Source organism: Tachypleus tridentatus, chromosome 1, assembly GCF_004210375.1.
Source record: "Tachypleus tridentatus isolate NWPU-2018 chromosome 1, ASM421037v1, whole genome shotgun sequence".
Taxonomy (NCBI): Eukaryota; Metazoa; Arthropoda; class Merostomata; order Xiphosura; family Limulidae; genus Tachypleus; species Tachypleus tridentatus.
In genome coordinates this window covers 69,681,580-69,743,107 of record NC_134825.1, presented here as the reverse complement: position 1 = coordinate 69,743,107, position 61,528 = coordinate 69,681,580, and the positions used below count along the sequence as shown (strand labels likewise).

At 34.1% G+C, this 61,528-nt stretch overlaps 1 long non-coding RNA gene across 1 annotated transcript; it reads left to right on the top strand.

The window, feature by feature from the left end:
* The first annotated feature begins 14,491 nt into the window (after positions 1–14,491).
* Positions 14,492–31,964, top strand: LOC143251612 (uncharacterized). The gene is made up of 2 exons (XR_013028628.1): positions 14,492–15,479; positions 31,304–31,964. It is a non-coding gene; the product is annotated as an uncharacterized LOC143251612 (long non-coding RNA).
* Positions 31,965–61,528: the final 29,564 nt, after the last annotated feature.

Genomic DNA, 61,528 nt, shown 5'->3' with positions numbered 1-61,528 from the left:
ACCAAAGAATAGTGGGATTGACCGTCACATTATAACGCCACCACGGCTGAAAGGGTGAGCATGTTTAGTGTGACGGGGAGTTTGAACCCACGACTCTCAGATTACTAATCGAACGCCTTAACACACCTGGCCATGCCGGGCCTCAATAAGGACGTAAGGTAAATCATTGGTAATTCTTATCTTTTAATCTTTATTGTTATTAACAAATTAGATCTGTATGTTCGCTTTAGCGGAAAGCCACATAATAGGCTGTTTTATACACTTTGTTCACCACAACGAATCGAACTCTGGGTCTTCGCATTGTATATCCGTAAACTTACTTCTGACCCACTGGCAAACAAAAACAAATTAAAAATGATATTCATTAGCAGGCTTAACATTTGTGATAAAAATTAATCTCATTTGTAGGTAACATCTTTGTACATTTCTTTTAGCCCTCCAGTGGCTCAACGGTATGTCTGCGGACTTACATCGCTAAAATCCGGATTTTGATACCCGTGGTGGACAGAGCACAGATAGCTCATTGTGTAGCTTTGTGCTTAATTCAAAAACCAAAACAAAATACATTTCTCTTAATTTTTCAATTTTGGATTTCAAATAAGATATATATAAACATATCATTTTAAATTTAACTTTGGTTTACCAAAAGTCATTGTTCAATTTACCTCTCTTTCAATAGTATAGTCATAGTAAGAGCTGGAGTTTAAATGGCATGCTTTTCATTTCATGTAGCAACTATGTTTTACTTCACCGCCAGTACTAGTACTAGCATAAGACTTTTAAAAGTGTTAATTTAATATGCAATACCTTTATTATAATAAATAGTACATACACTAGGTTTCTCAAAAAATTAAGAGCAATAGCCATAGCTTTGAGTTATAATTTTTGTTTATATCCAGCAAATGTTTTTAGGAAGTTTAAGTACTGTTTTGTATAAATTAGTTCGTAACACTGAAACTTTGAAAAAAATTACACAACATTTATTTTGACTATAGATGAAAATAATTTTATAAATAGAATAATCTAGTTAACCGTAAATACTGGCTTTCAAACTTCCTTTCGAGATTATAAAAGTATATAAATATTCTTTTAAAACACAAAACACTATTGTGTTAGGCCATGTTATGCTATTGTCATAGAATACATCTTAAAATATTGGCTTATCCAAATCTAATTAACAGAAGCACTTCAGGTGTTTGTGATGAAGTACATAAATACATACTATAGAAGTAAAATATTTGCTATACATGTGCCTTGTGCATTACACTTCGCCAAGACTCTCTCAATAGGACACTGGTAAGTTTACGGATTTACAACGTTAACGTCTGAAGTTTAGTTTCTAGCGGTGGACGGAGGGCAGATAGTCAGTTTGTTTTTTGAATTTCGCGCAAAGCTACTCGAGGGCTATCTGCGTTGGCGATCCCTAATTTAGCAGTCCAAGACTGGAGGGAAGGCAGCTAGTCATCACCGCACATCGCCAACTTTTGGGCTACTCTTTTACCAACGAATAGTGGGATTGATCGTCACATTATAACGCCCTCACGGCTGAAAGGGCGAGCATGTTTGGTGCGACCGGGATTCGAATCCGCCACCCTCGGATTACGAGTCGAACGCCTTAACACGCTTGGCCATGCTGGACCCAGATAGTCAGTCGTGTAGCTTTGCGCTTGAAAAAAAAAAGTTCAATCGTTAGACAAGCATATAGCGTTATTGCTTATAGACAACCTTTCTTTCCACTTTCGGAATTAGCGGAGAAAAATTTTGTTATGCACCATATTAGTTTGTCCGAAGTTTCGTGTTTTATCAAGTTTATCTAACAATCACGAAGGAGAAAAAAAATCCTCCCTTGCCATTAAATGGGTAAAAAGTAACAAAATATTAATCAATGGTTCGATTAGTTATAGGATAAAGTTTGTTGAAGAAAATTACTCAATGGTAGTATAATATGAAAAACACTTGACTTTAAGAAAAGAAATTAATAGTTAATTAAGAATTCTCCCTTATCTTCCTGTCCTAACTTTGACAACATGGTAATGAAGAGTCATAATAAAGTATATTTGTTTCTTTCACTTTGGTATGAGTACAATCAGATTCAGTTCAATCAAATATGTATAAATAACAGTTATATGTATTGTGAACACTTTTGTTCAATTTGATCTGTATTTTGAATTATAAACGTGTATGCGATCTTTTTGTTCTAATTACCAATATACTGTTGTTATCCTAGTGATTATTAGATTATCTAGGCGAAAAACATAGTCCAGTGATAAACAACATAAAGACACAAATAATGAATAATAACACTTTTGTTAAACGTTTCAGGATAATCACACTTCATCTCTATCAAAGTAATAGTATATTTAATACATCAAGCTTTTTGTTTCTTTGAAATTAAGCGCGAAACTACACAATGGGTTTTTTGTGCTGTGTCCACCTCGAGAATCGGAACTTGGTTTATCGTGTTATAAATCTGTAAATTGCGCTATTACGGGATAAGAAAGCAGTTCGTAAAACATTAATACTTATGTTTAAGCCATCTGAACAAATTATTATTATTCAAGTCTCAATTGATGGTGAAGGTTAGCCCAGAAGGCAAAACGAACATTCAGTGTGCGAGAAAAACGTAACATAAATATGATAAACTAATTGCCAAAGAATACAATAAGAGAGTATGTAATATTTTGTTCACTTGCCATTTTGGTTTGTTAAAACATCATTTTAATACTGGTCTCAACAAATGCATGTTACGCACATTATAAAAATGATATTCGAGGTATACGAAAAGTAATCAATATGATAAAGGTATTCAATTAATTGTTAAAATTTCATAATTGTTTATGCATCAAATAAATATATCTTAATCCATATTGTATTGTATAAAGCTACAGAAATAACAATATTTTAACTGAATTACATTATCATATTGTCTCATTTTCCTAATGTGCTTTTCGCGCTCTAGACCTACCAGGCACCAAATATAATTCGTCACAGAACCGACTTTAATACAGTAACTGAAACCCAGCTCAAACTCAAACAATAATAATAAGTGTCTCATATCTAGTAATTATAATTACAAAAACAGCAACGAATTAGGCGGTCGTATAGGCTATCAACCATGATAAAGGTTTGGTTTGGTTTTGAATTTCGCTCAAAGCTACACGAGAGTAATATGCGCTAGACGTCCCTAATTTAACAGTGTAAGACAAAAGGGAAGGCAATAATCATCACCACCCACCGCCATCTCTTGGGCTACTCTTTTACCAACGAATAGCGGGATTAACTGTCACATTATAACGCCCTCACGGCTGAAAGGGCGAGCATGTTTGGTATGAAGGGGATTCGATTCCCGCGACCCTCCGATTACGAGTCGCACGCCTTAACACGCTTGGCCATGCCAGGGCATTTTTCAGAAGATGACTAAGAGATAAAGAAAACTGTAAAACAGTAATTAAAATATGACACCAACATATTTTTGTCTTATAAGTAATAGTGTGGTGTTTGTTTTATAGAAAATACTTTATTCAGTTGATAGTGTAAAATGTTTTAATTTGTTAACCCTTTTACATCAGACTCGTTGAACATGAAAATGATGTTATGTTTTCTCTTTGCACCTTCACATATCAGACCATAGAGTCATTATTTATCAACCTTCCTTGATTGCATTAAAAAGTGCCACAATTTTGATTCATATTTAATTCGTTAAACATAATTTGAAAGTGTACATTACCGCTTGTTAAGGTTTATTTCGTCACCAATATACGTATATGCATATTGAGATATAAATATATACATATATATATAACGTAAAATTAATTTCACGTTTATTTTTAATGTTTATCTTTGTTGTGATATAAGACGTCACAATCCTGACATTTTTTCAATAAATACTACAAAGCGTCATGCGTAGCATACCTGTTAACATATCGAATCAGATATGCCGGTGAACTAGCAAAACTGTTTCAGTTGCGAAGATATTGTAACGATGAATATATAATATTCCGATAAGAGTGTTTGTTTTCTTATAGCAAAGCCACATCGGGCTATCTGCTGAACCGATAAGAGTAAGCAGGAAATGCTAAAGAATGACTGCTTTTGTTTTGGTCGGAAATTTGGAGACTGTGACCAAGTTAGCCATGTAGCTCAAGTGTCGCACATGGTACTGACAGGTCGGAAGTACGAAATATATCACAAAATTGTTAATTACATACTTTGATCTTCATTTTGTATTGTAATTTATAATATCTCATCCTTAACCATTATTTCAGGTTAACGAAGTTTTCTGTTACGCATTTAGTGTAATATATACGTTTGTTTTAGTTTAATGCATGCAACGTATGTTGTTAAATGTGTATCGCGCAGGTCCTTCCTATTCTCTCAATGTGTGCGTCCCCCAGTAACACAATGATATGTCTGCGGAATAACACCGTTTCTGATAACCGTAAGGGCAGAGCACAGATAGCCCATTGTGTAGCTTTGTACTTAATTCCATACAAACAAATAAACTCTAGATTTGTTGAAGATTCTCGAGCATAAAAATCAACAAAGGACGAAATATGTAAAATATGAGTGATAACCAGTAATGTTGGGCCTTGTCTTATCTTCTCGGAATAGATTTCATGTATCATGCTAGGATAGCGGTAAGTCTTTGGATTTACAATGCTAACATCATTAGTTCGATTCCCGTCGGTGGGCACCACTGATAACTTCATGTGGCTTTACTATAAAAAAACGCACAAAATATTTAACAAAAGGAATAAATATTTAATCTTAAATATTATAATAATACCTTCAATGATGTTTTTCTAATCTCAACCACTCGTATTTGTATATTTACATGCCCAACTATATCTTGCTCTTTAGCGTCATTCATCAACATTTCAACTTTTAAATAAAGCACACGTGCAATTCAGTGAGATTTATAATTATCATTTTGCTGTTCCAGTTCATCTTGGATTTTTGAACACTTTGAAGTTCATGCAAAAGAAGAAAGAAAATCTCGATCCCCACGTTCTGTAACAACAGCTAATGAATGTATTTTGCAATAATTTGCACTTGTAGTGCATATATATACAATTATTCTCAAAACTTTTGTTTACGGTACGCACGTGGTTTGATCGATTTGGCTCTATTTTAGCATAATAATGAACATGAACAACATATTATTAAACAAAATCTACCTCCAAGACAAGGATATGATGAAAATTGAACTTGTAAATGATATTAATAAAATATTTCATGACCACTCTCTTAGTTTTATAAGAATTAAAAGCATTAATATATTATCCATTTGTTCCAGCAAATATTCTGCTACATTTTCTTTAAATTTACTCTTTATAAACCACCTTCTTTTTCGTGAATAATAATGTCTCGTATTCTGCTTTTGTTTTATTTCCATACTGTAATTTCAGGAGCGGTTGGAGTGTTGTAATTTTTGAAATAAAATACAAGATATACTATAATTACTATCGACTTTTTCATACGCTGTTCTGGCACGCATTTTTTCAAAAGTTTATTTGAAACATTCCACATAAGGATTGCATGATTGAGCACTTTAAACAGTTTTCACATTACGGTATCTAAGTATTAAATTTTTTATATTTAACGGGCACATTCTCTCTTCCAAACCTTCTACAGTTCTTTCATGAACACAGGCGTGGTTGTAGAAGCTCAATCGTATGATGAATTTTATCATTAATACATTATATATATATACTCTTTGTTCAGCATTGCCCAAGTTTGTATCATAATCATCTCTGAGAGAACTGAACTCCATAGCAGAATGCCAAACGAAATGTCTTCACCTCATACAATGAGATACCAGTGGTTCTATCTAATATTTGAAGGTTCTATAATATCGGGATTTACATTTTTCCAGTGTTGAAGTACATACCAAACCCTTCTTTTTTAGAAACTTTAGCCTGGCATGGAAAGCAAACTACACTCATTCGATTGAACTGATGCTGTTGGATAAACTTACTTATGCATCAAATTCATCAACACATCTTCGGCTTGTTTTATTGCAATGTTGTCATCATTTATTTACTAATATTCTCCTCTTGTCTATTCCATGTATGTTCTGAACTCACTTTTCAACTTTTTCTTATAACCAGTGGTTTTCTCTTTGTCTTCTTATTTTACTTTCTTTCATGTTTTGAATGGAATTTCTGCTCCTTTCTTAAATAACAAGTTCAGTTGAATTCTCTGGTGAAAATTTTCTTTTTAAAGCTGTCCTTGAATTTAGTCTTAGTATTTTTTCCTGTGATTTTTCTTGGTTATTTTCTGGTGTTTTATACCTGTGGTTTATGTGAATGGATTAGGGTGTCACATAACTGTTTCAGGTAATGTAATTAAATATATTTTGCTGTGCACTTTTCTTTAATTATTTTTTCTTCATAAAATTCTTCCTTTTTCGTTCTTTCTATATGCTTTGTTTTGTTTGTTTGTTTTTAAAATTCGCGCAAAGCTACACGAGGGCTAGCTGCGATAGCTGTCCCTAATTTAGCAGTGTAAGACTAGAGGGAAGGCACCGTTGCTCCTTTACCAACGAATAATGGAATTAACCGTCACATTATAGCGCCCCCACGACTAAAAGGGCGAGCAAGTTTGGTGTAACAGAAATTCGAACCCGCGACCCTCGGATTACGAGTCAAGTGCCTTAACCATCGGGCCTTCTTTATGCTATTCGTTATATTCTTCATTATTTTATTTTGAGTACTTAACTTTGATCGACAAAAATATATAATTTATTTACATTTGTTCTTGTACGTAAGCCTTACAATAGTCTACTATTGTTATCGGTAATTATCGATGTTTGCTTCCTCTAGTAATTATTAATAAGTTGGTAAAATTGGTAAACTTCTCACATGCGTAGAGAAAAACTATCAACAGATATAATAAAAATGGAAATGTGTAGATTTTAATAATTTTGAATCCTATTTTTAGCTCAAATCGTATGCGAACAATGAATATTGAAAATTGATGCTATCAAAAAATTGCAGGTTTCCGAAGCTCACTAAATCGTAAACATGTTGTCTTCAACCTTGAATTATTATTTTTTTTCAATCTCTTCTTATAAAGAACGTAAAACTCCTAAATTTTTCGCAATTTGAGGCGTACCTTTTCATTGTTATTATTATTTGGAGAGTAAAGATAATTTTTTCCCCAACTTTATTGCCAAAATTTTCAGACTTGAAGTTAATACACCGTGAGGCTTAATTCGCGCGATAAGTTTGAAATAGCGGAAGTCATTAACGGCTTTATACCGTTTGCGTCATACGAAGAAGGTGATAAATCAAATTTGAAGACAAATTTTGAAAATTATTAAAAGTACGTCATGTATAATTTTTATGTATTAAATCTAGTAAGATAAATAATATCCATTTATATTAGTTTTAATAATTTGGTTTATTCTCAATACACCGTTTCTTTGAACAAAGTAGCCTAGCTCACGATGCGATTAGGCCTACTGTAGTGTGTCAATCCGGCTTTTCTTCCACGTTTCATCTGGAGGAGGTAGCATAGGTTTTGAAGTTTTAGATTGTAATTTGTATAAATAGGTACGATATGACGCTCACTGCTTTGTTTGATTTTGTACAGGAAATTTAGGATATATTATTTTATACTTTTTATAGGTGTGAATATGTGTGCGTGTGTGTGTAATGTGCCGAACTGTTTTACATAATTACAGTTGTTTGAAATTAAATAACTAAGTGACACATAAAAGGATTTTTAAAATACAACCACCTAGTTTTTTCTGTCACATGAAACATTGATTTCTTTTTATTTTCAACTTGAATTGTTGTAAAGTTGCAAATTTTCATTGTGTATCCATATTTGAGTTTCGAAAAAAATGTGTATCTTACTTATCAGTCATACAATTCAAATATTTAAAAAAATTGTGATATTATTCTAGGAAAGGAACTGAACACAGAGAAATTGCAGTTACAAAAACACTACTGACTTTATTTGTAAAAACCATAAGAATGTTATAACTCACAAAAGCAGAACTTAAGGCATTACTAATTGTTTTTTAACTTGAAGTAGTAATTTTATCAAACTTGAATTTGAAATTTCGTCCATAGGATTAGTTTGTGCAGTTAGCCTGATCGTTACTAAAACTGTCTAAATAGAATCTCACGTCAGGTCAGTAAGAATCGTGCATTTGTGATTCAGTAAAAGCTGTAAGACAAAATTCTAAGAACAGAAACGTGTTCACATCTAGTCTTGTGATCGTTGTATTTTCCTATACGCTCTTTATATCTCCAATTTTAAATATACGTCAACATTATCTGTAATGAAAATAACTTTTAAGGTATAAATTTAAAATAAAATCCCTATTTTCTTTTGTTTTCCACCATTTGTAACCACATTACAGTATTGTACAAGCGATAAGTTTCACAATTTGTGGGACTGTTTGTTTCAAATGCAAAGCAACAGAATGGACAGTATTCACTGTGCCCACAAAAAAATACAGAATTCAGGTGAGCTCTCACAGTTATCGCTGAGCCACCACGAGCTGATTTTCGAAAGGAAGCTGTAGTGTTTCACTGTAAGTCCTTCAGTGAAACCGTGGTACGTTTACAGACATATATTGCTAATATCTGGCGTTCGATACCTCACGGTGTACACAGTTCAATGTGGCTTTGCTCGAAAATAACCAACTAGAAAAAAAATATTATTTTATGTGTTTTTGGAATACCTATTCAATATGAGTTTTGGCTCTACCTGTATTGAAAAGTATCTTTTATAATAACATTCACTTTTTGTTTATTCTGAAAATGCGCGTGCACTTATTTCAACGGATGTAAACCATGGGCGGGCTTATTTTAAGGCATATTGTGCTAATATATTGAGAACAATAAACACAAAACCGACATTCTTCAGTACAATGACAAGTGAAATCTTTATTAGGGCCCGGCATGGCCAGGTGGTTAAGGCACTCGTCTCGTAATCCGACGTTCGCGGATTCGAATTCCCATAGCTCCAAACATGCTCGCACTTTTAGCCGTGGGGTCGTTAAATTGTAACCGTCAATCCCACTATTCGTTGGTAAAAGAGTAGCCCAAGAGTTGGCGGTGGGTGGTGATGAATAGCTGCCTTCCCTCTAGCTTTACACTACTAAATTAGGGATGACTAGCGCAGATAGCCCTCGTGTAGCTTTGTGCGAAATTCAAAACAAACCAAACCATATCTTTATTATTAGTTACAGCCGTTAGTCTCATTACTACAATATACATTAGCTGTGATGACGGTCACTGCTTTATCGAAATAATCGGTTTTAACTGATATAACTTCAGACAAGCGCAAAAACCATGAAAAATTATGTTGATTTGATCTTTCTGGGACAAGTATTCATGCTTGTAACTCCAATGAAAAGCTATCACTTCTTCGTTAATAATCATAACGTGTTTTATTATCTTAAGATTATTAGTTATTAGTTAATGGCACTCCTGCAAGATATTGGGGGTGTATCTCATGGAGTTCCCCCAGTAAGGACAGCGGTAAATCTATGAATTTAGAACGCTAAAATCAGGGACTCGATTCCCATTGATGGACACAGGAGATAGCCCGAAGTGACTTTGCTATAAGAAAAACATAGAAACACATAGCTCATTAGAAGAATGCTTGCTTTGCATGTGAGAAGTTTCAGGTTTATAAACCGCCCTTTCCAGTGATATAAGTGATAATGGTTGATTCCCGTAATCTCCCATTTTCATTTTCATTGACTTAACTCCAAAAGTGATTTTTCACCACCTGTTAATAGTGGTCCATAAGTTGTATACGAAATAACATAGATAAAAAAACACCAAGCAGTACAGTAAAAAGAATACTGCTACTAACGCCATAACACGCCGATGACGCAAAAATTCACACCTACAGTCGGGTAGGTAAACATAACACAACAACCAAAAGAAGAAAAAATAAAGAAACATTGAATCCAATCATTGAAGCAATACAAAAAATTTACGATTTCATAACTCATTATCGAACCACAAGAACATCGGATCATACTGATCATAAACATAGCTAAATAGCACCTTATACCGGTAATCCTATACATAAGACAACAGTTCATGAATTCTACAACACAAGATGTACAAAACACAACAATACAAGAAAGAAAATAATTAATTTACAATAACCACAACAGAAACCAGATAACATTACATGAACATGACCCAGAAAAGGAGATAAATAAGCAATAGCCCAAAGATTAAATCAGTAAGAAAACATATTACAAGAGAAAAGGAGGTCGTTTCAAGACTGCCCCAACTATGTCTTCAAGACCTAAATCCTGACGCCGAGAGATAATACTGTTTAAGAGATGTCACATAGGTAAGTTGTTATTTGTCTTCTTATATATCCCAATGTCTCCAAAAAACTGATACATAATTTTGTAACTGACTTTTTTCCTAGATTAAATACTATGTTTTCTGGGATCTGTTGCACTCCTTTGTTTTTGTTATACTGGACGATGTAATCTTGCTTTGCTTCCAATGTTATATAGTGAGAGGACCAACCAGAACTTTCCTGCTTTAGTTTAAAAAAAAAAAAACTTATACATACAGTTCTTAAACATATTTCTAGATTTAAAAGAAAAATGGTAAATTTCTTATATTCTTATTACTTGGTATCCACAATCAACTGTTTTTTTTAACTTGCTCTATGACCCAAGTACTGATGAAAGCTTTCTTGTAATCACAGTAGATGGTAGATGTGAACTGAATTCTACACATGATCCTCGTACAGGAAGGCTTGGTTTACTATTGTTTTTTGTGGTAAAACTGGATGATGGAATATTCTTGGGGCTGCAATTTTACATTTCATAAATAAAAAAAATTGTTAAAATTAGATTTTTTTGTTATTATGGTAGGATGTCCAAAGAGATAATCACAATATTTGTTTATACATAGACATAAAAATAAAGTCTTGTCATGTTGACTCTCATTTCATAAAAAGCAACACTTTTATCTAGATGGGAAACTATCGTACGGTCACTAACGAAGTTCATTAAATCTGAATCATTATACTTCATTTTCTTAAACTTATGCTCCCATATTGTTACCCCTAATAGCACAGCGGTATGTCTGCGAACTTACACTGCTAAAAACCGGGTTTTGATTCCTGTGTTTGGCAGACCACAGATAGTCCATTGTGTAGCTTTGTGCCGAATTTCAAACAAAAATCTTACATAAAAATATCTTACATAAATATAAAAAAAAACTTATCAAATAGATCTGTCACAGTACTTGCTTCATGTAAGGCAGAAATACTATCAAAAGCATAACAGATATGAACAATACTTGTTTAATTTAGTTTAGATATAATTTTAACAATCTTGCTAATATCAGATGAGTTGTCCACGGTTATCGCTAGTAGAACTATAAGTCTTATCATGGATGTTAATTCAAGATGAATCTGTATTGATTGAAAACTGTTTAAATATGGTTTTTACTGTGTATTACAAAATAAACTTGAACAACTAGGAAGTGACCATTGTCACTTTACAATGTGAAAGCGCATGTTAAAATTAGAATTGAATCAATCTTTCATTTTGAAAAATTATTCCAAACCAGCTCCCCAATAGCACAACAGCATGTCTCCGGACTCACACTGTTGGAAACCGGGTTTCAAAGCCAGTGGTGGTCATAACACAGATAGTGTAGGTTTGTGTTTAATTTTAAAATAAATAAACAATTTTAAAAGCCTATTTAAGCTCTTTAAAATTCTGACTATTTCCCGGGCACAGTATTGAGTAAAACATATGCAATAAGTTTACAATAACAAAAATGACCCATCAATTATTAATATACATTTATTGTTTTGTATCACTATGTAAAGTGAAATAACTGTTTAGTTGCTTTTAAATTTCAGTGGCATACAAAACTCTGATTAAAGTATGGCGAACATTATTTTTTGTAAAAAATATGTAATTATGTATAGTTTGAACCGTTTATTTTCAATATTAAAGATAATATAAATACATAGATAATGACAATGTATTATAGTTTTTTTTTAATATATGAATCAGGGACACATGTTGCGACTTCATTTAACTAATGGACGATAGCAGATTTGTTTATGTAACTGATGAATTAGTAGTTTATACCAACTGCATTAAATCTAGCCTTGTTGAGACATGTTGATACACTTTATATGGTGCTAGCAAAATACCATCTGGTTCACTTAGTGGAACTATATCGTCATGTCCGTTTGACGTGGCGTCATCCTAGCATGCGTCCTAGCAAGCAATTCTCTGTTGACATCATTGCATGTCGTCAGAGCCCTCTGTTTCCACTTCGTGGAGATATGATGTAATCGCTCCTTTTCTATATCCCATAGAATCAACACATGTTCAGTACACTCTAGTGGCGTGTCGAGTAGGTGGAGGGATAACTATTAACGTACACAAGTTACAGTGTTATTTATCACTTTATCGAATATAGGCTTCTTTATTTGGCATTAAGCACAAAACTACACAATGAACTGTCTGTTTTCTGCCCACCAAACTTTCTTGAGTTGTAAGTCCTCAAACATACCGCTATGCCACTGCGGAGGAGTCTCAAATACAGGTCGTACTTAACAAAGGCTTAACTAATGTTAAGTCTAAAAAAGTAGACTTGTCGCTTTCGATGTCTAAGATTAGAATTATTTTGTATTATTCTAAAAATCCAGTATTTAGACAAGTACCTTTGAAATAAAAATACTGGTTTGACTAACTTCAAGTTTTCACAATATAAGTTGAAACTGATTAATAAACAAATTCGTAGATCTATAACAAAGCAATTTCAAACGAAAAGCTTAAATGGTACATCTTAGTGGGGATTCGGGGAACCAGCCGCTATGATGGTTTGTCTTTGATTTAAATACAAAATGCAGAAGTGTTTTAATCAACACTGTAATTTGCAGTTCTGTCATTGACTAGGTACCAGATAATTTTACTCAATGATAGCTATCAACATGTTTAATAAGTATGGGATATAACATTCGTTCTCATAGCACTATGGAATAATAACCTTAAAAGTCCATTATTTCAGAAGAACTACAATCCCAAATCCAGCCCTTATGCGTAAATATACAGGATACGCAGCTGATATTGTGCATGCATACAAAAAAATAACATAGATAAAATGAAGATAAACATAATCCATTGATTCATGAGGAACTGCAACCTTTTAGATCATATCATAGGGTGTTTATGTCATGCAATTTCAGAAATTTAATCAAACAATCAATTTGACATTTTAACTGTTATATGCAATCGTAGGATCATCGTTACCGTTTCTACAATGCCAACATTTTATGAAACAGAACGCTTATTATCTCATGAGAAAAAAAAGAAATATAAAGCAGAGACGCTTCTTTTCAACTACACCAATTACCCTGCAATCCTGATGAAATTGCAACAGAATCTATATTTCTAAGATCGAACGGATCGACCATCCTAAGTCAATGATGTAGAAATAAGTCTTGTCTATGTAGAAATAAGTCTTGTCTTCTTAGGGCACGATAGACTTACATTAAAGTAAATAATGTTCTGTGTTGTAATAATTTATGTACTAGTGTATACAAGAACTACAGTAATTGATAGCTGTCCCATTACCGAATACCAAGGCTCTAAGCACTCAATATCAACTTGTATAACTGAAACAACAAACACAGTTCATTACTAAAATAGAAAACGATTTATGTTTTTACAGCTTTGTATTTTCACAGCTGTGTGATGGAAACAACGCTGCCCTGTATAGTACTTCTCCCATATTCAAATTTGCTTAGATCTTCTTTAAGGTTCTGGTGGTATGAAAAATCATTTTAGTGAGATCGGTCAGTAAAGTTCAGTTAATTTTCAATACATTTAAAATATTGTAGTTTTTTGAATATTTTTAGTCATAAGCTAACGTAGAATTTGTATTGAGTCCATTACCTTCGAACAAAAATCCTTAACCTACAATATGAACGTAACAAATGTGATTAAACATATGGAAATTATATATATATATTTACATTTTGCTATCTCAAAATGTATTCAATGCTATATATGAACATATTTATGTATTATACTCATATCGAAAACAAAACACCTTTATTTGTTGAACAAAATACATACAAAATCCTTTAGTTTAGTTTTTATAGATACGAACTGGAGAACCCATATCCTGAATGGAAGTTCATGATTAATGAAAAGTTATCAAAGGACATGTAAAGTTGTTTCATTATACAAAATTTTAAAAAATCTAAAATGTCCATAAAAACAGAAAAATACAAAACGTGAAACCGTAAGTTTGCATTTATCTCCTTATGGACCCATCAAACCTTCATGCCAAATGTGGTGAAGATCCGTCTACAGGAGCGAAGTAGTGGTAAAAAAAATCGGCAAAAACACTTATAAAACTCGCAAAATTGAAAAATTGTGTGCATTTTCCCATGGATCTAATACACCTTCATATCAATTTTGGTGAAGATCCATTCACATCCTGCGAAGTATTTATATGAGTGTGCAACAACAGATCCATTATATTTATATATATAACACTAATGTATTAAATCCACGTGTAACGTTTTATGACATCATATCTAAACTCTGAGAATGGAGAAAAATAAAGTTATCCGTGAAGGGAAACGGAGGCGCAACGGGAAAATCGTGACCTCGATTGCAAACCTACATTCACACAGGATAAAAATTTCGCAAAGTTGGGGGTTGCTCATCACGTAATAAAAACGCTTTTCCAGTACCATATAAGCAAGAGTTCCACTATAGTATGATAATAATGAACTGATTTCAGTTATGGTAAACAACTGTTTAATGAACAGGGAACATAAAAACAGGTTTCCTTTTGTACAAAAAATATAAAACGGTGTTAAGTCTCTTCTAACTCGACCCGTTGTATAGCTTTGTGCTTAGTTTCAACGAAACTCTTCCGATTTTGTAATGTAAAATCCAGAATGTCTTTTTCTTACTGTCTTTCGATTGAACACTAGTATGTCTTCGGATTTACAACGCTAAAATTAGGGACTCGATTACCTCTTGGTGAAAATATTACATAGCCCGCTGTGGTTTTTCTATAAGAAACACAGTCGCTTTACTTAGTCCTTATTTATTTTTGTTTTTAACCGGATATATTGTTTTTGAATTAAAGTGTGTAACTTATTATAAATTTAATTACAATTTGTAAACTGTCAATAGTACCGCTGCGAAATAGCCATGTATTTTATCAGTGAAATACCAGTAATTCTGCAATTAATCAAACGTGCCGTTAGCTCTGACCAATCAGAAAGTGAAAATAAAAAAAGGAAAAAGTATGGCTTCTGAGATTACAAAGCTTCAAAACCAAAGGGGAGGCAGGAAGTAAAGACCCAGCCTTGTTTATCAAAGTTTCTTCAGCACAGAGCGCGTAACTCTAAGTCAGGAAGCCTTGCTTTGAACTTATACCTTTACCTTATTCAAACAAAAAGGACTGTATTAACACGAGAAAGTAACGGTAAGGAGACATTTACCATTCTGATTCTAATTTCAAACTTCGTTATTTTTCTTTGGAGGAACTAAAATATCAAAATTTGCAATGTATTAAGCCAATATAAAACATTGTTTAAGAAATAGCTGTGATACATAGACAATAGTTCAGTTTAGGAGAAGGCTTAAAAATTTAGAAACCTTAGCTATGAAGATATTAATACAAAACCGAAACACTGGAACAAGATACTAGTTGGATATTTTTGTTTTAATATTAGCTTTATGTCTAGATTTAAACTGTTATTCTGATGTTTTAATATAATGGTTGAATTTTTAAATTCTAGGTAAAGAACTCACTTGTTTCTGTTAACAGTACTTTATAAAAATATGTAAGCTTAAAGTCAATGTTTATAACAAATAACGATGTTATTTGTTATTAAAAATATTAATTATTGAAATAATGAAATTTATCGTATTACTGAAACAATAATTTTGCGAATAAAAAACAGGTTCAAAATTCAAGAAGAAAGTGGATTTTCTCATACCTAGAGTTTCAATCAAAAGAGATTAATGGTTACAAGTTGTAAAAAGTAAGGGAGATAAAATATTGGTAATTAGAACAAAAACTATAACTTCATTTCAACAAAAAGGTTTAATATATATCTGTAACAATGATACTCAGATTTAAAATATGAAATATACTGCCTTATAGGCTTGAGGGCTGTAACACTATAGTATAAGGTTTGATAATTGTTATAGGTAGAGCCCAGATAATACATTTGTAGCTTTGTGCTAAACATTAGGCAAACTAAAATGTAATGTCAAACATTAGAATTCACCATATTTATCGAAACCTAGTTTTTTTATTAAAATTGTCGATTAAGGCAGCGATTGTTTATGAAATAATGAATCCTTAAACATTTTAGATTGCAAATTAATATAGTATTTTGTAATTTATGTCTTACTGAAAATCTAAAACATTTTCAAGTATCTGAAAAACTATGGAAAGCGTACTTCAATGCAACAAACGTCTATAACATTGTTTGGCAGCATACTGAACAATGTTACAAAGAAACAAGCACAAGTTTAAGACTGTTCTTAATACTTGGTTTCCCAAATTGAAAGAAAAAGAGAAAAGAAACATAATTTTGTGGTTTCAGATTTATTTCTTTACTTTGTCTTTATGATGTTTACTTTTATTACAGCTATGATATATTTACGTCGTATTACAATTTGACTATAACTTACAGCATGTTTCGTTCCCTAGTATAGAATTTTAAAGTTTTTAAGATACAAATCTGAAAATTTTCAGACGATTTTTGTTTTAATATAGCATATAGGAGTTCCATTTTCATATAATTAGTAAGGAGAGTAAAATACCTAATTTATAAATTATTAATGGAGGTAGAATAGTTCCAGGTGCTTCTATATTGCTTTTTAACGTTACACACAATTTCCTTTTGTCTTGTAGAATAACACCATCTCGTTTGCCAGATAACAATGATATTCTGCTTCAAATTTACAAACAATTTGTACTTCATTCTCACATGTCGTTTCGTATAAATTTTGTAAATGTTGCTGTGTATACAGAGTAGCGAGTTTTTTTTGTTTGCTTTTTTGAATTTCGCGCAAAGCTACTCAAAGGCTTTCTGCACTAGCCGTCCCTAATTTAGCAGTGTATGACTAGAGGGAAGGCAGCTAGTCATCACCACTCACCGCCAACTCAGGGGCTACTCTTTTACCAACGAATAGTGGGATTGACCGTGACATTATAACGCCCTCACAGCTGAAAGGGCGAGCATGTTTGGCGGACGGGGGTGCAAACCCGCGACCCTCAGATTACGAGTCGCACGCCTTAACACGCTTGGCCATGCCAGGCCTCATAGTAGCGAGACACTGATACAATTACAATGTGTTTTCAAATGTTATTTTAAGATGTCTGTAATACGAGAGTCGTGTCATATTGCATATTATCCAATATTGAGATCCACGTGTTTCAAATTGACTGTTTAGTCGCGAAAACGTATCCAACTTGGATGCGTAAATTTATACTTATGTTAGAGTGTTATATTGTTGCATTTATGTTAATATATTTTGTCCATATATTGAAGGAAATCTTCACAATAGACCACCACATAAATCTAAACAGTGTAGGCTAATATACTTCTTAGCCCTGCTAGTACACTGCAGGGTAAAATCTTAAGGTTAATGAACATGAAGAAAAAATATGCATTTTACGTTGTTAGACTCAACCACTTATTTGAGTAGAGCTTCGAAAGATGAAAGTAAGAAAAGGAAAATAAAAATAAAAAACCTTTTAGCATTTAATAGAGAAAATGTGAACACTATGAAATTAGCCTAAATATACTAGCTGATCAAAAGTTTGAGACCATACCAAAAAGAAATCCTAAACAGGGTAGGAAATGCCCAACATGAGGTCTCAGTAGTGAGTTGCACGGCCGTCATTGCGAATAACTTCAAACATTCGTTTTGGTATGGTCGATATAAGCGTTTGCAGAAGGCTGGTTGTAATGTTATTCCAAGTGGTGAAATGGCTTCACGAAAATCATGCACTGTTTGGAACTGACGTCCATTTCTATAGACCTCCCTTGCGACTCACCCGCAAATATTTTCAATGGGGTTCAGTTCGAGCGAACACGCTGGATGGTCGAAAAACATTATTCACCATGAAAAAGTCCTTTGTCCTGAGGGCATTGTGGATAGCAGCGTTGTCCTGCTGAAAGATCCAGTCATTTCCACACAAGTGAGGGCCTTCAGTCAGTAAGGATGCTCTCTCTAACATGCCAATGTAGCCAGCTGCTGTTTGATGCCCCTGTATAACCTGAAACTCCATTATTCCATAGAAGGAGAAAGCACCCAGATCATGATGGAACCTCCTCCACTGTGTCGTGTAGAAAATGTATCCGGTGGGATATCCTTATTGTGCCAGTGACGTTGGAAGCCATCTGGACCATCCAGGTGAAATTTTTTTCTCATCACAGAACAAAACCTTCGTCCACTTTTCTACGTCTCATGTTTGGTGCTTCTTAAAGTTTAACCGAGCTGTATCGTGGTGTGGCCTTTGAAGACATTTACGGCTTTTAAAGTCTTTCTCTCGTAGATGCCATCTTATTGTTCTTGAGTTGCATTCTGCATCCGTATGAGCCTTAATCTGGTTCGACAATCAGCTGGTGTCTTGCCGGACAACCCTTCGAATCCTCCTGCTCAACGCCAGCGAAATTTTATTGGGCCGACCACTTGAAATTCTCGTTCCGTATCCCTCAGGGTCTAAGAAATTTGCAACAGCAGTTTTACTACGCCCAATCTTATCAGCGATGGCACGTTGAGAGATACCTTGCTTTTGCAGCTCAACAATTCTGCCACGTTCAAACTCTGTCAAATTTTTAGCCTTTGCCATGTTTTTACCCAATGTAACATAGGAGATGTCAGTAGATGTTGACAACGCTGATGCTTGAACACAAATGAATAAATTTTGTTACATGTTTACCTATTAACGCTTCGTTTCAATATGGTCTTAAACTTTTGACCAGTTAGTATTTAGGCTAGTTTCATAGTGTTCACATTTTCCCTATTAAATGGTAAAAAAATTTATTTGTATTTTCCCTTTTCTTATTTTAATCTTTCGAAGCTCTGCTCAAATAAGTGGTTGAGTCTAACAACACAAAATGTATGTTTTTTTTCTTTATGCTCATTGACCTTAAGATTTTGGCCTGCAGCGTACTAACAAGGATAATCGTGAACGTGATGGCCACAAATAGTAAAGAAGGTATTGGTGACGGTCACTGTTTTTGTTTGTATCGCTTTAGTAGTTTTATTGTTTAAATGCGCAAATACGCTTAAGCTCGTAGCTGATTTTTGCAAAATTAGAAACTACTGGACATTTCCTTTAACAATAGCAACCCTAGATCCTGATTTCTAACTACCACAATAACTTAACGAAAACTGTGGGCATGTGCTAGTCAGTGTCTAATGCTGGTTTCTCTTTGCGACATCTGTTAAACTTTCAGGTATAATTCAAATGTCCCTGCTTCTGTTTGATCAGAGTTTCCAATATTTGGGATATCTCGTACACATGAAAATATCATTGGATAAGGTTTAGTCTTATCGTAGAAATACACATCTCTAGCGTTATTTCTAAATTAATAATATATTTATTTACGTCTTTGTTGTTACTGGTGTAAGTTAGTCTATTTTTTAGTATCTGTAAGCTCATACCTTGATGCATGGCAGTATTAGGAGAGGAAGGGTACAAAGTTAACTAAAACTGTATGTCTCATTCACAAATACGTGTTTACAATCGTCACTATGAAAACAGGGAATTTAGTCGTTTCTTATAAACCAATTATTTTGTAAGTTTTCATTGACATATTGTTACAGATTGTTATTTAATAAATATTTACTCAACCATTTAACCGAAAAAGTCATTGTCATATACATGTACTATAAATATAGATATTAGTATTTACCAATCACTTGTTTGCGTTTTGCTCAAAGTGTGGTTAATAAGTATTATCGAACTCTATTTGGTATATGTATGAAGCTCAGTTCTGAAAGACTCCCCTAATAAAATTCGCTCCGGACCTCCCTTCCCCAACTATTTAATCTGACACTATTTGAGGCCTCCTGGTTAGTTAATTTCAATTCTGTAAGGGTTGAATATTTTACAAAAATTTCGCATTTGCATCATACTGAAGTACACGTATTAACATGTAAAACAACGATCGACTAAACACTTAAGTTACACTGATTAAAATGGGAACGTAAAATAGCTTAAACTTCAGGCTGATGTTCGACGTTGATTTATTAAAGAGAAAGGTAATGTCCTAGCAGTTAAGTATGTACTTTGTTCTTTTTTAAGTGCGGAGAGAATTCGCCACTGCACACTTCATGATTTCTTTACTTCCCTCTGTTGTAATTCTTTACTGTATGGAACACCTCTACAATATTTTGCTAACAAAATGCTAATTATCCCTTTGAGGTATTTTTGATGATTTCAAAACTGTAAACATTTGTTACCCGAGTTCAACCACTCCCTCCTAGGGATACCCATCATTACTCTGGTTGTTTAAATGCATTTCCTCTTTAATTGTAGACAAAAGAAGGTCAACAAAACCGGAATTCACTTGTAAAGAAATATTAAACAGAATAGATTTACATGTGTCACATCCGTTCTGTATTCCCAGAGTTCTTTTACCTTCGGCATTTCAAATTAAAATCTGGAATACATTTCGCGATTAGATATTGTACATAATGCATGTTATCAAGAAATGGGATTCCGACAAGAGGTTATGGAATTCTACAAATCAGTTGAGCGTGTTAATCAACTATTCTTATGCTGTGTGAAAGGTCAAACCAAATTTATAAGTATTTAAAACCTTTGGAATGGTCCTGGGCTTTGATAAAGTAACTTTTGCTACACTTTGTTGTCACATTAAAACATTAGGCAAGTAAGTTGAACAAAATTCACTTATCTTTTATTGGCCTGGTGGTTTGGCGCTCGATTTCTAATCCGTGAATTGTAGAATTGTAATCTCTCACTGTCATGCTCGCTCCTTTAATTTTTATGGACATTATAATGTGACGGTCAATTGCATTATTCGATTATAATAGTCCAAAATGTAAAGGTGGGTGGTGTTGAATAGCTTCTTCCCTCTAGTCCATCATTTCTAAATTAAAAACAGCTAGCGCAGAATCTGATGGTTTATAACATTAAAAACTTGGTTTCGACACTTGTGGTGAGCAAAGCAAAAATAGAGCAAAGAGTTGTCGAGTAATTGCGCAAAATTCAGCTTACAAATAAACATCATGTTAGCTACATTAATGGATAGATATCAGTTATTTACTTTATTGTAATAGGATTAAATATGTATTTAACTAATTTTGGTATTGCCTCTTTTAACTTAACTATAATTAAACAGTCATCTAGACTAGCTTATGCTTACCAGTTTCTTTTAGTAAAATTAAAATTCATTAAACATTTCGATTAAACCTTTTGATCGCACTGGTAGGTTAATCTTGGTTAGATATATTTCGGTGATATCTTTAAATCTTATTTTAGTAACATTAAAAAGTTATTTATCTGGATTATAATTTCTTTGGAATTAAATTTATGTAATATCTTTCATGTTTTAGTCAAATGTGCCCAGCGTTTTTGGGGAAAAAATGTTGCATACTCAATGAGTTATCAGTCTTACATTTGAAATTCTTAGTGCTTTTATTATTTTACAAAACTACGTGACATATCAATAGACATATCATAGCTTTGGTGTAAAAAACAATAACTTTATTCTTTTAAGTACAAATTAAAAATAATCAGCTGCTCAATGTCTTATGATACACATTGAACGTTTTGTCTTGTTGTACAAGAATATACAAGTAACTTACCAATTCCAGAACATATATTTGTCCATCAAAAAAAAAACGTGATGACAACATGTGACTGTCCTTGAGTCTTATTAATAGATACTGCAAAACTTAAATGGATTGGAAACTACAAGCGTTGAAATTCAAAAGAAGTGTATGTAGAGATGATGGGTATTCTTGATATAAAAACATCGTTACCCTTCAAACTTCCATTGAAGATTGTGGCCTCCAAAACTTGAGATAATAGTTGTTTGAAGCATAGTTTTGTGGTATTGCAAAGTTTTGGAGGATGCAAATTATAGAGGATTATGGGTGCACCTACCTTAAACTCCAGCTTGTGTGGAGGAACACCAGAAAGTTTAAGAGAGTTTAACTCCTCTGTTTGATAGCGCACAACCTGATCAATATTTATCACAGTATCAACTGAGTTAAAGTTTTTTTTTTTTGTTAGGCCAGGTAATAATTTCATCTAGTGTTTCATTTATAGGAACAGTAATGGGTTTTCACCAAGTCACTTGTGACTTCTTAAAAGTACCTTTATTTCAGCTTCTCTTCACTTGCAACAATTTTTCCACATGGAAGAAGTATTTCGTCACCTGACATAACGTCGGTAACGTGTCCGTCCGTTGCCAATATAAAGAGTAAAATGTTAAAAAATTGGTTTGCTGTTTGGTTTCCACGTAAGTGCAGTCGCATATTTGTTATAAGACTTGATTTAATAGTGTTATACCAGATGTAAGAAGATTTTATACATGTACAAATTTCATTTCATTCTGCACCTCCTGGAATGACTAGCAAGTTTTAACGGATATCTCCTACTATTACAAGAGTAATACCACCTATGATAGACTTGTTTCCACACATGTCTTTCAAAGTGCGATCAAGTGCTTTAGAGGCCAGTTTGTGACATTGTGCACTCATTACCGACAATAGAGTGACAATTTTAAGAACTGTTGCTGCATCGGTATCTTTGCCTGTGTTGCACACTTACATTACTGTGTTAGTCAAATTAAGCTAAAGCTCGAAGGTTGAATGTGCTGTCCATCCACCAGTAAGCAAATTTGCTGCTAATTCTGAAGAAGCAATAATGAGAGAGATGTATTTTATTTGCCTAACCTTTGCCAAATAAGAGTGAAAAGAAATATTTTTCCTGTTTGTCTTGGCACGTAAAGAGACAAGATCTGACCACACTTGTTTTGTACATTGTTTAAAATTTTTCAGTAAACCAACTTTGATCAAAAACTAGCAGTGGCTCATTTTCCTGAATTTACTTTGTCAAATCATCAGCGTTGTAGCTAGTATTCATAAAGATTTCATGAGGTGGAGTTGTACCATGCTCTCTAATAGGAGCAGGCAAATATTTCTACGGAAGATTGTTGTTATCCGGAGATAACAATTTATCTACAACAAGACCTACTGATAAAAATATAGCTTTGTTATGTGTGACTTCAATGCCAGAGGTTTACCTTTTTACTTTGCACCAGATATCGTCAGACAAAATTTTCTTATGCTGATACCATAGTTGTAGAGAATCACTAAAGCCGCAACACAGTAACATGATGGGAAACAAATGTCTTAACTGCACAGGTGTTTGTGTTTTACCTGCTTTACTCAGGGTTTTATTCCGGAGAGAATAATCATCTAGCAAACCTCACAATCCGCATGCCTTTCTATAACTAAAAGGATGCATGTACACGCACATATGCAACAAGATTTGCAAAAAAGTAACATTTCGGTTGGTTAGGACGAATTATATAAACTCAGCCTCAAGCACCTCTTGATGTAACGCCAAATTGGCAATTTGTCCCTGCTTGCAGTTACTATATTTTTTGTATTTTTGGCATCCCAAGTGTAATAATTACTGTAAAAGCTGGAAATAAAACTCTTTACAAAGTCATCCTCTTCGCAAAATGAAAAATATAGTAAATTTGGCTTGCTGAGGGACTCCTAAGCGTTGGTATAAATTCTCTGTTTTCCTCTGTAAAATCAACTTACTGCCTATTATCAAGACGAATCAGATGTACCGCAGTGGGGTAGTTTTTATGAATAGGAAAGTTGGGAAGTTGCCAAGGTGCTTCGTTTTAACTGACATAGATTCTGTGTGATATTGGCTGACCTCATATCTAGCTTCCATTTACAAGCTATAGAGTGTCATGGCAGAATACATATTTACAAATGTAACAGATGGACTTGTAAAACTCAATGTTGATATGTACAATGAAGGTTTTTGAGAGAAGACAATATGGGGCAATCCACTTGTTAGGTTTCACTTCATTTTTGGTTTTTATTTTAAATTTTGCTTTGAATTATCCATCATGTGAATTGTGGTACATGTGTAGGAAATAATCATTTTGACCAGTCTATCTCTTGCAAAAAAAGTCTTGAATGTTATTTCCTGCACCTTCCATATTGCATAACGGAGATTTTGAATTAAGTCTTCTCATTGACTAGGCAGCATTTGGTTCTTCACAATTTCAAAAGGTTCTGGTTCTTTTCTTGGGTTGGAAAGCTCTGCACTGATAAATGAATTTAGTTAGAGTGATGATAAAGTACACCACAATGTTGCCTTTCAGTACTATTCATAAAGCATTTGGTTAGTCCAAAACTCTGCCTTTGGTAATCACATCTATGACCTTTAACTTTCAGCCGAACCTCCTCCGAATAAGGACAGTAAGGGAAAAAAGACGTGGTCGTAAACAGAAGGGTTCTCCAGCCACTTCGCCTACCTGTCATTAAAATTGGCCACCTTGATACGATGGAACAATCGAGGTTTACGTTCTAATCTGGATGACATCAAAACACTGATTGCTTCCTACAATCCTGTGTGTCTTTCCTTACAAGAAACATTTCTGAAACCTGCCGGTACAGTCACCTTTTGGCAGTTTTCTCTGTACAGAAATGACAGGCTGTGTTATGGACGAGTACATGGAGGGGTGGCACTGTTGGTTGATCAGCATGTGCCCACCCTGTCTTTATCACTCAACACACCCTTTAAGGCCGTAGCCATCCGTGTTTCCTTGGGTCATACCATCACTGTTTGTTCTCTCTACCTGTCCCCTGGAGAGACATATGATCAATCAGACCTTGATGCTCCCAAGATTCCTTCAAACTATCGTCCAATTGCTTTGACGAGCTGTCTCTGTAAGACCTTAGAGAGGATGGTTAATGCTCGTCTTGTTTGGTTCCTCGAATCAAACAACCTCCTCTCGCCCACCCAGTGTGGGTTCCGACAGCACTCCACCGCGGACCACCTAATTCGACTTGAAACATCAATCAGAGAAGCCTTTCTCAAACGACAACATCTTGAATCAATATTCTTTGACATTGAGAAGGATTATGACACAACATGGAGTTATGGCATTTTGCGAGATCTCAATATATATGGATTACGTGGCCATTTACCCATGTTTATTAAAATATTTTTAATGGACAGGAGATTCCAAGTCGTGTGGGTTCGACACTTTCCCGTTCTTTTCTACAGGAACTTGGAGTCCCTCAGGACTGTATTTCGAGTGTCACACTTTTCAGTATAAATATTAATGCCATCACTTAATAACTCCCTGTTACTGTTGCAAACAGGCTCTATGTCGATGACTTTTACATGAGGTATATTGAGTGGCAGCTACAGACTGTCCTCACTTGTTTACTGAAGTGGACCAAAGCAAACGGTTTCCACATATCTCTCTCGAAAACCATTTGCATGCACTTTTGCCGCCAACGAGGTATTCATTTTGATCCTGAACTCCGTATCGGTGAAGTTGTTCTGCCTGTGGTCCCTGAGACAAAGTTCTTGGGGCTTGTCTTTGACCATAAGCTGACCTTTATACCACACATCAAGCAGCTACAAGACAAATGTGCAAGAGCATTGAACATTCTTCGTGTCCTCTCTTCCATTATTTGGTGAGCGGATCGATGTGCTATGCTAAAAATATATTATGCTGTTATTCGACCAAACTAGACTATAGGTCACTGGTCTATGGCTTTGTCAGAACCTTGGCCTTGAAGATGCTGGACCCCATTCATCATCAGTGTCTTCTGCTCTGTACCGGGGCTTTCTGCACTTCCCTTGTTCAAAGCTTATGCGTAGAATCGCATGAACCTTCTCTGCACCTTCGCCATTTGCAACTGTCTTTACTATATTCTTCGAAACTTCGTTCCTTACCAAAGCATCCCACCTGGGGATGTGTTTTCCTTCCTCAGTGGGCCATACTTTTTCAGAACAGGCAATCTGCCATTGCTCCTTTTGACCTTCGCATCCAGGCGTAATTGGATGAATTGGGTCTGTCCTTGGATAACATTGCAGAATCCACTGGTCAGCCCATCCCACCATGGCTAATTACAGTCCCCAAATGTGACCTTTCTTTAAGTCATTAGAGAAAGGCAGATACTTCCGATTGGAAGTACCGTCTTTTCTTTACTGAACATCTTACGAAGAATCTTTCCATTCCAATTTATACTGATGGTGTTCCAAATCAGGTAACTCTGTGGGCACTGCCATGGTTTGTTGCGGTTCGGTGGTTACGCGCAGAATCCCCTCTACAGCTTCTGTGTTCACTGTTAAACTGTACGCCATATTTTTTGCCCTGGATCATATTGAAGCTAAGCAGTACTACAACTGAACTATTTATACTGACTCGCTTAGTTCTCTACTGGCCCTGGAATCGCTTCACATTGGTTCACACCCTGATATTCAAAACTGACTAGCCCATTTCTCATTAACATCTACTTCTATCCAGTTTTTCTGGATACCAGGCCACGTTGGTATTTACGGGAACGAGCTTGCAGACACGGCAGCTAAATCTATCTGCTCTGGCAGTATCACCACTGTGCCTACTTCGTACATAGACTATGGTCCTGTATTCAAGGCTCGGCTCCGTGCCAGCTGGCAGTCCACTTGGAGTGAACAATGCGACAACAAGCTTTTCCATATAAAGCCCTATTTTGGGCTTTGGCCATCTAGTTTTCGTAAGGTTCGGAAAGAGGAAGTTGTTCTAATTAGACTACGCATTGGTCACAGTTTTTTAACTCATCGTTTCCTTTATCTGGAACTGTTGCACCAGTGTGTAGTTTGTGTAACACTCAAATCACTGTAAGCCACATTTTACCTTCTTGCCATCTTTACGACAACTCACAACGACGGCACTATTTTAAACATGTTCTGTCCCAAGGTTTGTCCGTAACATTGGACAGTGTTATTGGTTACGGTGACACTGTCCACCTTGATAAAGTTTTTAGTTTTTTACTGGCCATTAATGTTTTTAATCTCATTTAAGTGTTTGATATTTATTCATTACACCTTTTTAATTGTGGTTCCCTTTTAATAGTCTCAATTTCTCTAGTTCAATTTGAAATTGGAAAATGGCCAGAACATTAATAACTCGACACCAGGACTGGAAAGACCAACTTCAGGTGACTAACGCTGCTTTTTGAACTATCCGTTTGAACTACCCGTTAGTCGTCCTGGCGAGTTGTTATTACAATTTTGCTGCTTGTCTTTTAACACTTTTATTACTTTACCTTTTGGTACTGACCATAATGACACGTAATCTGGAACTAGGACTAGAAAGACCAACTTCAGGTGACTGACGGTGGTTCTTGTACTTACCTGTTAGTCATCCTGGCGGGTTATGATAATTACTATTATGCTTCAGAAAGCCATTTACAACTTTGTAGATTGGATGTCAACATTGGTTTTATGCCATTTTATGTTTTTAATTGCTGTTTTGTTTTTACCTTTGTTTCCTTTTACGAATTTTACTTCATTTACTTTACTTTTACCTTTTTTACCGGACATTTGGCTAATTATTATTACGATTTTGCTAAATGTCTTTTAAAACTTTTATTACTTTACCTTTTGATAATGGCTGTTATGACACGTAATCCGGAACCAGAACTGGAAAGATCAACTTCAGGTGACTGACGGTGGTTCTTGTACTTACCTGTTAGTCTTCCTGGTGGGTTTTAATAATTACCATTATGCTAGAGAAAGTCTTTTACAACTTCTCTTACTCTGCTTTCTCTCTTAACATTGTAGACTAGGTGTCAACATTGGTTTTATGCTTTTTCTGTTTTTCAATGCTGTTTTGTTTAACTTCATTTCCTTTTATGTGTTTTACTACATTTAATTTATTTTTACCTTTTTACCGGACGTTTGGCGCATATAGCCTAGCTGCTTTTTGCCATAAAACACGAAATCAACCAACCAACTTTCTGCCGAAATATCCTTGCCAATATATATGTCAATGTTGAGGAGTTTGTCCATCCATTAATGCATCTGAAACTTCTAACCATGTTGAATTATCTATAAATGTAAGGAAAACGTCAGGTCTTCCATAGTTTTCCACACAGATCATGGCATATTGAGTCTTTTTACATATGTATCTTGGGCCACCTCTGAAACTACAAGGAAGTATGACCATTTACCCCATATCAGAAATATCTTCATCATTGTTTACAACATGTTGGCATAAGTATTAACTATTAATGGATGATTAGAGTTTGGTCTTCTCACCATCATTCTGTATGCATAAAATTTCATTGCCAAAACTGATTTTGATTGATGAGGAAATGCTGCACCCATTTTTACTGTTCTGAAAGATGAGAGGGTACTAAAGAGCATCGTATGCTATGTGGTTTCTGTAATACATTCTAAGGTGTTCCTCTGCTGTCATATAATATCTTCATTCTCTTGTCCTGTTAAAAGAAATTCCACTTCAATGTTTGATGGAGCATTGAACCTTCTATTGTGCTCATCTGTTGGAATCTTATCACCACGGATTTCAACTCTGCAATCTGTAGAGAGTAACTCTTCAAAGCATATTTAAAGTCGCAGACACAACCATGTTTTGTTTGCAGGATTTACTGAAGATGCAAAATAATGTTTCAATTCTTTGATATTGATGCATCTCTGTAGTGCTTTACTTTGATGATCGCCTATGAAATATATCTGGATAAACTTTAATTCTTCAACAGGCAAAAAGCTACAAAAATCCGATAAGGCGAGAGCTTTGTCTTTGCACTTTAAATATAGGCGTGAAATCTACTTTTTAATATCATTTACTCAAAAGGATGTAATTTAGAAACAATTATTCTACTTTCTTATGTTGGATTAGAAATGCTTGTCACTTGGAGTTGTGCGAGAAATAACATATTTTAAAGGCTCTGGAGGCTCTACAAGTGATAGCAGGCTTACTTTATAGGAGCAACACACTCCTAGTTCTCATTTCCATATGTTTTTGGCCAACAGCAGTTACAGGTAATATTCTTGCTATCAGTGTTTAGCAATAGATACAATGCATACTGGTTTGTGGAATCATAATTAAAAGCAACCTGTGGCCACTCCAGTACCAAAGGTAAAGTCAACCGATAAGATCCTGAAGAGAGCTTATTTGAATAACACCAGTACGTTAAACTTTATTGTCTCTGCTACTTCTGCAATAACCTTTTGATACTCTTTGATTGACTACAGAGTGCTCTTATGTGTTTGCATATCAAATTTCAGCTCATTTGTATAAATACCCACAGAAATGGTACTATTCATATGCACCACCTTTAAGGGGAGCAACACTGAATAGGTTACGAACAGAAAACGAAACATTTCATGACCATCCATAGGCCAAATGGAGTGACCATACAAAATTAGGTTTGAATCTGTTCACACATGTGGGCCGTGCGTAAGGAACAAACTCGAGTTATCCCCTATATATAGTAGACTAGTTAGGGTATCGTCTACTGGAGGGGTGAAATAAAAACTCGTTTGTAAAAAGATAAGAAATTGTGATTTTTTCTTAATGTAATAAATGTTAAAAGTGCAATTAAAATACGTAAAGTTACCAACACAAAAATATGCACTGTTTTCTAGAACTTTAAGAATAAAAGCTAGATACTTCATTCTAATGCTGAGAGTTATCCAACATTGAAATTAACTATCCTTATGTCATTTTGTATCACTGTATCAAGTTAGGTACTGATTGATAAAGAAATGTGGAAACTTGTAAGGAATAGATACACACGTACACCCACGTATTGACGTTTACTTGTATGATTTACTTCGGCTTCCCTTATATTTAATATCTTAATTTTATTCTGCTAGATGTGTGTGTGGCTGTGGAATGAGCTGAAAAAGGCCCATATTTTTTATTTTATAGCATCTTCTTTCAAGTCAAAAACTATTTGCGGAAACGTCAACATATCATGAAAACAGTAAAGCGGTTAGTATATTTAGAAACTTGAGCAGAAAATCTGCTCTTCCAACTAAGCTTTTACTTCAATAATGTCTGATATAGACAAGGGTTGAAGATTCTTCGGACTGTCGTAAATCGGTGGATCGAACAAAATGAAAGATAAATCAAACACTTGATACATTTTTTGACAGATATCTGAGAAGAATTTCTTCTTACTAACAATCATTTTCTGACCATTTCTTGGGCTATAAAATCTATAACATTAAGTTAATCTTTGTGGATATGTGTTCCAACAGAAGATATTTGCACGTTGGAATGCAAGACTGGTCGCTTGGTTCCTGCTTGGCAGTAAAATGAGCTTAAGGTTGCCCTTTAAATTACTTCTTGACATCAACTGTGCACTTGTCACTGCAAAAATATTCAAACTTGAGTATCTGTTAATTTGTTTGACTAGTGTAGGTCATACAGATGTGTAAAATGTTGACTATTTTCCAAAATTGGCTGCATCAAACAGTTCGATCATCATAACTTTCACATTATTAAATACACCATTTAGAATTATAATCAAGAGTTTCAATGACTGTACGGCCTTTTTACAACAGTCAGTTTTTGGTCTATAGTCGACATTTTATAATCACTTTCATGAAACACTTTCATAAATTCGAAACTAATCCAGTGGACCTTCCATTAAAGAGAGAAAGTAAAGTTTTTACTTTGCAATTACATAGATATTCTCAGCTCTCTAAGAATTTAAATAACTCTTTTTATCTTGCTGGTTTTGATTTATAATTTATTTATAATTCAGATGTTTCATAATTTCACTTTATAAAGCATTTAACAATACTATCATTAGATTTTTATCTTGGATTATTTTGTCTTTGTTTCCTATGCTTCCTCCTACATGACAAATTTTGAATTTTTTAAAAATACCACTAAAGTATCTCATGATTTCATGTAATATATTAAGAACGTAGTGTTTATAATTTCTATTTATCAAACGAACTTAGTCAGAAATAACATTGCGTTGTTAACAGTTTAATGTGACCTCGTGAAATATGTGATATTTGTTGAAGTAGTAACATAATGTTTGTACAGGTTTGTGATGTTCAAACAACAAGAAACTTGGGTGTTAAAGTTTATTGGTAACGTGAACGCGGAACACGAGTTTCACGTGCTAGTCGTAGAGTCAAGTCAGTGCAGGTTAAATTAAACGTAAGAGTTGGTTAGGTGTGTCAGAATGGTTATATCTGGTTTAAACGTAACCGATCATGTGAATTTATTTCAGATATTCCTACAAGACTTTCCAGTTTAACAGAAGCTCAAAATGAAAGATAAAGGTAGGATTACTTCTCCTAAACCAGGAATGAATCCGAAGATGAAGATTCGAGGAGTGTTCTTTGAGCTTTTTGTAATCTCGTCTCTTCTCGCAGTATTTCTTTTGATAACTGGAACAATAATGCTCATCTTAGTCTACGTAAAAGCAGTTCATTATGTGTCATTGGCTCAAGCTAACAATATACCCATGAATATTGTAGGATTCGCATTCCTTGGTGTCGGCGTTTTCATTTGCCTGAGCCAGTTGGTTACCTACGTACTGTTACGCATAGTGATTCGACGACACCATCGAACCCAAGAGGGACAAACTTTGTGTTTAAACGAAGAAAATCCAAGCGTTTCCCACCAACCAATGAGCAGTCTTTCTTCACAAGCTCCCGAAATGCAACGTTTTAGTATGAAAGAACTGGAAACTAAAACAGAATCTTCTTGAAATAATATAAATTCACGGGGATAATTGTCACCTTCATTGAAAACAACCAACACTGATAGTTTAGAATACTAAGTAATTTTGTTTCATTTCACACACGTAATTAATATTTTGTCAAAAAATTTATTTTATGTAAACCCTTCTGTACAGATTTTAACATAATAAATAGTGTTAAGTGAAACATTGTTTCAAATATATTGTTAAGACACAATATGGAGGAAGTGTTATACCTTGCAGCTGAATTAACAATATTATGAATCAATGAAAATCGCCTGATCAGTTATTATATGAACACGTTTCACTATATCTGAAGTGCGAGAAGATAAAATGGACTGTTTTCTATTAACATGAGGAGCGTAAAATTTATCTTAAGACATGGCCCTTGTGTGGCTTTGAGCAAAATCCAAAAACAAACAAACAATTTAAAATACAATTTTTATGAACAATCCGAACCACCCCTACATAGATAATGCTACCGCCTACTTGATAATTTAATTACTACTGTTCTCTCTAGCTACACAAGTAACGACTACATTTTGTGCCAAGTGCTGAGGATGTTCCACAAACGTTTACAGAAAGCTGTTAACACCTTTTTTTATAATGTTTCCCCAATTTGTGAAGGTATCTCGATACAAGTGAGCAATGTAACTAGAAAGGGTGATCTTGTATTTTTGTGGTGCAACTGTGTTTAAAGTTTCATTTTAATAAATTAAAGAGATCAGCATTTGCTGGCGAATGCAACATGTCTCCGCCATGCAATGCCTACATAACGAATTTTTACACCAACAAAATAGTAAAAAATAATAATCAAACACTATTCATGTCGTATCATTGTACCAAATTTCATGCAAGATGGTCAAAATAAGGATAAGTAATTGATCAAAACTCCCAACATTATGGGTTTATTTAATCTTTCAGCCCCATACAAGGACCAAAATACACCCTTGTGCAAATTAATTGAAACAAATGGTCATTTTGCAAAAACGGCTCGTTTGGGTTGAAAAAATATTTTACGTGGAAGGTCGAAACGTTGTTCGCTCTTCTACATAAAATATTTTCTCAACCCAAACGAGCCGTTTTTGCATAAATATTAACTACAAGTGGGTTTTCTCGACATCACTGAAATGGTCATTTTACAATATTTTTAGCATAGCGGCTGATGTTGACTCGCTGCACCCACTGATTTCCTTTAATAGTCATTTTTTCACACAGATGGCGTCATTAGCTGTGTTTTGCAGTACGGTCGATCTATTTTGGGGACATATGACGAAATTTTGAGGAATATTACGTCATTCGAAATTGCGTTAGAAGGACAAGGAAACCAGTCAAAAAATTTCTTACCAACTCAATCAAGAAAAAACTGTATCAATGGGGTCTGGAATACAAGAACTGAACGCAAGAACAATGGAGGAAGGTGTTATTCAGTGACGAGACTCGTTTCTTCGTACAGGGTCAAAGAAGTCTGCGTATTCGCAGATCTCCAGGTGAGAAACTTCAAGAATTTCACATCATTCAGTTCGTAAAACATAACGTGAAGATGTTTTGGGACTTTTTCAACTACTATGGCGTCGGAGGCTTACATATCGTAGAAGGTATGATGCCAGGACCACAATACATCGAAGTTTTCAGAGAAGAGTCGTTCCAGAATTAAAAAAGAGATTTCCAGATGGATCTGGCATTTTTCAGCAAGATCTGGCTCCGTGCCACACATCGAAACTTGTGAAGAATTTTATGACTACAACGCGAATAAAGGTGCTGGACTGGCCTGGAAACTCTCCGGACTTAAATCTTATTGAAAATCTTTGGGCGATTTGTAAAGAAAGACTTTGGGGAAAAGACTGTACTACGAAAGATAAGCTAATTGAGGTGTGGTACCGCGATCCAAAAATTAGTAAAGATTGCAGTCAACTCGTGGACTCGATGCCAAAGCGGATTAATGATCTGAAAAATAAAGGCGGTCATATCATGTATTAATTTGTGAGTAATTTTTGGATTCTCAGAAATAAAACGCAAAAAATTGAATAAATCGTAATTTTCTGTCTTGTTTCAATTAATTTGGACAAGGGTGTAGACTTATTGCTCATTTGGTGCGTGTGTATGTATGTATGTGCGTTTGTTTGTATTCAGAACTAAGCACAAAGCTTATTTATGCTCTGCCCTCAAAAAGTATCGAAACCCGGTTTTTAGACATGCGAGTCTGCAGACATACCGTTGTGTCAACAGAGAGGGGCATGTATGTATGTAAAAGACCTTTGAAAAAGTATCTTTGTCATAAACCCTAAAATTATGCTTTTGTGACATTCTGATCCAATTATAATTATTAAAAATGAACTTGCCTACTATTTTGTTAATGTGTAGAACTTGTAGAAAAGTATATTTGTACGAAATCCAATGCAAATTATTCAAAATATGGCTGAGTAATTGATCGAAAACTAAACTATGTTGTTATTCTCTTGTTTCTGTCCCCTCTTACAAAAAAAAAATAGAAAATTTAAAATAGGCAACTGTCTGTATTTCGGTGTGGTGAGCGCATAAAAATGTGTAACTTTTGCAAATTTTCATCTGTAAATTGAGTTCAAAATCTACATTTTCAGATTGTTTGACCTTTCATTCCATAAAACCCTTAAAAAGCCGAAATAATAAAATAAAATGAAAAAAGCTTTTGGACCAATCTTTGTCCCTACCAAGTTTCAAATCAATCAGCCGAGAAATGAAAGAATTGTGGTTGTTTGAAAAGTGTTTGGAAGAAGAAACAATGTAAAAATTATCTTTCCGTGAAGACATAAATCGTGAAATGTTTATTTGAAAGTTTCTTTATTTTATGAAAACCTGCAACTCACTATGTTATTAACAAGGCTATTAATTAGACTGGAACCCATTAGCTTTGGTAGTGTGGTATTGGATAGGTTATACAGATTCAGTGAATATAATATATATTTTCAGAAGAGTGTACTGTAGCGAATTCTAACGTGTTATACGATGTATTTTCAAACTGGATATTATTTTATCCGGGTGGAAGGTGTGTCGCCATGTGAGCGCGTGGCTTAACGTTCATGATGTTTTACAACATTTTTTAACAGTAGAGAATGCGAGACTAAAGTAGATGATAAGTGGTTATTAAAATAGTAAGTCCATTCGTCATTAATGAATAATTGTTGCATAATTTAGTTAGTTCTGTCAACCAGTTATTTGAGAGCTGCAATTCTGCGTTGGTAACTGTAACGAAGTGTGAAAGATGCATATTTAGTAGCTAGTTTGAACTTCTATTTAGACATTGTTAGCTTGTAAAGTTAGGCCTGCCTGTTTTTACCAAATAATTGAAAAGAACCAGCCTACATTAAAAACCATTATAATAAAGTTAGGAATATATTGTAATTAACCGGTGGTGTAACTACAAACGTCACTCTCTCCCTCCATAAAAAGTAATTGGACCTCCAACATCATTCCCCTTGTTGGCAGTTCTCGGCCATGCCGGGCCTCTGGTGTGAAAAATGTAGCTAATATTGCATAACTGGTGTAGCGATCGGAACTCGTTGGAAAGTATATTTAAACGGCCAAGCATGGGAAAGGCAGTTCAGGCACTCGACTCGTAATCTGAGGGACGCGGGTTCGAATCTTCGTCACATTAAACATGCTCGCCCTTTCAGCCGTTGGGGCTTTATAATGTGACGGTCAGTCCCATTTTTCGTTGATAAAAGAGTAGCCCAAGAGTTGGCGGGGGGTGATGATGACTAGTCTTACACTGCTAGATTAGAGACGGCTAGCGCATATCGCCCTTGTGTAGCTTTGCGCGAAATTCAAAAACAAACCAAACAAACAAGTATATTTAAATAGTACTGCTGTAAGTTACTGACAAAATAAATCACACGGAAAGCAAAATGAAAAGCCTTAGTTCTGATTTGTATTCCTTCTTCGTTAACGTATGGTAATTCTACAACATGATATAAATAATAAAGTTTTATCATTTCAATATTTTTTATTTAACTTGAACATTTTTTGTCCTATCCAGTTATAGTTAAAATGGCGAAAATGTTTATAATAAGATGTTATTTTGGAGCGAATAGCTTTAAAACGTAATCATCATTTCTAAAGTTTAATAATAAATTTAGTTTTTCCACTTGACATGAACTAAACGTGGCTCTGATATTAGAGGGTGCGTCAACTAGTCACAATTGTTGTCTGTCCGAATAGTTGGATGTGGCCTTCACTCGATTGCTAACCATTAGGCTACACCTTGCCTCAAGTAAGTTTTGAAGAATATTTACTTTCCAATGTTTATAATTTCAAAGCTGTCGAAAATTACTTTTTAAACTTGCTTGATTTGTTTTTTTTAGAATACTGCAGACAGTTTTCAATGTTGGCACATGGTCCTTGGTGTAGTTTTTTGTCATTCAGTGCATAAGCACAAGTAATGAAAACATGATAATAATAACTCTATACCGGATATCGCACTGTACTATAACTACAGCTGAAATTAAAGATTACAGTGTTTATCAGAGTTATGTTTCTTAGAATTGTTTGGTTGTTTTAGCATATTTTATCACAATAGATTTCTTGCGCTCTATACACCACTAGAAATCGAACCCCCGACTTCAGCGTTTTAATTTAGTCAACTTGACACTGACCTATTTGGGTGGGAATTTTCGTGAGGTAATAAGGGCTACTTTTTGAAGACCAGAACTCTAATAACATGAATTATTTTGGTATGTGTATTAAAATGGTAAAAGAAAATCTATTGGAAAATAATTAATCGTTCAAATTGAAATCCAAAACATTTGTAAACCTATGAAATTGGAAATTAGTAAATTGTTAAATGAAAGGCTGGCTATCAGAAAGCTTCTAAAAACGGGATCTATAAAAAAAAAAGCTTAAATATGATTACTATGAATCAGAAAGATGTTAGAACATTTTTTTTTTTAATTTTACACAAAGTTACATAAGGACTATCTGCGTTAGCAATCTTTAATTTAGCAATGTAAGACTAGAGGGAAGGCAACTAGTCACTACCTCCCACCGCCAACATTTGGGCTACTCTTTTACCAACGAATAGTGAAATTCACCGTCACATTTTAACTCCCCCAACGGTTGAAAGGGAAAGCATGTTTAGTATAACGGGATTCGAACCCGCAACCCTCAGATTATGAGTCGATCGTCCCTAACCACCTGGCCATACCGAGACAGCTTTTAATCTAACAAGTGTTGGAATAAATAAGAATGAGTTAGAAAATTATTAAAGCTATTAATAGAACAAAATAATTTTAAACATGTGAAAACCAAGAATCATGAAATTGATAAAAAAATGTATTTTAGTTCATAGAATAATAAAATCTGGGGAATACGAATCGTAAAATTGCATATATTGTTTCTGAGCAATTAAATATATGTATAGAAAATTTCACATAACCTGCCCTTGGAGAGACAAGAATTCCAAACTGACATCTCTTCATAAATTCCGAATTTCGAAGAATGGTGGATTAAAAAACTAAACCAGAGACAAAGTATAAGTTGTTAAAAGTCTTTAAATATGAATAAAGCTGTCATGTAGCAACATAAATTAATATTTGAAAAATATAAATTTGATAATCTTGTAATCGCTAGATAGTAATGCAATACTGCACCAAATAAGAGATATTTTGAAAAACAAGTATAAAAAATGAAAGAACTTCCAAAAGAAAATAGAAGTGAAGTTTCAGAGCGTTGGACGTGATTGAATGGCAAATCGTACCACACTGTTCATTTTTAAGTTAGTCTTTGTTTTCTGGTTCATAAGTATACATAAAATTAAGAAGAACTTATAATACTTCTAAAACTATGTGCAAAGAAAACCTAACCATCTGGCCACGCGGTCCCTTTTGTACACTACGACCGGGGGCCTGGCATGGCCAAGCGCGTAAGGCGTGCGACTCGTAATCCGAGGGTCGCGGGTTCGCGCCCGCGTCGCGCTAAACATGCTCACCCTCCCAGCCGTGGGGGCGTATAATGTGACGGTCAATCCCACTATTCGTTGGTAAAAGAGTAGCCCAAGAGTTGGCGGTGGGTGGTGATGACTAGCTGCCTTCCCTCTAGTCTTACACTGCTAAATTAGGGACGGCTAGCACAGATAGCCCTCGAATAGCTTTGTGCAAAATTCCAAAAACAAACAAACACTACGACAGGAATCGTTAATATGACAAGAGAGCCAAGGGAATCTCCTTAGTGTAAAAAAAAAAAAAAACCACACGCGCGCGCGCGCGAAGTTGTAATAAACATAGTAAACAAATTGGGAAGAAAAAAACTCTTACTTCGATCAAATTATAATTTCACTTACTACAATGAACGCATTTTATTATTACGTTTGTTAACAAAAATACAAAATGGAAGATCATTTATTTCACACAAATATGTATCCTCATTCATTCTGATTGTGTGTGTGTGTGAAATCTGGGTCTTTTAGTCTCAAACTATGTATTGCATCATAACATTTTGTGAAAAATTTGTAAGATAGAGAAAAATAAATATCATTTTCACATTCAGCGAACGAGATTACTGTAGAACATATAATAACTAAAAGAGAATAAGCCCCTCAGCGGCATGTCTGCGGACTTACAACGCTAAAAACCGGGTTTCGATACCCGTGGTGGGCAGAGCACAGATAGCCCATTGTTCAGCTTTGTGCTTAATTCTAAACAACAACAACATCAAGAGAATAAAAATATTGCAGGCCTGTGTCATTATACCGTATCTCAAGTCAATTCTATTTCTACTAGGACTGACTAGTTTATTTAGAGTTACAGCTAAGACCTTAGCTGAGGTTTGGATGTAAGTTAGGTTTATCACTAATGTGTCAGGTGAGCTCTGTAGCCTTGTAACTGATTGAGCAAACACATTTGTAATCAGTCTAACAAATATGAAGAAAGACATACCTTGTGCATCATTCAAAAGAGATTGTAGTGAGCGCATCTCTAGCAGATGCCATAGTGGTCAATATTGTTTCAGCAATACGCTGCTCCAAGACACTGATCACTAAAGTTTATCAGTAATAACAAAATATAAATAAATGTTCGCTGCAATTCAAAATTATAGCTAAACATAGATATTGATCGAAAGAGGAGAATCGTGATTAGATAAGAAGTCATTAAATGATAAACTAACTGAAAAACATTCAGTGTAGGGAAATCCACATTTATTTCCAGTCGTAAGTTGCAAAGAACATTGCCAAAAATGGAGTATGGTCGTAGGAGGTCATTGTATAAGCCATTGCATGTTGTTATCGACGAATAGTGCAAAGAACATAGATATTGGACTGATTATAAATGGTTAAAAATGATGTGGTCTAATGAATCACGTTTTAAACTTTTGCACAAGTGAAAAAGGACAGATTTGAAAACAAAACAAGAATAACTTATATTTTTATGTGATCACATTTGTCCAAACTTTTTGTGGTAAAGTTACGGTTTTTTTTTCTGGCATACCATAGGCCTCTTTGTCCGTTTAAAAGGTAGAATAAATGTCACAGCTTAACATCATATCTGATGAAATGAATTCAGCACTGTTTCATCTGAATTTGAGCAGCTACTTCCAAAACGACGGTGCCCAAATTGAGCGTGCATTGTTTGAGAAATATGATGAAGAGTTTGAGCCACAAGTTCTGATTATCAACCCAATTGAGCATCTGTGGGATAAACATGAAAGACATTCGTCACCACTATAAAGTGGTCAGACCCTGTATAAAACCAACTTTTAAAAGTAAAACCTCCCCGTAATTCATTCGCTGCAGTGATAACAATGCTATTAATACATTGTTCAGGTTTTGCACTTGGAAACAAATAAATGTAAAAAGTAATTACATCAATTCTGACGTCTGATGTTTGTTGAAATATTGTTGTACTTTATTCTTTACTTCCAGACATAGGTTCTAAAAAACCGCTAATTTATTCTTATACAATTGATGCACTCGTTGATTGACCCGATCTGACTAGTTTGGTGATTTGTATTTTCCTCTGAATGAAGAATAAAGCTTATTCAAGTAAGAGTAAACAGCACTATATCATTAATCCTTATCACAAACTTGATTTGTAAATGACTGATATAAAATTGATAAAAAAATATTTCTCCAACGAAATTTAGTTCACAACAGTTGTTGTCGTTCTTACAATTTGATAAATTTATCAAATTACAAGAACAACAACTGTTAAGCTGTGAAATATGTTATGTTGGAGAAGCATAATTTTTATCAATTTTATCAAATGCACAGTAGTAGTTCAGACCTTACTTATATCATCAAATTGCAAAAACGACAATAACTGTGCACTTCGTATCCAAACCGACTTGAGAAGTCATATTTGGGCAAAAAGCACAGTCGACACTTGATACAACAAATAGTGTGCTTGACGTATTGCTCTCCGTTCTTCTTTACTTTCACTCGTAAATCCTTAAAATAACCCATAGAAATAACTATGCAAGTTATTTTCCTTTATTTATGTAAAACAGAACAATAAAAGAAGGTGCGTTTATTGTTTCTTGTAAAGGTGTTAATGTCTCACGCATATGCTCAGCTACATAAGAAGATGAAATGATTTAAAACAACATCCAACTTACAGAATAACTTCACAAATTTATCCAGAAGAATCTGTCTGAAGTATACACGGAATACTCGTTTTGTTACCTGAATTAAACTTGGCTTTGCTTGTAGTGCTCCATATCACCAAACGATGGCGCCACTTTGAAATAATATTTATCAGTGACTAACACAATTCAGCGACATTATATTATGGAAAAATAGTTTTCAACTACAAAATTCACATGATTATTGGGTCAACTATAATTAGCATAGTAAACATTTTTATATTACCTAAATATTAGAGTAGTCATTTAGTGAAACATATGTAAATCTAAACAAACAACCCTGATAAATTCTCAGTAAACCTACGAGATATATATATTTTCTTTTTTAATATTTTGGTTTTTTGGTGTTTACTTGAAGACCTTCAAATTACGTCATAGCATGTACACGCTGTTAGAAACTTGTACACATTGGCGTCATCTTATGACGTTTCACGTGAACACTTTTAAACTTCTTATTTTGATTTTTTTGTTTAAGGCGTGTTGTTGTCTTTTCAGTATATTTTCCACACGAATTTGGCATTTTAACTTGAAAAGTACATAAACACGATCTAAAACATTGCAGAATATAAGTCTTAAAATTTAATTATTATTGATTTTGTATCTTTTAACTATTAAGTCGCGCAAAGCTACATAAGAGCTATCTGCCCTAGCCGTCCATCAGCAGTGTAAGAAGGCAGCTAGTCATCATTACCCACCGCCAACTCTTGGGCTACTCTTTTACCAATGAATTTTACTAATGGGATTGATCGAAACATTGGCTGAAAGAGCAATCATGTTTGGTGTGATGGGGATTCGAACCCGCGACCTTCAGATTACGAGTCGAGTTCCTTAACTATCTGGCCATGCTGGGCTGTCCTAACCAGTAATATTTTAATGAAGAGGGGTTAATTTTTGCTACGAATAACACATTGTCTTACTTTCAGAACCGTAAGTTTCGATGTAGGAAACGTACTATTTCACTTTTCTGGGACACGATTAGTTTTTACTATAAATAACACGTTATCTCGTTTTTAAGGAACATGTATTTTGTTTTTGGTCATGGCATTGTCAAGTACAAACATTTATCTCATAGCACCGTCATCTCTTGACCGATTTGAAATGTAATTACAGTTTTGGTTTCAAGAAATGAAACCTTTTCGATTAATGTATTTGATCAAATACAGTCTCTCATAGATTAATTTGCTGTAATCCTGCCACAACGAATTTCAATTTGAAAGTAGGCTGGTAGAAATCATGTTGAGTATTAAAATCGAATCTGGTGCGCGCGCGCCCCACACTTGGTGTTGCTGGTACAAAAAATACAGCTGATAACAAGGAAAACTTCTCATACCTTAATATACCCTAATCCTAACTAAAAAATATTAAAGTGACGCGGCTATTGAGGATTCCCTCTTATTTGCTGTGAGAAACACGCACTCTTTCACTTTTCGAGAACTCAAGATATTTTTTACTATAAATAAATATAATATAGTCATACTATTCATGGATATGGAGCCAGATCTTACTGTCTCACTTCTCTGAAACAGGAGCTAGTTTTCACTATGAATAAAATGCATTATTTCATCTTACTGAAAAAGAGGGTTACTTTTTACCATGAATAACGCACTTCCTTGCTTTTCTTGGTCACGATGCTACTTTTATTAAACTACAACACATAAGCAGATCCTATGTTGCTTTTCACTAAATGAATGCTGTGATGCACATTGATACCTCTCTTGCGCATACGCAGATAATAAGGTATGAAGGTATTGAAAAGTGCTAAACGTTTTAACCCTTTCGATCTGACCTCCAAATGTTGGTATATCAAAACGGATATTAAGAGGAGGGTCGAATTGCTTTTACCACTTGCGATAATTTATTTTAGTTTGGAATCATGTGATATTCCGTTCGCCTCTGAGAAACTGGAGTGGGAGGAATGGCCGATCACCACAGATGTTATTTTACTATTGGCTGAACGTTCAAGTCTGATTTTAATGAATCTGTCAATGGTTTTGCAATAGATAAGAATCTTAGGACTGAAGAAGATTAAAGTTAAAGCGGAGGAAGTATGTACAAGTAGAATTTCTTGGTCACACAGAGGACAGAAAGGATGTCTCAACTGGTTCTGCAAAGATTGCAATGGTTTAAAACAGGACCAAACTTGTAATGGAAGGAAAGTTTAAAGACTACCTCTCCAAAGTCTGATCTTACTAAAGCTGATATGTATTTTAATTGGACTAAAGTGTACGAGCATGCAATCCTGTCTTTGAAGTGTGCTTCAATAGAATCTCTAATGCTGGCATATTCATCAGACGACTGTTAATTCTTTTTGGATGAGTTCCTAGCAATAGTGGAGTCGAAACAGTGTTATCATGGAATATGGCTTCGTTTTACAACCCAGTTCTTGAGTCCTATTGCTCCATAACGAAAAATACAGTGTTATCGCAGAATATGGCTTAGTCTTACGCCCCAGTTCTTGAATCCTAATACTCTGTAATGAAAACATAACTACCTGCAGTTTTGGCCTTCGTGAAACACTACCACAATTATTTATGTTTCAGAAATTTCGCTCTCACTTGTGTCGCTGACATGGCTTATGCGTTTTAAAAATCCGAAAGAGATAATAGCACATTGCATCACAACGTTGCAGATGTATGATGTTGTCATAAGGCATCGTTCCTGGAGTACAACACGAAAATTCAGATGGATTGTTTCACCACATGGGGAGAAAAGACCCTGTCCATTAATTGAACATTCTGATTCTGAAGTAAAGGCTATTTCAGCTGTCATGATGCTGAATCGTTGTGTAAGTAATTCCACTGGCAACTGAAAACTAACACCCAGAGAGCCATCAGTGCAGATGGAATAGAAAATCCTGATGTGAACTATGAGAAACCATCCACTATACCATAATGGTATACCGAAAATCTAGAGTTATGTTGGAGGACTTGCTGTTGGGCTTCTCAAAAAAAGGAACTCTACCTTCTTCATCTAAGTTATTTATATTTATGCTTGTGATGATTTATTGGTTGAGTTTTTATTATTAATTTCAGATATGTATAATGTTTCTTCATTTCTTAGTATTTTTGAAAGGCTTATTATATGTATATTTACGTAATATATACTTGTATGTTTCTTGCAATATGTATGTTTATAATATGTCTATTTATATATTTCTTGATATAAATATATATATATATGCAATATAAACAGTTGATCTTGTTTCCTGTGTATATGTTGTGATTTATGTGTAAGCTTTCAACGACATTTCTTACACGAATTTCTGTCAGTGTTCTGCCCATCACGAGTATCGAAACCCGATTTCTAGAGTTATGAGTACTCAAGTTGTGTTCTAACAATGTGAATAATTTTATTTTGTTACGTCCGTTAATGTTACGAAGAGTATTTTAAGATGTTGACCAGTTAAACGTATAAAGTTTTGGGTCCTATTATACATATGTGTTCAATTCCATTGTGTTTTACTTTGATTTACTACACGTCCTATTTTTGTTTAGTACTAAGGGTATTTTTTGTTCTTGTTTTAATTATATGCTTTTAAAAGTGTTTATTTAGCATGCTGTATTTCTTAAAAAGCATTTTGTTTTAGTTTAAATTTTATTTGTTACAGGAGTTTGTTTAGTTCTGTTAAATGATTATTTCTTGTATCACACAATCATGTGTTACTGATGTTTAAAGCCTTTTGTTTATGTACATCAAATGCTTTGTTCTTAGCTTAACTCAGATCTTTTTTTAGTTTAACTGTGTTTTTCAACCAATGTAATTTTTTCAGAGTAGCTTACAAATAGGAGAGGGGCTCACTGAACTTTTGTAAGCCAGTGAATAAAGATGTTTTTTTTTTCCATTTCACATTCCTTCTCTTACTAGTGTTGCACATTCATTAAAAACATGTCCTTCTTTTGTTTTTTATTATGGTTGTCTTCTACTATGTTTTAAACTAAATATGTTTAGTGTGTACCATCTCCTTCTTTACTAAAAACATAGACACAGTTCACTGAAATATAAACCTGTACCCTATAATGTTATATTCACCCAACTTTCTGTTTCATCTGAGTGGCATCTTTGTAACAACATTAGTAACATAATTGATTAGAATATGTTACCTTCTCGCTACTTTCTTGTATATTGAGAATATTTTTCTTTCAATCATTTAAACTTCATATTCAAAAGGAATTTCATGAGAAAATAATCTGATTTGATTGATTTAACGTGTAATTTTACTCTGATTGATCAGATACTTTACAAACATGTTTGTAAATTAAAATTTTCGTTAACGCAGATTATTTTAAGAAATCTATGAAACTAAATTTAGATCTTCACTCGGAAACGATAAGTTAGTTTCAGCATCACAAATAACAAAAAATGTAACAACAAGAAAAATAAACATTTTTCGACGATAATGCATAAGTTGACAAATGCCCCCACTAGTACAGCGGTATGTCTTCGGGTTTATAACCCTACAATCAGGGGTTCGATTCCCCTCGGTGGGCTTAGCAGATAGCCCGATGTAGCTTTGCTATAAGAAAACAAACTTGACTAATGACTTAGGACAGTACTGACTCTCATAATTACAGGAAGCATCAGTAGGGCATGCAAAGCTTCGAGGAGTTTCCGCTTCTGAACCTGTGATGCTGATTTTACTGGACACTGACAAACGTATCCAGGTCTGGAATTGTTTATGTAGTGGTGTTTGTACAAGTATCAAGATCATAACTTAACTCGGGAGCGGTTTTGTGGAGAGAAATGAAACATGGTTAGTGAGCGTGCGCTCATGAGATTTTGATTTTGGTAAATATTAGCCAGTAATAATAGGTAATATGCCTCTTTTCTTTTGATGAATATTGCAACATTATATTACATCTTCACAGAAGTCTAATATAACATACACATGTGCGTCTGTTTATAAATTAATTAAACTGTACACGAATTTTGATATTTCAAAGCCTTTAATTGTTTGTAATTTGACTGGCATGTTTAAAAAATTAGAGTTAAGGGAAAGGACAGTTTCATGATAGTGTCTACATAATATACAATTTTGAAACTACAAGTTTTGAAAAGTTATAACAAACATTCGTATGTATGCTGAAGTAAAAGTCACATATTGTTTGAGTGATATCAAAAAATAAGTTAAAAGCTTATGTTTGTGGTTTCAGATTTATCGATTATATTAGTTTAACTAGTGGTTTTTGACATCTCTTTGCGCGTTTTTGTTTTAATAACAAAAACTGAAACAAGTTAAGATTGTTTCGTGAGGCATTATTTTTGTGTGAGATGATGACAATTTTTACCGAGATGAAGCTGAGTTGACTTACCTTTAGGATTATCACAGATAGAACGATGGATAAACGAATGAATGAATGAATGGGTAGGCAGATAAAACAGATAAATAAGTATGTAAATAATCGAACAGATATACAGACAGAAAAAACAGATAGAGTGCAAGAGGTGTAAATATTCACCAGCTATTTCAGAGGGGAGTCAGAATCAAATCGTAACTACAATTATAGGGAAATAAATGTAGGCGGTCAAGTTACTTTTCATGCGAGAGGTCGCATCTTTTGTGGTTACGACGCCGCAGAGTTCGTATAGAATTATGATTTTATTCAAAGCAAATGTTTACGTGTTTTGCTTTAATTGACTTTCTTGCAAAAATATAAAACAATTTATATGATAAAATGTCCATAACACCTTTCTCGTATCCTGATTGAAAAGTGTGGTTCGTTCATAAAACTAAATGGTCAAAGGTGGGACAAAAAATAGTTATCAGTGTGATGAAACTACTGTAGTTATTTCACATGGTTGACGTATAATTCCTCCACAATATTCCTTCTGTTGCTTTCAGTGTGATGTTTTAACGAATGTTCACTTGAACAGCTCGGTGGACTTTACTGAAAGAAATACCAATCCATACCCCTGAACTCCCAGTGACACAGCGGTAAATCAGCAGCCTAAATACCAGATTTAGATACCCGAAACGGGCAAAACCCAAACAGTCCACTGTGTGTCATTGTAATTAACAACAAATAAATAAACTTTTCTCTTGAATTAATACATAAAACTTCAGAGTAATACGCCATAAGAGGAACTATTGTGTACAAATCAAATTCTAAAATTACGGTTTTATTTTAAAAATTAATTTGAAATAGTTAAGATTGTCCGAAGTTATACATTTTTAAGCTTGGTATAAAATACAAATATGAAATATAAACATTTTATTTGATCAGTCGTTCGTTTTATTGTTTTTCTTCACGACTGGTGCCATTCAAACACACATCATTCTCCCTCTTTTAAAGCCCAAGAATTCTGATATAGTAATGCGCCACCTATTTATCTCTCTTTGTCAGCTTGAAGATGACTTAGGAAGGTCGAAACTTTGTTCTCTGCGTTATTAGTAAAAATGTCATTACACATACCAGCCATTCTGAGATACATGTTTATTTCAAGTGGGTTTCTCGTCATCAAGGAATGCGCCACCTAGTAGTCTTTGAAGGCGAAGGTGGAAGCTTCACCCAAGGCAATAAGTTCGTAACGTTTGATCAGTCAAGAATGACATCGGAGGTCATTTACTCGGAGATTCTTAGCCATTGGACAGAATGATCAGAAATATGGTTAAATATTAGTTAATACACTACTTTAGCAGGAACTGATCCATTAAGTAATAAATCTGGTTAAAGTGACAAGCGCCAAAATGCAGGTGTTCTTAACCGTTTTATGTTCCCTTTCTGTCGTCCTTCTCGCACAACATGTATACTCAAGACTAAAAAATAACAGAAAAAAGCAATCGTAGTTGATTGAAATGGATCTAATAAGGAAACGTAATTGATCGCTTAACAAGATACAAATAACATACTCAATACTCTTAACCGAGAAACCGTTCTTAAGAACAAGTAAACCAATAGTCAATTTTTTTAATCAAGTTGTTATTCGTTGTTTTGAAATGAATCACAAAGCTACACGATGGGCTCTGTGTGCTCTGCCCACAACGGGCATCGAAACCCGGTGTTCAGTGTTGTAAGTCCACAGACATACCGCTGTACAACGGAGGAGGGGGGCCTTTACTCACTTCTTTCTCTCAGATGTTTAAATTAAAATATTTTCTGTAATTCATGGATTGAAGCTTTATAACTACACAACTTCGTTTTAAAGTACTTTTGTAGTTAGACAAACTTAACACAACGTGATGGCGAGTAGGTGTCAGCTTAATGTCAAGTTAAATAACATACGAGCTTAACATGGAAGATTAAATAAAATATTAATTTAATACAACAGGGTAAATAAGATATATTCTCAATATTACGGTGACTGAACAAACTTACAAAAACTATAAAGAAATAATATGACTGGAACACTGATACTGCTACTGTAAAAAAAAAAAAAGCCTTTCCAACTATATGTGAAAAAAAATTCTATAGATCCAAATCCGCTGGTGTATTTAGCCATACAGTCCACAACCCGTACTGCTAGATGTTGGGGTGTATGGATTTCCGATACGAACAAAGTTACAGTGGCATGCGTATGTGAGAGAAGCAAAAGAAAGCGGGAATATCGTTGCATTTCCAACACTTAAAATATACATCAACATTTGTAACACAGCACCACCGTACATATCCAATCAAGTATAGGCTTTATTTGACACAATAAAGAGGTTTAGAATCCACTATATGACTGATCTAAAGGAACTTCACAGTTATAGGCTTAATGTATTAGATTGTCTAAATTAACTTACAAGCCTGAAAATAGTACCAACTGCCGCTTAGGAATTAGGCTTAAGCATTTAAAACCGTAAAGCACATTGTTTACGTCATATAAGTGTTTTTAGTGTTAAATAATGGTGAAAGTGTGTGTATTGAAAAATGAAATGTCTCAAAGATACAGTTTTAATACTGAAAATCGAGGGAATGTTTTCGTGTTTTATAGAGATCAAAATAATACGAAAAAGGATGAGCTATTGTGATTGGATGCAGAATCTCAAGTAAAGGAATTTGGTTTCCGTGCTTTTAGTGATTTAGTTAAAACTGTAATCTAACACTTCAAACAATGCACCAAAGAAACTAATACTTTTAGCTACAGAAAGTGACGAAAACTGGAAAAATAATAATGCATTTATCTTCAACAATCCATAGCTTTATGACCGTCATATAATCAATCTGTTTTGTTTTTACAAATCATAGATTTTATGACTGTCATGCAGGCACTCTGTTCCTTTGTTACTATTACAATATCAAACAGGTATTTTGTTGTCATTTTACAATAAAAGATCATTTTATGACCGTCACGTAGACAGTTTGTTCATTTGTTAAAAAGTCATCACCAGAATAAATGGTGGTTAGTTTTAATGTAAAATTAAAGCATTTGCAAATAACACAAGTTTACCAATTATTGGCTTTCTGTAAAACATTTAACTCGTTTAATTGAATTGAGAAACAAATATCACAAATGTGTAAATATAACCAAAATTAGATTAACCGATAGATAAAAATAGTTTGAAGAAAGGCTCGGCATGGCCAGGTGGTTAAGGCGCTCGACTCCTAATCTGAGGGTCGCGGGTTCGAATTCCCGTCGCACAAACCATGCTCGCCCTCTCAGCCGTAGGGGCGTTATAAAGTGACGTTTATAACAAACATTGTTTGTTTGTTTTGAAATTTCGCACAAAGCTACTCGAGGGCTATCTGTGCTAGCCGTCCCTAATTTAGCAGTGTAAGACTAGAGGGAAGGCAGCTAGTCATCACCACCCACCGCCAACTCTTGGGCTACTCTTTTACCAACGAAAAGTGGGATTGACCGTCACATTATAACGCCCCCACGGCTGGGAGGGCGAGCATGTTTTGGCGCGACTCGGGCGCGAACCCGCGACCCTCAGATTACGAAGTGCACGCCTTAACGCACTAGGCCATGCCAGGCCCTCAAACAAACATGTAAGAACTGTAAAAGGATTTGTATCATATATATGTTGCACTCATGGATGGAACAATGTGTATCAAGTAGAACAAAGTTATTACAATGCAACTACTGTATTGTTTGTTTATTGGTAATCTCAGAGCAACACAATGGGTTATCTGTGCTGTGCTCACAGAAGAGATCAAACCACGAACTTTAGCATTATAACTTCTCAAGATTACCGCTGATTCACCTGGATGCATATATCAAGTTCTACCAATAACTAAAATAATACATATCAAATAGGACTAACAACTAGCATAACATATTTACCAATACCAAGGACTGAGATACCCATACCAGCCGTCTTGAGATACATTTTTACCAGTAGATACAGTTCTGCATAAGATTCGTGTAATGGTGAACTACGTCTGATACAGTATTTCAGAACATCCACAATGTACTCAATCAGATACTTACCACTTGAAGACAGTAGTGGCCAACAGAGGTGGCCGAGGTCCATTTCATACTCATAAAACCATTCCTACACAAATTTGGCTATGTGCTCAATGGTTTTAAATTTTGATATATGCATTACCTTTCTCATTTTGCTCATGAAATGTATTGTACTTTTCTGTCAAATAGATTTCTTGAAACTACGTATTTTTCTAACACCATAACCATATTGATAGGCAGTGAGAATTGGTGAGTGAACGTGGTTAGTTATGTTTAGGTACATCACAGATGTAACATCCAAATTTATCAAAGAAGTTGTCTCATGCCAATAAAACATACCCCAGACCATGACACCCTCTACCAAGAGCCTGAATAGTAGGCATGATGTAAGCCTAGTTTTGGGAGAGTCCATGAGGCAGTGCACTCTTCGTGGACTTTCCACCATACCGTCGTTGTACCGTCAGACTAAACAGCGTGAAAGTTGATTCGTCCAATTGCACTACACACTTTCAATTCTTAGAACTTATGAGTGAAATTAAAAAAAAAACAATATGTTATAATATGTCAACCATACTACCTCTGCCATAAACAGACGTATGTTTCACACAGTATCAGGGCTTGTCAAACCAACTAGGATATAACAGGTTTAGTAGTAATCTAAGTGATAATTGTAAAACGGTCGAATCTATTCCTTCATGGCAATGCTGTAGGCGAACGTTGTTGTTTTTCACAGACCTATGCAATTTGCAGGTTGCCAATCTACTTCAAACAACAATTTGCCGTATCTCCCATGTATGGTTGTCATAAATACAGATTTCTTCCAGTGCAGTGTTTGTTGAAGTCAGAAGTGGGTTTTTCTAGATGTCACTGCCTGTTTCTTCTCATAAAATGCGTGCTGTCTGTCCCTTGGATTCAGTCGTTCCTTGCGGCCCGAATTGCACTTTCTGTCCATGGATTTTTTATCCACTGACCATTGCCTGCGAATCCTTGTAATTCCCTCAGTTGCAGCCAGGCGTATTCTTACTGTCAGCAATACACCAGATATTATTTACACCAAGCTGCTTTCTGAAAGCACAGCATACTGTGGAAAAGGCCTAGTATGCTTCTACTTTACAATCCTCAAAAATCATGGTACAAAACATATCCTGGAACTTCTCACCAATTTGGACAGGATAGGTCACTCCTATTTAGCATACCATTCTCTACTATATTTGTACGGTAGTGTATATTAAGTAGAATCAGAAACTATTATATGTCAGGCGGTAGCAAGATCTAGTATAACGTAAATCACTTGAACTCATGGTATAGAATAATAACACGTAGTAAATACCGCTGAAGACTGATAAATCGTACATCAAGTAACATCAAGAGTCTATATAATATATATTTATATATAAAGAATTTATATGTGACAAAATGGTGGCGAAATGAGTTTTTTCATTATATTTTGGAAATTCTGCCTTACAGGTGGTTTTCTGTAAGTTGCTTTTCAAACTATAGTGTTTTAAAATGTTATTCGATATACAGCTTTGTAATAATTTTTTGGACTCTTTTATGCCAGATTGTAAATTACAGGAAATATCGGCAATATATTAACACCTACCAGGTGTATCAATGGAATGGGTTGCAGGTTTTCCTTGAATAATGACTCAAACCTTTGCAGAATATTTACACACAAGTAAAATATAATAATTTGTAAAATCCATTACTTATACATTCTGAAAATAATGAATGATTACAGATTTTTTTACAAACACCTTTGCGGAAAATAAGTTTCGCATCAAATTATTTTATAAATACAATTTAATAGTAAAATAAAAATAATTTCTATGAAGATCGCTTTGACTAATTTTAATAAGGCTTAAAGAGTAATTAAGAAGAATATGTTCATCTTGATCCACACGAAACGTAGTTGAAAGTGAAATGTGGGTCGAATAATTCGAAAATGACAGAAAGTTTGTTTGTTTTGAATTTCGCGCAAAGCTACTCGAGGGCTATCTGCGCTAGCCGTCCCTAATTTAGCAGTGTAAGACTAGAGGGAAGGCAGTTAGTCACCACCACCCACCGCCAACTCTTGGGCTACTCTTTTACCAACGAATAGTGGGATTGACCGTCACTTATAACGCCCCCACGGCTAAAAGGGCAAGCATGTATAGCGCGACCAGAATTCGAACCCGCGACCCTCGGATTACGAGTCGAACGCCTTAACACGCTTGGCCATGCCGGGTCTGATGACAGAAAGAATACCAAATATATTCAATACTTTCTTTTCAAATGAAAAAAATCCCATGTGTAACAGTGATTTTTATTGTGTCTCTTTATAGGTTTAAATACACTTCATTGCGAAAAACGTCCCCTAAGAATTTAGTTTGTAATGGGAGAGATTTATGTTGCATGTGATTTTATTTTAGAATGACAGAATCATAAGTTTATAATGTGTTTGATGCCGGGAGCGGTTTACTTGTTAGCATATCGTACTAAATATCTTCTCCCCTGATTCGTGTCCCGTTATCACATTATTAAATCGTGTTTAGTCAGCACTGTGAGGCCGTGAGGTTGACTTTTCCTCTGGTCCATCACTTGAGAATTAGGAATGGCTGATGCAGAAAACCTTCATGTAGTTTTCCGCAAAAAAATCAGTAAACAAACTCAAACTTTTCTTTTGAGAATACAGTCAATAGTGGTGAATTACTGTAAACCAAATACGAATCTAAGGTATAAGATACAAATTGTATAAGGTAATTTAATATTGTCGAGATAAAGTAACATATACACGAAGATCTTGTTTAGTATTAGCCGTATTGTATAATATACATTGTCTTGTTCACCCTTATCACTGTGTTTTTAAACCTACTCTTTCCTCAATATTATACATGCGATATTTCATCTCTAAAATATCTAGTATTATTCATGCCATGGTGAACCTATGAACCTTCTTGTTTAATACAGTATCTATAAGTGACTGAACACCTGCATTATTGTCTTTAGTATTAAAAGTCTCACAACAACTTTATAAAATAGTTTCTTTAAAGATATACACAAGATACTACATACATAGAATATCTTTCAGTATTATCTTCGAGATATTATTTCTGTAAATTGTCTTCTTTAGGTTTGTTCTCTAATAGTTAAATGTATAAACTAATGTATTTGATATTAAGCATGAAATATTACATCTATAAAGTATTTTTAACTATTTCTCACGTGATATCAAACTTATAAAATATCTTTGTTTGTTTGTTTGTTTCACCAGTGCAATATTAACTCCGCAAAGTAATTTTTTCATTTTGTATCCATATAATCTTATATCAAAATCAATCAATTTCAACAATATAGATGTTTTCATTCACTGTTATTTAGGTAGCAGTAATTATATATAATGTATCTTTTGTTGTTTTTTGTACATAGGTTAGTAGTCATATGAGAAGCTTAATCCTAGTGGTAAAGTTGTATTTGTTCTTCTGTCCTGACTAGTTTTCATATTTGTACAAGGTATCAGTTGCAACTCTACGGTGTATTCGGTCAACCCTTTCAGTCGTGGTGGTCTTATAATGTAATGTCAATCCCACTAATCGTTGACTTAAGAGTAGCCCAAGAGTTGGACGGAAGGTGGTGATGACTAGCTGCCTCCCCTTTAGTCCTACGCTGCAAAATTAAAGACGGCTAGCGCAGATAACCCTTGTGTAGCTTTGCGCAAAATAAAAAAAAACTATACAGTCAATTGATGGAAATATTTTGTTATTTTTTTATAATTTGTAGTACATGCTTCAAAAATATCTTTACTCTCAAGATAATAAAAAATATCTAAACTAGCCAACATTTCGCTCTTATGGCTTCATCATGGCTAGTAGTTCAAGAAATGTTTCATATATTGTCTTCTATTTATGATGACGAGAAATCCACTTGGACTAAGAGTCGTGGGTTCGAATCGTCGTCACACCAAACATGCTCGCTCTTTCAGCCGTGGGGGCCTTATAATGTGACGGTCAGTCCCACTCTTTGTTGGTAAAAGAATAGCCTAACAGTTGGCGGTGGGTGGTGATGACTATCTGCCTTCCCTCTAGTCTTATACTGCTAAATTAGAGACGGCTAGCACAGATAGTCCTCGTGTAGCTTTGTGCAAATTCAAAATAAACGAAACCAAACCCAACTGAAGTAAAACTCTATTCTAAAGATGGCTGGTATGAGTATTAAAACTATAATTAAAATAAAGTACAAAACAGCATTTCAGCATTCTTAGGTCAACCTGAAGATGACTTAAGAAGGTCGAAACGTTGTTCTGTATTTTAATTTAATTAAAGTTTTAATACCCATACCAGCCATCTGTAGAATACAATATCCTTGATTACACTATTTGTGATACAACAAATGTACAAAGCACCACAAACAAACAGACCATTTCAGAGATATCTACCTATCGTGTGTGAAACTCTGAAAATGTATTTGAAAGGGCTTATTCAGCTTTGTTTGCTACACATGTTGTGTCCGCCCAGCTTGCGATCACACCAGAGCTTGCACCGATCCCAGCTTTAGAAACGACTGATTTCAGCCATTTAAAATTTAAATTATCTTGTATTATTCACGCTATATGACGCCTCTGAATAATTTTGTTTATAGCCATGCAGTATTAAACCTCTAAAATATTTCATTTAGTACTATTATCCATGAAGTATTTATTTTATTACAGGATACAGTTTTTACAGTAAAGAAAAAATTCTAATCCCTGGTGAGATAATTCTTAACTACAGAAGCTCAAAATTATTTTAAAAACTTTTCCTTATTGTAAAAACTGTAACTTGTGATAAAAGAACACTTATAAATTCTAAACGAAACCATAAAGTACCTTGTTTAGAATTATCTATGCGATAGCAAATCGTTTGTTTTAATTATTTTACTCAAACAACTTATACCATTTTAATAAATAAAAATCATAATCATTTTAAACCACAATTATTTATTATTACAAAGCAGAGATATGTTGTAAATGTTTCAACCACATTTATTTCGTTCATCATCAGCCAGAACGAAATTAGACGAGACAATATTATATACACTACATATAAAAAAACTCGTGCTTAGAGCACGTGGTGCATGTTAATTTTAAATTGGAGTTTTATGCAAATGATCCAATACCAATCAATACATATGTATAAACACACTATATGTAAGGTAAGATGACTAACATAATTATAAAACAATGTAAGAATTATATTGTTAACAAATATATATAAACGTAGACATTGTTAATTTATATACAATTGGAGGACTGAAATTCTAAGACATTAATCTTAATTCAAAGTAAAAATTTCCGGGTTTAATTATTTCCAACGAACCTTTTTCTACATTCATTTCAATATGATTAATGAAACAAATTAATTCGGTCTCATCCCATACAATTAATGGCGTGTTTTGTTACCCATGATAAAGTGCAACTTTTATTTTCTACGGCAAGTATTGTTCATTCAGGTGACATTTTAGTTTACAGATTGTCTCACCAACATAGTCATTGTTGTCTTCACACTTTATTTTATAAATTCAGTTTTTGTCCAAAGATGTTATATTTTAATGAATGAAGCGGTTAAGATGAGGAAATAAGGCAAGCAAATAACTCTATCTTTCGTTTTTGTATAAACAGGAGAAAGTATTGTGAGGATAGACTCATTTATTTTGTGAGATATCTCGTTAACATCTTTATTAATGATGATCGGACCATATCCTCTATCTGTGGTTCCAGTTTAAGATAGCTGATTCCATTGAAACGGTCCAAATCCTTGAAAAACATAATAAATGCTATGTAAATTAGAACACGGAACATACCAACTTTAATAGAAAAATGGTGACAAGTCTCAATATGTAGAGGTGTAGTGACTGCAAAAAGACAGCTAAAAACCGATGATTTTCGGGTAAAATTAGAGATTCTGGTCACAAAATTGATTTAAAACGTCACCTGGTTATTTTGTTCGTTTCAAGAGATATATTTAATGTTATCATGTTAATTGTTTAATTGATGTAAACATTATTTTTACTTAATGCAACAGTTACTCCACATTACCAAAGTATCATTCACATACTTGAACTAAACATTAGGCTTACGTGACAGTTTGGGAACATCAGTAGTTTCAAAATTATCTCTGAAAATATCACAACTCAGTGGAAGAGGATAATTCTTGAATTTTGGAATAAAAATTGTTAATTACTTTGAAAAATGGAATATAAAGATTTTTGTCAAATTTATAATATTTTTTAATTTCAAGTGGGGAATTTCTGAATTAATTTATTTTTTAAACGACTAATATCCTCATTCACAGAGACTGAAGTCAGTAAAGATAGAATATTTAAAGAAATCATGAAGTTACTATACATAATTTTAAAGACTGAATTTCTTAACCGATGAGTGTTGAATCTTTAATGCACTGTTTCCGTTGTGCGGATAAGAAAGAAAATTTACCGGCTATGAATCTGATAACAAGATATGTTGAAGAATTTCTTCCAGAAACAATCTGACAATAAGGGAGATTTTTTTATGTATCTTAGATAATTTAGAAAATCGTGAAGCACTAAATTAGATGGAAAAATATATAAATCTGATTAGGAGTTAAGGTAACACACTATTTAATACTATTTCTATTTCTAGTAGGATTCTTATTTAACAGCTAAAATGAGCCATTTGTTAAAAGACTGTTCATTCCTTTATCTTATTTAAAAAACGTATGTGATCAATCTGTTAACATTTGTTTAGAATTAAGCACAAAGCAACACTATGGACTATCTGTGCTCTGCCCACCACAAGTACCGAAATCCGATTTTTAACTGTACGAATCCGCAGACATACTGCTGTGTTACTGGGATGGAAGGGGAGGTTACAGATTGTTAATCCATTTATTCTTAGCTAATAATATATGGAAACCATCTATTAACAGATTTTTAATATAGCTGTTTTATTCTTATTTCAAAAACTTATCTGAACCTTCTATTAACACTGTTCTTTACAATGGGTTTTACGACGATAAAGTGATTGATTACCTTTTTCAACTTTGGTAAAGGCAGTGTCTATATTATATCTGAAAGCCTTAAGGTCAGTCATTTCGTCTTTTGTGAGATTACTTTTACCATTAACGTAATTGACATGCACCACGTGTTCTAAGAACGAGTGTGTTTTTTTTTTAATATAGTATGTATATTATTGTCTTGTCTACTTTCATTCGCTCTTATGATGACCAAATCAAAAGAGTATCAAAATATGCTTGTTTTGCAATGATAAATAAATTTGGTTTAAAAGATGTATCGCTTTTATTAACTATATACCCAAAAACATACGAGTAAACTCTAACCGTTCACATGATAAACTAAAGTAGTAAAACTGAATTGAAATTCGACAACTATCACAAGTTGATTCGGATTCTTACTCAACGAGACAACATGAGGAATTTGAAGAAAATGGTTAATAGCTGATCTCGGAAAATGAGCAGTGTATACTTTATAATCCAAACATAACTGACGGAAGTAAAGTGAAATAGACGAACTTTACTTATAAATACTACCAAGAAATAAACTATATTATAATATTAACGAAGGCTCTCTTTAAAACACGTCTGTGTTTTATTTTCTTATAGCAAAGCCACATCGTGATATTTGCTGTGTTCAGCGACAGAAATTGAACCCATAATTTAACAGTGTAAATCGAAGGTTTACCGCTGTTCAGGGGTGAAGAGGCTTAAAAAAATAAATGATATTACAGAAATTTAAACTATCTGTGACTTTTCTAAGGCTTTTCATACACGTATAGAAAGAAAATTGAATGTTAATCGTCTTAATTTGTTAGTAAAATGTAGATACTTCTGTTTAATATTTCTGTAAAAAGTAATATTGTTTATACACTTTCAAAACGTATCATCTATAACGCTTAGTCATAGATGTTATAAAGAAGAGACGAACCTTGTTTGTTTCTGGAATTTCGTTGTCCCTAATTTAGTAGTATCAGGCTGGAGGGAATGCAGTTAGTCATCACCACCCACCGCCAACTCTTGCGCTACTCTTTTACCAACGAATAATGGGATTGAACGCGCGTTATAACGCTCCCACGGCTGAAAGGGCGGACATGTTTGGTATGAGGGAGAGAAACGAACCTATATGTGTATAATATAAATTAAAGTTTATAATTTACATCTTAAAGAAGCAGAGACATCTTTATATATGTTAAGCCATTTCTTAGAAAGGAAAATATTGTCTTTTAGTGTTCATGATTGTTTTAAACATCAAGAAAACTCTGGAATATATTTGATACATTATCAAAGCTACATATCTCGTTGGAAACTACATACACAAACAGAAATAACAGCGCCATGATTCTACTTCCAAATACTATAGATTTATCCGATTATAAAATAATTGAGGGCCAGTTAAAAGGTTAAAAGTATTAAACAAAGTATTACATAGTTTTCCAAAGAAACCTATTCGTAACATAAACAGGAAATTTAATCCTAGTAATTTAATCTAACTTAAATAAACTTTCCCTCCTATCTAGGATTAAAAAAACATCTTCCTGGATAGAAGCGTTTTATATATAAGCAATTAAACTAATGGTAAAGGCAATCTCACAAAGGATGAGATACAGATATAGTAATGACAATATTCTAATTAAAGCTGAAAATAGTAGCCAACCACGTTTTCGTAGTAAGAGCCATTACAAAAATTATTAAGAGTCTATTAAAAGATTGTTCATATAAGTTGTTAAATAAAAATAAAGGGGTTAACAATCTGTTAAAAGATGTTTATGAAATTCAGTCTTTAAAATTGTGTACAGTAACATTATGTGTGTGCGTGAACAAAGCAACATCAAGCTATCTACTGAGCCCACCGAGTGGAATCGAGCCCCTGATTTGAGGGTTGTAAATTCGTAGACTTACCGCTGTACTAGCGAGGAGCAGAAATACTATCATTTATTTAAATATTCTATCTTTACTGACTTCAATCAGTCTCTGTGAATGAGAACATTAGTCGTTTTGAAGACAGATTAATTCAGAAATTCCCCACTTGAAATTAAAAAATATTATAAACTTGCCGAAAATCTTTATATTTTCTTGACAAATTTTATTCCAAAATTTAAGAATTATCCTCTTCCACTGATTTGTGATATTTTCATAGATAATTTTGAAACTACTGATGTTCCCAAACTGTCACGTAAGCCTAATATTTAGTTCAAGTATGTGAATGATACTTTGGTAACGTGGAGTAACTGTTGCATTAAGTAAAAATAATGTTTACATCAATTAAACAATTAACATAATAACATTAAATTTATCCCTTGAAACGAACAAAATGACCAGGTGACGTTTTAAATCAATTTTGTGACCAGAATATCTAATTTTACCCGAAAATCATCAGTTTTTAGCTGTCTTTTTGCAGTCTCTACACCTCTACATATTGAGACTTGTCATCATTTTTTTGTAAAAGTTGGTTTGTTCCGTGTTCTAATTTACATAGCATTTTTTTATGTTTTTTCAAGGATTTGGACCGTTTCAATGGAATCAGCTATCTTAAACTGGAACCACAGATAGAGGATATGGTCCGATCATCATTGATAAAGATGTTAACAAGATATCTCACAAAATAAATGAGTCTATCCTCACAATATTTTCTTCTGTTTATGCAAAAACGAAAGATAGAGTTACTTGCCTACCTTATTTACTCATCTTAACCGCTTCATTCATTAAAATATAACATCTTTGGACAAAAACTGAATTTATAAAATAAAGTGTGAAGACAACAATGACTATGTTGGTGAGACAATCTGTAAACTAAAATGTCATCTGAATGAACAATACTTGCCGTGGAAAACAAAAGTTGCACTTCATCATGGGTAACAAAACACGCCATTAATTTTAATGTACGAGATAGAATTAATTTGTTCCATTAATTATATTGAATTAAATGTAAGAAAAATGTTCCTTAATAATAATTAAACATGGGGATCTTCATTTAAATAAAGATAAATGTCCTGGAATATCAGTCCTGTAGTTATGTATAAATTAACAGTCTAGACACGTATACGTATGTTTGTTAGCAATATAAGTTTCATATTGTTTTATAATTGTGCTAACCATCTTACCTTATGTATATTGTGTATATATACGTACACATGTTTTGATTGGTACTACTTCAATTGCAAAGTACCCCCAGTGGCACAGCTCTATGTCTATGGACTTACAACGCTAGAAAGTGGTTTAGGTACCCGTAGTAGGCAGAGCGAAAAAAACATTAAAAAAAACAACTCTAATTTACAACTGACGTGGATCACGAGTTCTAAAAACAAGTTGTTGTTTTTTAAATATAGTGTGTATATATATATATATAACGTTGTCTCGTCTAATTTTGCTGTGGTTCATTATAACCAAAATTATTGTGGTTTTAAAATGTATCACTTTTACTCATTCTTAATTTTACTCATGCAATATTAAATTTCCTAATTTAGCATTATTATTCACGTAGTATTTAAGCTATAAGATACTTTGTTCAGCATTATCTATGCGATGTCTAACAGCGTCTTTAGTTTTATCTATAATACTGAATCCATTCAGCATCCCGTTTGCTATTATTCACTGCGCTGTTAAATTTATGATAAAAAAAATCCTGTTTAGCAAAGACCACTGTTTTTCATTTATTCATGCAATGCTGAATCGGTAAATTATCTTAAGTGGTATCATATTTACGATATAGAATGTGTATTTATATGAGATGAAAAAGGTTGTGTTATCTAGGATGCATTGCTCACATGAACAAAGTCTAAAAGATGGGATCGTGATTGGAACAAAATCTACAAGTCATAGCAATTGGGGAATCAATAATAGTCATAAGCGATTTATTAATTATTCTGTTTGTTTCAGCCATAGTTTTATATATATATTCACATAGGATGATCAATGTTCTGCTCTTTTTATTTTATTTTGTAGAATAGATGGTTTGATAAAAGTGTGCTGTGTAATAAATATATTGAATAAATTGTTTGTACTTGATAGAGCTAGGGATTAGATTTGAAAGTTTATAGTTAAGTTGCAAGTTAATGTTCCGGTGAAAGCACTGATTATACGATCATTTGAACCAAGGCAGTGTTTGTTTCAATGTCTAGATTTCATTTTTATGAACCATATGTTACATTATCTGGCCTTTAGTAGTACCGCAACAAGTCTATGAGCTCTAAAGATGTATTCTCGATACCGCGGTAGAGCGGAGCACCGATGTGAAGCTTAACTATATTTTCTGAGACAAACAACGACTTTTTTCTGTAAACGCTTCTTTGCTGATATTTTTTCAACATTTTAACAATAGTTTTAAATAATATCTTAGGAACGGTATATTGTCTTTGTTATCTTCTTTGAATCTACGATTATTTTACACAGAAATACTCAGTGTTTACTAATGTAATGTATCCTGGTAACTAAAGTAACTGAATATCAAAACCCAAAGTAGGTTTCTGCTTCAAGTAAATTAATTAAACAGCCAGGTCAGAAACCCCTAGATATCAGGTCTAGTTGTCCCTGATGTTGAACTATTTGCCAGAGGAAAAGGTAGCAAGCCAGTAGTGTCCGCCACATGTTTTTATCTGTTTATTTAAATCGAATGTCATGGTTAAATACCACTTTTATGAGGCATAAAATGGTTGGTAACACCAAACATTTCGATGTGAAGCTTGAGGTGCTAATAATTAGACAAGTCCCTGCATAGTTATAAAGAGTTATTTGCAAAATCTGCAAACTAAATCATTACTTCATGAGTTGAACTCTATGTTGGTCCTTTCTTTTCCGAGTGTATGTG